This window comes from Haliotis asinina, chromosome 9, assembly GCF_037392515.1.
Source record: "Haliotis asinina isolate JCU_RB_2024 chromosome 9, JCU_Hal_asi_v2, whole genome shotgun sequence".
NCBI lineage: Eukaryota > Metazoa > Mollusca > Gastropoda > Lepetellida > Haliotidae > Haliotis > Haliotis asinina.
The window spans coordinates 29,610,301-29,671,248 of record NC_090288.1 but is presented as its reverse complement, the minus strand read 5'-3'; the positions used below and the strand labels follow the sequence as shown (position 1 = coordinate 29,671,248).

Sequence of the window (60,948 nt, the reverse complement as noted above, 5' to 3'; positions counted from 1 at the left end):
CAGGATGAACATTTTAGATATACCACTGTCAGTATCATAATATAGGTATGGTCATCACAAACGTTGTGCAGAGTACGCTTCCAGTGCCTCGTTGCAATGAGTCCTTGAAGAAGAGATACAGTGTCATAGTAAAACTATAAGTAAGTTGGTTTGTGATACGTCAGTCGCATCAGTGATGTAACTGATGCTGTCGTTGATACCCTCAATAGCATGTATGTTCGACACATCATGATACAAGATGTGTTACCAGTACCGTAATATCTGTTCATGGTCGACACAGATTTGATACAGTTAGGTATCATAATAACCTGCATGGTCAATTAAAAGCGTTGTTACATGGATATATTATCATTACCGTAATACCCAAGATGTTAGACACAACATCAAAATGGGGAGTGTTGCGGTTAAAACATTTTCCGTGACCAAAGGTATAAATAAAAGGTATAAAGAAATTTCCCAGAACCAGCAATATATGACACAGACAAATGTAAAATATTTAATATTTTTTATTGAGCAGAGAGCAAGATACAATGAATTACAATGGAGGTGTGTAATACAATGCAACCGAGTCAAAACTAAAGTAATGGGTTAGAAATATAGTATCAACTCACCAAAGTCTCAAAGTCTTGGTTTGAGAATGAGAAACATATAATCTGGATGTTACACGGCGAGCGGTCAGGCAGCGGTCATGTAGGTCAAGCGTTGACGAAGAGGCAGGCAGACTGATGTAGGCCGAATGATGACACACTCCAGTAAAACTGTGTATAAGTACGTGTGTGTGTCATCAACACAATAACCAGCCTTTATATACAAATCACTGTTTCCTGAACATTCGAGCACTTCGAGCGACCACATCGACATTAAGTTAGAGCTTTCTCGCAGACACTGGAAGGAAACACAACTCGTCAAGGGAGGCACCTCTAGAGCATTACCTTAAAGGTAAAATACTAAAAGCACTTTTATGATACGAAATGTGACCCATAATAACGATCACTGAAAACTCTAAACATTGTGACCCAATAATAATTATCACTTAATCATTAATACAATTTTCAGAAAATATACTCTCGTAACAGGAGGTGTTGACAGAATTGAATTACCGGAAAGTTCGACACAGCATTGACATGGGGAGGTGTTGACAATACTGTAATACTGGTATATCGCCACAACATCGATATTGCATATTGTCAACACCTTCACACACCTTTATTACAGTACTTAGTAAGGACTCAGCCCTAAAGTAAATATACAATATCATCGAGTATAAAGACATAAATTGAATTGTAAGAGCTCACCTAGCTGAAATGCAGACCCTCATTTTGCATTTATGTCAAATCTGTACATGAGAGCATGATAAAAGAACATAGGTAAATTTTGCAGAAATTACATTACAGTAATCGGGTTGCAGGTAAACTGGACATACAAGTAGAAAATTATACTCTAGTAACCCATTTTCTCTTTCCGTTTTTATCTAAAGTAACGTCATATTATATTTTTTTTTTTTTTTTTTTTGGGGGGGGGGGGGGGGTCTGTGTGAGTGAGTGAGTTTAGGTTTACGCCACACTCAGCAATATTCCAGTTAAATGGCGGCGGTTTGTAAATAATCGAGTCTGGACCATACAATCCAGTGATCAACAGCATGACATGCGAGACTGGCCACTCACACTCATTAGTCGCTTCTTACGATTGAAGGTTGCTGAAGGCCTGTTTTTCACGGGTCAGTCTATATTCAGGAGTCTGAACCAATATTAGATGACTCTAATATCTGAGTGATGATAAAGTGGAAACCGACCACAATCACCATGTAAGATCAGGCTGATGTATTTGTTTTTACAGGCATAAAATGATTTGTCCCATCACATGGGAGTATTTTAACATCTAATATTTTGATAAATGATTGGTGTGAAATATTTCCCAGCAAGCTGAAACTTTGAAACAGAAAGCCTGTTTTTTCTAACATTTCTTCAGTGCCCACTACGTGATAACTGCCGTCAATTCTGAATTACAAAAACCTTTGTTTTATTTCAGTTAACTGTTAATGTCCATTCATCACAGTAAGTTTCGAGTACATTGTTTTTCTCCGGGAACCTTTTACTGTGGATAAAAACAGAATAAGATCATCTGCAAACAACAGTCAGAATAACTAGGTTATATGTGGATGAAGCTGGATACCAGGATTGCAGTTCTCGTTAATGTGAATAGCTCATTCATTTATTAAAAAGGTAAATGGAAAGAGACTTAACATGCACCCTTGTCAAACTCCTAACTGGTTTTTGCAATTTCATTTTTGTTACGTACACACACCTTTACATTCTCAGAAATGCTACATACAAGTTGACACTTAGACGGTGAGTTAGGCCATGATACTACAGCAAATGACTCTGTACTGAATCAACAGCCTCGGCAAAGTCAACGAAACGTACGTAAAATTTCACTCCTTTGATACTAAGGTATTTGTTTACTAAAGCTTGGGGGATAGAAACATCATCAATTGTTGAATAACCTTCTCTAAAGCCTACTTCGTCCTGATTAATTTTATTAGTATCTGAGATTATTTGACCACTAAACTAACTTTTTACTGATTATACAGGTAGATATTTGCCAGATATGCTAAGTAGGGTACTGCCTCTATAATAATTATTGTGTATGTTATCCAGGTTTCTCTGTTAATGAATTGGAACAATTATTCCTACTGACCGTGATTTTGGAAATGTTCCATTTTCTAGAATGACATTCAATGTAAGCTCATGATAAGGCACAACAATATCAACTGAGCGTTTAAAACAGTGTTAAATAAACTGGTATAAACTTGGTGATTTGTTATTTTTAAGATGGTGAATCCTCTGTACTAATTAGCGGATCAAGTGCATACTTTACAAACTCAGTATGTGGATGTGGTTGAGTATCATCCCGTGTCACTTGAGTCTGATTATGACAATAAATCTTTGAAATATTGGTACCAGCTGTTAGTGTAGATATTTTTCACCCTCTGATCTGTCATTTGACACTGTTTTGATAGTTGATTTTTCTCTTGAAATTACTTTTGCCTTTGCAAATTCGCCATTGTCATTGCAATATTTGTTTCTAATGCTGTGATAACATCTGAAAAATTCTTTATCTTTTCATCTTCTAAAGTGTTTAAGTGCCCAACTTCCTTTCTTTTTTAAGTAAGCGAGTCAATCCTATGATAGCACAATAGTCTGGTCACTTATAAATGTATAACATTAAATGGGTTTCAGTTATCTCTATCTAAGTTATATATGATGAAGGATCACAGATTCTTTCATTTCCATTTCTATTCAAGTATTTTAATTTAGTTGTGTTTCCTTCGACTGGTGTTCATATTGATGATTTGAGGAACTGGTGTTTTTCGCTTTCCTGCCGGCTGTGTGTAAATTCTGTTCACTTCATGATCCGTTCATGTATATACATAAGTCTGGGTAGATAAATAATTTGAGCATCAGTCTATTTTGAACTTGGAATGGTTAGTCAACGTATCCAAAGTCTTTTCTTGAAATTAACGTCATTAGATCATGTTCACAGACGAGATGAAGAACTTTGCCAGTGAACTCCTGCGGCTCTCACAGCTTGAGCAACCATCACTTCCGGTCAGTTATCCTCGAACCCCGGGATACAGACCCGTGCAAGAGAACAATCCATATAATGCATGGTAATATGTGTATTTATGCTGGATTTGTGTTACCCACCACAAGTGATGTAGATACTAACATTAGGATCTATCCAGACTAGACACTGTGATAACAAAAATTGTGATCTTATGCTTAATTTTCAGGTACTGGCGTTGTGACATCAAAGGCGCCGACATGGGGAAATTAGCAGGTAAAACATTCGCCATCAAGGACAACATTGCCGTGGCCGGGGTTCCAATGATGGACGGAAGTAAAATCCTGGAAGGATACACTCCCGAGTTCGACGCTACTGTTGTCACTAGAATCCTAGATGCAGGTAATTATGAGCTATAAAAACCGGTAACCTCTGAACTACAAGGTATCAAATAAATCTTGGACATAATTTCATACTATAAATGTGTCCACGTGTCACAAACACATGTCACAAACACATGCCACAAACACATGTCACAAACACATGCCACGAACACATGCCACAAACACGTTACAGCTTGGAAGTATTTAGGATATAAGCTGGAACATTTCTTTGTCGAAACCTCTACTGTTTCCACTCAGTAACGTGTGATAGAAGCAATTCAGTCTCGTACATTCTGTCTAAGAGGATCCTATTTCCGCCAGGTGGCAGAATCGTCGGGAAAGCTAACTGTGAACACCTGTGTTTGAGTGGATGGAGTTTCACCTGTGACGCTGGACCTGTGAGGAACCCACTTGACGAGACTAGGACCACAGGGGGGTCCAGCTCTGGCAGCGGGGCTCTGGTACGCGTCAGTACGACAAAGATTTTTTTCCTTTGACACCAAACTATTTCGATTATGTTTCAGAATGTTCGTTGGTTGAAATGAAGCACGATGCAAATACCTGATTTGACTTGCACTGTATGTTACATTGGGTATATTTTGCTCATTTTAACCCGTGAAGATTCGGGTTAGAATTGCTCTTCAACAACCCATCCTGGTCGTAAGAGACAACTGACGGAATCGGGTTGACACATATCATTGTATCCCAATAGCATTGGTTGATGTTCATGCTGTTGATCGCTGGATTGTCTATAGGTGATAATGTACATACAGCGGTCACAAAGCTTGTCATGATAATTGCTGAGTTCGGCGTTTACTAACTGCTTAAGAAAATATTTTCAACTGGTATTTGTGAAAGGAAGGATGCAACAGCTGTGGCAGCGTTCCTTAGCTTCTAGTGAACTCACGGTTGTCACAGTATAATGGCGATTCCCAGATACCAAATCGTTATACACTTCGATTTGATTTACAAACTACTGTGTCAGTGTTAACATCATGGTCGTGGTGTTTCAAGTAATAATAACTGTTCATGATAGCCCTTGCAAGAGACAAGCACACGTTACAGGTTGCATCAGGGGAGGTCGACATGGCGCTTGGCGGAGACCAAGGAGGGTCCATCCGGGTCCCAGCCAGCTGGTGTGGCATTGTGGGATTGAAGCCCACATTTGGTCTGGTCCCCTATACCGGAGCTGTGTCAAATGAGACTACCTTGGATCACCTTGGACCCATGACGAAAACTGTTGCCGACTGCGCTCTGTTGCTAGAGGTACGTCAACCAGGACGGCATTTACAAGCAAGTAGATACAAACAAGACGACCCAGTTTTATTTAGCGCTCAATTATTTGTGAATCACATTGAAGTAGGATGTTATATTTCCTAAAGGAGAATTTGCCGTCCGCTTGTCTAATTAATCCTTACCGTACAGTCGGACCTAATGACGCGAGGTTGACACAAATAGTGTTCCCAGAGAGAGTGAGCATTTGCGTCAAATTGATTTGAGAAAAATTCTGTGGCTCATAGCTGGAGTGACAATGCGTTTAGCTAGATATGTACAGTATAAAGTATCTTTTATGTCGCGGTGAGGTACAGCAATTTCAAGTGTGCATTTTCTTCAAGTGTGTGTGTGAGTGAGGGAGTGAGTTGTGTTTTACGCCGCTGTTAGTAATTTTTAAGCAATATAACGGTGGGGGATAAGAAAATGCCTTCACACATTGTACTCATGTGGGGAATCGAACCTTTGTCTTGGGCGTGATGAGTGAACGTTTTAAACACTGGGCAAGTCATATCCATTCAAAACAGTTACTGTACTTCCCAGGTACTCGCCGGATATGATCAAGGTCGGGATCCCAGACAGTATGCCAGAACTGTGGTACCGGAGTATTCCAAACTGGTGAGTTGACGTGAAGAGTCATCAAGTGACCAAATCTTTCACAGGCCACAATCAAAACTGGAGTCTGCTTCAAAAGAATGTGTCATGGCCTGAAATATGCAGAATTGAAAAAATGTGTCACAAAACCCTTTCCATAATCATATTTATATATATCATGAACTTATTATTGATGACAATCGTATAGTGACGATTCCATTCCGTTCGCGAAAAGATGAGTGTTTTCCTGCGCCATTGGTGGACATGATCCTAGCACATGTAAAATATTCTGAGAAGCATTTCCCTTTTGCAACCTTACAAACCTTTTGTAGTATCCTTCTTATCCATTTGTGTTATTCAGATTGATGCCGGCATCTCGGGTAAGAAGATCGGGGTGTTGAAGGAAGGCTTTGATGTCTGTACGGAGCCAGACGTGGTGGAGATAGTAAGAAGAGAAGTGGATAGACTGAAGGAGGCAGGGGCGGAGGTGGAGGAAGTATCGCTGCCCATACATCTGGATGGTACTAGAACAGTTTCAGTGTCAGGGATTAATTTAAAACATTAACGAGAAACGAGACTGATAGTTTCCGATGACTTTATCTGAAAGTGTTATTTTATATGGTAGATTATCAAATTTAAGTTATTTGATAGCGATAACTTAACAACCTAATTTATGAGCACAGGTAAAATACAGGCCATCAGAAGCAAACTCTATCCTCAGAGCAATGTGTGTATCAGGGTGTCGTATAACTAATCATGCTGACAGGAGTAAGCGAGTGAGCTAAGATTTATAGTCACATCGGCAATATTTCAGCCATATCGTAACTTTAAAAAGGACAGTAAAATACCTTGATTAACACAGATAGAGAATTAAAACCGCCATACATCTGTAAATTTAAACAAACCTATATGGAGAATACAATCTAAGAAACGAGCTGGAGACCACCAGGAACTGAAGGTAGGTCACCTTACTTGGGACCATGCAGACCTGGAACACTTCTTTGGCCTAAAAGCCAGAGTAGGCGATATCGATTCAACGCAAAAGCGCAGTTGGGAGATTCCAAGCCGAGTTAGCTCATTAAGCGTGTCCATATAGATAACCTCTGTGTCACGTGGGCACTGGTCAGTGTGACGGAGCGGTGGGGTAGCCTAGTGATTAAACCGTTGGCACGTCACCTCTACGACACGGGTTCGATGCCCCTCATGGGTACAATGTGTGAAGCTCATTTCCGATGTCCCAATGTCCCAATGTTCCGATTTTCGTCACAAAATCGACTGCGTGTTGTCACCAGAAAGTAATATGGACTCATATGTTCCCAGATAAAACTCGTTTTCTCCTGTCACGTACTGATGCACGCACGTAGACGTGAAAGGGAACGTTATGCTCCAAACTGTGTGCACCAACGTTTAGGTGTTGCCTGTGTGGCACAGAGTGAAGTCATGGGGAGTGAATGAGTGAGTTAAATTCAACGTTGAATTCAGCAATATTCCAGCTATATGGAATATCTGAGTTCGTGAGTTTAGTTTTATGCCACACACAGCAATATTCCAGCTACACGGCGGCGGTATCTGAGTTCGTGAGTTTAGTTTTATGCCACACACAGCAATATTCCAGCTACACGGCGGCGGTATCTGAGTTCGTGAGTTTAGTTTTATGCCACACACAGCAATATTCCAGCTACACGGCGGCGGTATCTGAGTTCGTGAGTTTAGTTTTATGCCCCACACAGCAATATTCCAGCTACATGGCGGCGGTATCTGAGTTCGTGAGTTTAGTTTTATGCCACACACAGCAATATTCCAGCTACACGGCGGCGGTATCTGAGTTCGTGAGTTTAGTTTCACGCCACACACAGCAATATTCCAGCTACACGGCGGCGGTATCTGAGTTCGTGAGTTTAGTTTCACGCCACACACAGCAATATTCCAGCTACACGGCGGCGGTATCTGAGTTCGTGAGTTTAGTTTCACGCCAAACACAGCAATATTCCAGCTACACGGCGGCGGTATCTGAGTTCGTGAGTTTAGTTTCACGCCACACACAGCAATATTCCAGCTACACGGCGGCGGTATCTGAGTTCGTGAGTTTAGTTTCACGCCACACACAGCAATATTCCAGCTACACGGCGGCGGTATCTGAGTTCGTGAGTTTAGTTTCACGCCAAACACAGCAATATTCCAGCTACACGGCGGCGGTATCTGAGTTCGTGAGTTTAGTTTTATGCCACACACAACAATATTCCACAGCACTATCCAGCTATGTGACAACAGTGCGTAAAATATCGAGTCTGAAGCAGACAATCCAGTGATCAACAGCATGAACATCGATCTACGCAAATGGGATACGATTGACATGTCGATCTACCTCGCCGAATTCAAATGAAGCACGTTGCATTGGTATTAGAGATATGCCCATGACGCACCCATGCAATTCTTGTGTCTGATGTGTAGTAGTAGTAGTAGTAGTAGTAGTAGTAGTAGTAGTAGTAGTAGTAGTAGTAGTTTGACGATTTATCTTGGAAAAAGCGACCATAGTTACGTCTAATGAATAATACGAAATATACCACACAAGTCATGTTACACCGCACTGTAGCTACTTTAAACAGCAAACTACCTATTGGATAGAATTATTGATAATAATAACCATAAAAAGCGCAGTTTATACAGAAGGTGAATACTTACAGAGTTGACAATCAAAGACAGCACATGACCATTCCGGATAACACAAATTCCCCGTGAGGCGCTGGAAGGTTAACCGTCACATATTTTCTGCTGGGCGAGACCACATCTATCATATGTGCTTCGCTAGGACTCGGGGTAAGGAGGACTGTTACATCCTTTACATATACTCATGGTATTGGTTCTTCCGACAGGCCCAATAATCTGGACACCGGTGAGAATGCAGGGAGCTTACAAGTGTTTGATCCGAGGGAATGGTAAGACCGTGTGCACGGATCCTCTGATTATAAATGTGTTCATTGTTGAACTTGGGTAAATGTTCATTCCCTGAGAAAAAGATAAAAAGTTCGTAATACAACGATATGAAAACAGAGACCATATAATAGATCTCTGATCAAAACGTCTCCAGTGTAACATACTTCTGATATGTAAACGATAATTGTGTGATATTCGAGAATGGTTTGTACATAATTTCACTCACATAAAAGGTATATTGACATGCACATGTCACTAGTTTCCGGTAACCAAAATAGATGAGCCTGAGTACAGAGCAGTCACAAAGTATTTGAACCCAGAGAAGCACATTGAAGAGACATTGACAGCAGTATGAGTATAGAGTCCCATGGAGTTGCATGTAGGATACCATTAATATGATCATTTTGCCCCAGACCTCTAATAATGACCGTTGGGTAGCCTAGTGGTTAAAGTGTTTACTTGTAAAGCAAACGGCCCGGGTTCGATTCCACTGGGTAATTTGTGTGAAGCCCATTTCTGCAGTCACTGCTATTAGCGACATAAAACTACATTCACTCAAACATTTCAAAGGGTAACATAGGTTTATAGTCACAGCGACAGTGTTGTAGCCATATCGTGACTAAAAGTAGTTAAAAAATCATGATAAAAACACATTTTCAAATCCTGTCAACGAAGGACAATAAAATCAACTAATACATCACGATTTAGTTCTGGGCACCCAAAAGTTCAGCAACCCACTGACCACTTTCTGTCAAGGGAGTTGACAAAATTAAACGTGCAGTTGTCATGAATATATGTTAAAGATGAAAGTTTTTTTCGAAAATTTTAATTTAAACTCGTTCGTCCCTGGGCAATTTTCGCTCAGAATTCGTGTTTTTGAGGTGTTTTTGACACAAAATTCAACCTATCTTGACTTAATTCGACTAATTTACAGCGTTATTAAAAACTCTCGCCCATGGGCGAGAATATGTACTTTGGCTCAAAACACATGGTTTTCAATATTTTGTGCGTCGTAAATAAATGAAAGTGTGATTTGTAAGGGTCATGACAAAAATCATAAATCATTTGGATTTAATTTCACTAATTTACAGTGTTATTAAAAAATCTCACCCATTGGCGAGAATTTGTACTTTTGTTCAAAATAATGTATATGGTTTTCAATGTTTTGTACGTCGTAAATAAATGAAATTGTGATTTGTAAAAATCATGACAAAAATCATAAATCATTAGGATTTAATTTCACTAATTTAGTTAAAAACATCACCCAAAGTGAGAAAAACAACTTGGACTATGAACGAGAATATTTACTTCTGCAACGACTACAAAAGAGGCCTATTTTCATTTCTACCATGACTTCCCCTTTTGTGTTTCGTGTGGGTTTCCTTTGTTGTTTTTTGTGTGAACCGTAAATTATGTTATCGATTTTATCGCTTGATTAGTTTTTAAAGACAGATACCTGTTGTGACGCAGACTTTGATCACGTTTTCGCAAACATCTGTTACCATGGCTATTTCACAGCAGGTCATATGTCAGCTAGAAATTTAATAGTTGCTATTGGGATTGCATATTGTCATTGAAGACCTCGTATTGCACTGCTTAACGCAACATCAATCAAATGTAGTATCATGGATACAACGCAAAAGGCATTACGTGGAATTATATTCTGTCTGTAATCTGTATGAATTCAACACCCATTTTTCTAAGGAGTAACAGACTTATTATTGATTAACAGCACAGCTTTTGGCGGCTGCTGTTTAGCAGAAATAACGGTTTCCAAATTTAACAAGTAAATTGAAGACTGGTACCCCGTTTTCAGTGGATCTCGCTACTGGTGAAATGTCACACACCTAAATCCTACTTACTACATTTCACCGTGGTTAAAATTGTATAATGTTTGCAATTTAAGCCGATTAACAAGTATTTATGATACTTAATACCTGTTGTGATTACACTGAATGTGGAAAGGCTACGATAATGCGTTCCTAGAGCACATGTGTGAGCATACTTGTGTCTTCAATGTACATTGTGTGTACGATGTGATTGTGCAAGCAAGCTTTTATTCGACATTCTTTTTCCCAGTTATCCATGGGGTAATGGAAATAGGGAAAGGAGATGAACTGCATGCACAATGTGTTAGTGCAGAAACTAAACTTGAAAACAAGCATAGCTCAATTCACTTTGAGCTACTTATAAAGAAAATGAATAACCGGAGCCTATTTGTACCTATGAGCAATGTAACTTTAAGCAGGTTTGGAATCAGTAGGATACATAGCTTTAAAAGAGATCAAACATTACTTGTCCGGTTAGACTGAACTAAAACATACTCAGTGAACAAATAAGGGAACACAGGAAAGTACAAGTATTCCTTTATTTATTCCCAGAATTTTACTGTCAGTGCAATAATACCTTGTAAAGGAACCTGGTCTGAGTATACATAAGAAACCATTTGGAGAGGCAATCTAGATACATTAGACTAAAACTGTTCAAGTGCTGTTCACTTATTACTCTATAAATGTGCTATATTACATGCTGTTTTTGTGCAGAATACAAAGTAACATTAGGATGTTACATTAAACAAGGCAATATGAGAAAGCGCTGAGTATTGTCAACAACTGTAGGTATATGTTTTGTCACCATGCTAGGGACCATGGAGACTTACAGTAATGCTGAATCCAGCTACCTAGATTTACACCATTCCTTCCGCAGCTGGCGATCGCACTGATATTTAGCCATTACTAAACTACAAATATTCTACAATTCTAAAGATAATATGGGTTCCAATAAAACATTCTATGCAAACAATTATCACAATTAGCAATTCTGAAGATGTTTTGTTGTGCACTGAGGTATGCTGCAAGCAACTCCACATTTCATTTGAAAATATGACAGCGAAACACCATATTGCATGAATAAGAAATCGGTTTTGATACTATTAACGCGTTTATTATGAATCACTAACAAAATATGGCTCAAAATGTCTGATATGTCCAAACGATTCAAGTGAAAGCTTAAGCGTCTTTATAATCTTCAGGCAATGGGCAGTTCTGGAAGGGGTACTACCCCGTGTCGATGCAAGAAGCCATCAGTCGGGGCCTCTATACCCGGCCACACGACATCGCTCGACATGTGAAGAGGTTCTGTCTCACTGCAGAGTACCTGAATAGACACTACCAGAACAGGTTCTATGCCATAGGACAGAACATGACCATGGCCCTCACCAAGTCATATGACCAGGTTCTGGAGCATTACGACGTCCTTGTCATGCCGACTTTACCCCACAAGGCGCCCAAACTGCCCAAGGCAGATGACGGTAAGATCAAACAAATGCATTTCTCGATGAGTGAGTAAGTATAGCTTCGGGGTGTTACAGCAAAATCACGCATGGGATACCAACATTGGGCTTTACACATTATACCATGTAGGAATTCGAACGCGAATCATCGCCTTGACGGGGACCACTAGGATAAATCACCGCCAATGACATAATACAAGTAAATTCGGCTGGAAGAATTTAATGTATTCAACGTTGACAGATGTATTAAAAACAGTGGTCTGCATCTCATCATTGGTCCAGATTCGTGTCCATTAAATAGTCTTTTCTGAGCATTTTTCCATTTGGACATTATTCATTATGAATGGGGATTCAGCAGTAACGGGGAGGGATATAGATTTTCTCTGTCACGGTTATTGACCGCCACGAGATCATTTCAAACTTTAATTGCACATAAAATCGCAAAAGTGAAATGCAGTGCCTTCACTTTAGTTTTTGTCCACACTAGAGCCGGAAAAGTCGATAGCTGCCAACACAGTGCCCTTCAATAGCACCGGGCATCCAGCTCTCTCCATCAACGCCGGCTTCAGTGAAGGACTTCCGGTCGGCATGCAGATAGTTGGACGCCACTTTGACGAAACGACAGTCCTCCAAGTGGCGAGATCATACGAGAAAATAAGGGATATGACTAAATAAAATTCATCCACGCAGTCCTTGGTAATGGCGACATAAGTGATTTTTTATGAAGATAGTGTTTCATCCAAATATCATTAAGCAAATACCGTCCTTTGTTCAGATTGGCACTTTTTCTCCAACTAAAAAACCTTGAGCAACAATGGGTCAAGAAGTTTTTTACGACAGGCCTTGAAACCTTCAAATGAGAACTGTAAGCATAGATCATTTGTTAACTCTTTTTTCTAATTCATTGCACCAGACACTGTGCAAAAAAACGTTCCTCGTCTGGTGTGATGTAGTTTTTTGTTGGATTTTGTTGTAATATCATTGCACCAATGACTTACAAGAAACGTGCCTCGTCTGGTGTAATACACTTAAATATGCAGTTGATTTTTACTCCTCGAGACCATTTGAAAACAACAGACAATGAAATAAATCATATTTAAGTTTTGTCCATGCTAGAATATTTGCAACGACTATCTCCAAAGCCAATAGTTCATGTAAGAAATTCAGTGGTACCTTTGCTCTCCATTTATTGTCCATGGCACCAAATTTAGGTTAATTAAGAAAAGAGTGCTTTCATTGCTAAGGATTGAAATCCACATCAATATTGTTCTGCTGTAGCCTCATGGAACCGACTGAAGTATACAGGGCCAGATCATGCATGACGGAACATCCATGTGAACAAATGGATGACAAATTCTCAAAGTAAATCCATCACCGTCCTGTGTGTACTGGCATTGTACGTCTTTGTCTGACTGCTCACAAACACAAGTTTAGCAAATGCAACCTTGAGTCTGGGATTCGGGCTGATCATAGGCATGAAGGTGACGTAACTCAACATCGAGAATGACACAATTTAGTGTCTCATTTTGCATTCTACGTGAATTGTTCAAGACATCAAGCATTTGATTCAGCAAAGTCTGAACAAATTGCTTGATAAAGGACACATGAACCTATCCCTTTAAGCGCATCAACGCCTCGACACCTTTGTCAAACAGTCAACTGTTTGGCAGAAACGTCATCGTAGGCGTTAATCCATCAATGAAAGTGAAAAGTGAACAGGGTTTTCCTTCACTCGCGTTTTGAAAATTAATAGCATAGAAAATACACACGGCCCAAAAAAATTCTCATGCTTATGCCTTCACTTTTAATTTCACAGTTTGGTAAGATTTGCGATAGCACCAGGTACTGTGTAGTTAAACAACTGAAAATCTGGATAAAACTTCCACCACACCTGCTCCAGCAGAGAGGGTGGGATGTCTTGGTAATAGTGTCTGAGAAGGCTGTTCGTCCTCTCATTGTGATACGAATCTGATCGCTGTGGAAAGGTGACAAGGGATGGTGCGCCTATGTGATCCAGTATGGCATGGGCAGCTGTCTGCAACTCCTCATATTTACCAATCAAGTCGTATTTAATGCTGCACACCTGGCTAAGTTCTTCTTGCAGTTGCCAGTGTTCATTCAATGTCCGTGTGTTCGTTTTCACGATATATTCTAGAAATTCGAAAAATGACGGATGGGGGTCTCTGTTAAGGGGATTATTCCTGTGCTTTCTTACGATGTTTCTACCTATGGATGCAAACATCCCTTCATTGGTGGCAGCTAGTTTGTCCCGATAAGCCGATAGGAGTCTCTCAAATGGTTCACGTACAAAAACAAACTTGTAATAGGTTTTCAGCACTTCATCTATTTCCTCGTGTTGAAGGGATGATAAAAAGGTGGTATTCTTTTCATACTTATGGTGAATGTCATCACTAGTAATGTTTTGCACGAGGGAAGGGTTCACTTTCCCGGAGAGCATGAGAAATACCCGTTTCCAGTTCGTTGTGGCAACCTTGGGAATTTCACAGTAGAGAACCTTGTACTGATGATCCACAATGATCCTGCGGTACACACGTTTAGCTGTGTCTGATGACAGCTCCATTTCCTTACACTTTTTCTCAATCCAGCTTCTATCCTGTAATAATGAAAACAGCAAGTGTGTACACTAACCATGCATACATGGAACATTTACGCCACCCCCTTTGGTCACCAATGCTAACCCATATTAAATACACCATAGGAATATCTAGGAATTAAAATCATTAATTGCTGTTACATACTTTGATGTAGAATGGGAAAGTGAGTTAAATTCTACGACGATTTTATCCATATCACCACACAAGATACGATGGGGACATCCGGTAGTTTAGCCACATGCATTGATCCTGACTGGATTTACACCACCCATTCAGTCACTGGCGATTGTAGTCAGACTTTGGCATCATTAAATTTCACAACTATACTACGTTTTAAGAGAATGGTAAGCGCTTACTTACTTTACTTCCTATTTACTTTAGCTACTTACGTAAGACCACAGGAGGACAATAATTTTACAATACCTTTTCTGCCTTTCAGGATAGAGCCACAGACTACCCCAGGTGCTAGTTTAACAATCATGTTTGTCAAATAGCTATAATTCTTCCATAATCAATAGTTAAAAGAGTGTCAGTATTACCACAAAGATCCTTAACTGTTTTCACCCTGACTTATTTAACCCTTGTGATGGAAAAATCAACACAGTCAAGCAGGACATGGTTGATCGTGCTTTTTTCATCACTAGGGACGCACAATGGAGGATCTTCATCTATTCAATAGTAATCATGAGCGAATCTTGTATGGTAAATGAGACATCGCCACAGGATGATTTCTTCTAATCTGGAATGGCAACCCAAGTGTAACCCAGGGTGGTTCTATTTGATAAAATTTGTATATATATACTTGGGTCTCCCACTTTTCTTGCATCAGAACACGAACACGAACACTGACTTGGATAGCCAACTGCAAACTTTATGCAGATGAATTGCTCGCGGATCATGCATCAGATTGTTGAAAGGCATCTGCAACTTTCGTGCACGTGAACAGCTGCGTTTCGTTGTAGTATTTCATCAATTTTCACTGAGTTTCATCATTAATTAAACTCGTGACAATATTCTTTTCAACATTACACATTTATGTCACAACACATCAGTCACATTAGTAAACAATTCCTTTGAGAAAAAATGGATATTTTGTACAATCTAATTTCGAACAGTTGACTGAAGTAAGTGGCTACAGTTACGCTAGTGAATCTAATCTTTTGATGGGTGGTATAGTAGAATAGGCCAGTGTTACCGGTAATTCCAACATAAGACGATGTCATATTGGCAAGATTATTTCAAAACTGGATTATTTCAAATAGAAGTGGATGTTTATATGATAAGTATATAATAGCCTCTAAGCACTAAAGATTATAAATTGTGTATGGTTGTTCTATCTATTTAAGAGCGGTCATCTGGTAACCTAGAGAGTTTTGTCGAGGATTCAATGGCAGTGGCACAAGCAAATGCGCAACTGTCCTTGGATCCATCTGTAAATAAAGACTGTATGTATTTCTTAATTGATTAAATTCTTGCCTTTGTTGTAATTTGTTCATGTGTTTAAATGTGACCAATGAAAGGTCGACACGTGGCTGAAGAGCAGAAATATACGGAATACGTACGGAATATATAGAAATGGAATAAGTGAGATTTATCACACAGGTCCACATAGATGGGTTTAAACATTTGGGTGCAGGGTTGGACTCCTTGAAAAATACCTTTTTCAAACATTTCAAAGATAGTTTGTTACGGTGGTAATCAGAAGGTACGTCTGTGGAACCTGCTGAATCACTTAATACTGTTAATTGTAATTTTAAAAATGTTACAGACAATATCCTGATCTTGATTACAATATACTTCTGGAATAAATTATGTCATTTATAATATAAGGCCAAAGGGTAATAACATAATGTGTGGTGTTTCCCTTAATCACAGTTTAACTGTTCACGTGATAATATCGAAATCTGAATAATATGAAACAACGCATCGTGGCACAGCCTTCAAAGAAAATGTCTAAAGTCAGCTCACAAGTTCAGTATCGTGTGTCCTCGGTGATACAGACTGTCAACGACGACGCGTAGACGACACTAAGCGACTGACGTCGTAGACGACACTAAGCGACTGACGTCGTAGACGACACTAAGCGACTGAAGAAAGTTTCGGGAGTGTTGTTCTGAATGAAAACTTTTCCCAATTCAGTTAATATCAATGGCCGATTGCCTACCAAAGAAATCTTTCCCACTATACAGAAAAACGCAGAAGGCCCACATTGTTCATGGAAATAGCAACAATAACAAGATACCTCCCTACCACTTCTGAGGCATATCTCTTGTGTGCTCATTATTATGAAAACGTCTCCATAGAGATGAGATCATGTTTGATGGACATCAAACTGTGTGGCCACTTCGTTGTGGGTCATGCCAGACACCAGTAATTTAATTTTATGAAGTTTCATGTTATGCACAGTTATCTTTTTCGTAAGCATACTCAGACAGCGTTGTTCCCACTCGAATTTGAAATAATCTGTCTGTTACAATATTGGATAGTAAGACAGACAGATAATCTCTCAGGGTGAAATCGTGTAAATATTTAAGAATACTATGCTTCGAAGTGTCACATTAATATTTTAAAATGTATCATCAAACAGTATGCTATTTGGCAGGATAATTTTTCATAAATGAACCCAGTGATGAATTGTATTCAGGTTTTTAAGGAAACCAAAGTCGCGTTCAATTATTGAATTGTTGATTTCTAAAGTCTCAATGAGTTACTTACCGTCCGCTTCGTGGGTTTACAAACGCAGCTAGTCAAGGATATAGGACTATAACTGAATAGATCTCAAAGGGTATAGTTTAAGTAAGTGAGTTGGGTTTCATACGTCTTTTAGCAATATTATAGCAATGCCACACGTGCAATGGGATTTACACATTGTATTCATGAAGGGAAATAGATAATATAGACCAAATAGATTGATGTGACGAGTGAATGCATCAACCACTAACCGACCTTGTTTAGGTGGACATGTAATAGTATGGTGGGCAAAGTATGGGATGACGGCAGATTGGTGTTTTTTTTAACGCGTCCTGCATACTCGAGTTGGGACCTGTCAATCCAGAGATCTATACTGTGAACAAAGCCCCACAAGGTTCGGGTACAATGATACGCTATCATTTACGTCAACAGGTCTGTCAGGTTGCATGAAACAGTCCATGGATGATTGGACCCAATAGATGAAACCCCATCATCCCTTGTCCTGTTGTTTCTGCAGGACAAGGGACGGTGGGGTAGCCTAGTGGTTTAAACGTTCACTCGTCACACCGAAGACCTGGGTCGGATTCCCGACATGGGAACAATGTGTGCAGCTCATTTCTGGTGACCCTCGCCGTGATACAACGGGAATATTGCTAAAAGTGGAGTAAAACCATACTCACTCAATCTAAAGATTAAGACTTGGTTACCGTTAAAGGTGTTCCAGGTGTCTTAATTGTTGTAGACCTCCTGAGAAGAAATAGTCCCACTGAAAACAAAAAGAGTGAAACGTGGACGGTTTTCAGAGAATCCCTCATTTTAAACTGCAGTCCTGTTGTCTCTTGTGTTACACATAGTTTACTACAGTTTTTGATGTTCTTTTCTGTCTTCAGGACACCAAGAATCCATCTGATCAATATTCACCTATCCGTGAAATAATAAACCTATAAATGACCTTGCTACTGACCAGTACTTCAGAATCATTGGGAAAACGATGGATGATACAGCAAGTCTTCTGTAACATCTCTTCTGATCCCATACAGTGATTACAAGGCTGGTGGTGGTTGTAACATAAAATATCAATTGGAAAAATGTGGGACACCCATGTAGGCATAAATAAACTCCATGTCATTAGGCCAACCATTGGTTCCTGCTTGGACTTTCAATTGAGACTTGAAATGATGTCGCATTGGTCATTCCAGATGAACCCATAAGGCGAGGAACCCCTATTTTGCATCCCTTGTGATGAAAGAATCACAGTTGTGCATGTCCTTCTTGACTGTGTTCATTTTTCCATTACATATTTCACAATTTAGTCTTCTTCAAGGATATTTATATTACTGTTCCTCCACATTTACCCCTTGGATTGTTTAAAAAAGTAATGCCATATAACTCGATAAAAGGATGGCTGATGGTCAAACCATGAAAGGAGCGCTGTGTTAGGATAGAGGTTCGTCCCGTCGAAGGTCTGTGTTCGGTAAAATGAATGAAGTCCATTTCTACTAAAGGAGACATTAACCCAAATTCACGCACATAAACCATGGGCCAATAGTGATTCAGATCAACTAAACAGCGACATAACAGCTATCGGAAATATTCCATCTATATAACGGCGGCCTACAAAATAATCGACATTCCAGTGAACAACAGCATGATCTAAAAATATGGAATACGATGACGTGTCAACCTAGTCAGGGATCCAAGCCTGATCACCTCACAAATGAATGTTGCCCTCAGTTCGTTGGACAGGAATCCATTCCATTCCAACCTATATATATATATATATGTGTGTGTGTGTGATATATATATTTAGTCCACCATGATCCTTCCCTAACCATGGAAGATCATATCAGCGTCTTAGAACTTGTTTCTTCCACCTCAGGAATGTCGGCATATTTGTACTAGAAAAGCGACATGTGATTGGTTATTCTTTCCCGCCTGGATTACTGCAACATTCTAAAGATCAGCTCAAAATTGCAAAGACCGTAGATTGCAGCTGTGGTTGTACTTAGCTGAGAGAACACACCCAACCTGGACTCAAATCCAAAGTTCATGAAAGAATACAGTCTTACAGTCTTATACCCTGTCTACCAGTCAGTCCACAGGATTACCTTTCCATATTTTCAGCTGTTCTACATCCGATTGTAAGTCTTCCAGAAACCTTCATTCAGCAGACAGCATTCTGTACAGTCCAATGGCTTGAAGGCATCTGGTGCCAAATCATTCAAACACTCTGCTGCTCCGATACTGAACTCTCTTCCCCGTCACCTCTCACTGGCCCCTTCCTTGACTGTCTATAAATATGGCCTTAAGACCAATCTGTTCCTTAATTACTGACAGTTTACCACCCTCAAAGATCTCAATGGTCACAGAAAATCTGATGGATTGAATATGTTAAACTGCTAGAATGCGCGTGAAGTTTGGCGCCATGTCCGTGACCGTACTGTTATTTTCCTTTAGTTTTTCAGTTAGTGTTCTCTATCTGACGTTATTTAATCGTTGTTTGTTGTTCAAGTCATACGAGCCATTGAAAAAAACTGAAGATAATGGAGAAAAACGAATTTTCCAAGTGTAAGGGTGAGGGAGTATATAGTTATGGTTGATTTTGATTAGCTCCTGAGCATTAGTGGCCGCAACAACAGAACAGTGGACTGACGCTGGCATCGTAAATCAGATGGGGATGTTTTAAAACTATAGCTTAATCGTCATATTTTATATAATTACTCTACATTATACGAATGTGCAGTATGCCATTAGACAATGCCTAAGACAGTTACGTATCACCCACATAAACCAACTTAATGTAAAAGAAATCCTGTTACCATCTTACATTCACAGGCATACAGAAACGTGTACTTAAATATACACACATAGGCATATCACTCACCATTAGCGATATAACCCACGGATAATAGGATTGTTAGAGCCACTAGGAGACGTAACCTGGAACAGAAAACAACACTGCATTTTTTAAAGAAAGAATAGTACAGTTATGTAACATTGAGTTGCCAACTTATTTGAATCAATCAGGCCTAATGAATGTGACCTCCATAAGCATAAACAAGTTATGAACCATCCAGAAGCTCCAAGAACACAGAGTAAATGTAAGAGAATGTCACAATTTGTTGTCAGATAATCAAATCATTTCCTAAAGGATATCAGTGTCTCGAGATAATGACACCACATCAAGCCACTGCTGAACAGTCTTATGGTTCTTATGGCATAATTAACTACAGAGAAGTCCGCTAAACCGGCATCCGATATACCGGTTGATAGGGAGTGCCGTTTAAGAGAGCATTTCCTTCAATTAAAGTCGGGAGATGGGACAAACTTGTCAACATCACTCTGATCTACAACGGCACTTTCCCCTTCCCGGCTGTTTGACGTCACATCGTGTTTAGCAATGTGCAAGCCGACCATCTGATGCCTCAGAATCGTTGGCATTTAATTCTGAAGCAAACTGAATAGTTTTACTCTCGCACAATAGGACCTGAAATGGACATGTTTTACTGCAGATAGTTACAAGCATTCATCAGTGTGTGATAACTTTGTCAAATTCGCTATTTCTGTCTACACGAGAAATATTTTATATTACAAGTGGCATGCGTCCCTCACCCATTTATCTTACCTGATTAGACCTAATCCTTATCCATACTCATTTACATCAGTGAGTTCAATGCCGGTGGTAATCCACTGTGTTGTTAATACACGTTCAGTCAATCAACAAGGTTACTAAGCCGAGATACTGGGTTCCGGTTTAGAGAGCGTTAATTACTATACAAACGGTCATTTAGGCAGTCTTTGTTATGTCGAAAAACGGAATAGACTAGCGCCGGATTAGAAGGCATGTGAATTATCATAAACCAACTATCTTCTGTCGAGACCAAATTCTACTGCCGATACCGAGGGAGTGCCGGATTTTAGATTCTATGAAATGTTTATTAACGACATCATCGCATAATGACCTCCTGAAATTTGGGTTGACAACACAAGTAGGTGTATTAGTGTCCTACTTCTCCTCCATCAGATCACGGATATAACATCTGAATACAGCTTTATAATCAGAGTAAGGAATAAGAAGTGGCGTCACAGATTTAGTAGAGTGCTGTTTGGAGGCAAAATCGGACATTGTCTACCCAGAAATGCCAGCATGCCTGGGTAACCAACCAAAGACGATGTGGCATTGGCCAGTAGCAAGATCGTTATACAACTGAATTACTTCTATTAAAAGTGGATGCCCAGAAGGCAACAAATAAAATCCGTCAAAGCTATGTATTCTTTATATTTTCAGTGTTAATTAATATATTTAAGAGCTGTTGTTATGGCGTTTGTTCTGCTGTAAAATAGAGCTGTTATTTGGTAATCGAGAAGATATTGTTCTGGATCAAGTGACAGTGACACAAACAGCAGGGCCACCATCGTGGACACCTCTGTAAATAATGATTTTTATATATATTATATTTACCTTTTAATTGATCAAATTCGTGTTTGTATTGTAACTCACGGGTTTCTGATTTTTTAAATGGCTCGTAGCCTACCCAATTGCCAAGGGGAAGATGGAAGATATATTTTCCAGCTAGATGTCAGAAGCAGAAATGAATGGATTACTCAATAGCCCAAAACGTGGAACAAGTGAAAATTGTCTACGCAGAGCCTCATAGAGAAGACTAGAAAACAGAACTTTGTGCGTAAGACTGAATTGATTGGAATATAACTTTGCCAAGGTAATTTGAAGGTTTTAAAGGTGGTTCATCAGCCTTGACGGAGAGATTGTCAAAATGAGAGGTTCTAAAAGATCCAAGACAAAGCCTTAGACCTTGGTGGTAAACAGGATCGAATAGTTTGAGGTTGCCTTTACGAACTCCGCCAAATGCCACTGAGTCGTAAGTTTGCATGGGACCAGTGATCTATATAAATGAAGGAAGGTAATTTGATCCCCTCCCTACTTTGAATTGGGAACGAATTTCAACAAGTAGAAGTTCAGCTGCCTTCAGGCATTTGGCTTTTAGGAAGGTTAAATGAAAATCAAAGAGGATCGGTGTGAAGAAAGTAATTATATATCAGTATAAACCAAGTTTCTAACAAGACAGGTAACGCGTGCCGACCTGCCAGTTGCATCTGATTCCACCAGTAAATATGAATTATTAAAAATATATCTAAAAAATATTTCTGTGTGGTTCATAGGTTGGATCAAAACCTCGGAATCGGTTTTGATCCTCACGACAAGCGTAGCCCTAGGCATACGAAATTTCAAGGAAATTGGAACCAGCATTTAACGTGTGCTACACATACTAGAAAACACATAAAAAATGGCCAGATTTACACACCTGTGAAACATACTTGAATACATAGTTGAGTGTTCGTTTATTTCAACACCCCAATCTGACAGGCAAATGGTGCTTAGATTTCAAACGTTGTTCACATAGCCCGTATGAGACGTTCATTTAGTAGAGTCAGTAAAGTTTGGGAATATTGTTTTTTCACGTGGTCGTTTTAAGTTCTTTCAGCCACAATGTGCCTGAAACATTGCCGACGTGACAGCAAATCCTAACTCCCTAACTCTTATTTATGGTCTATTATCAGCTAATGCATGAAGCTACAAGCACTACAAGCAATTAATAAGAGGTAGGAAACATTACATATGAGTACTTACCGTATCATTTTAGCAGTTGTGTTTCCGAGTCTCAGCAGAATCTCCGCAACCCTGGTAAATATAAACAGTTCAGTCTTAATGGTTTAATTTTGAAATCAACTATGCCAAGACAGTTCATTCAAAAAGCAATTCAGGTATTTTATCAGGTGTCCATTCACAAATGAGAGAGCACCCAAAGGCACGTCTGTTTCAGTTACAGCGGGTCGCTGCTGTTTCCTTTATTGATTTTAAACATCCCGATAATATTGATAAAATAGAACTTATCGATATATGTTTGAGGACAAAATCCAGTGCATCTGATTTATGTGACATGTGCAAACCTGAGGACCTTAAGCGGTAGCAGGTGCATGAAGTCAATATATTCGGATCAGCTTTGTATGTATCGGGGGCTGTATGAATAGTGGATTGTGTGAATCGCGAGGTACATGGATCAATGTCTGGATAATGTCATCTCTGAACAGGATTTTATACACGACCAGAGCTTTATGTGTGCGTGTTTAACTTAGATTATAGGCAACCCAGGAAGCAAGTGAAAGGGTTGTTAATTTGAGAAGGCTTTTCATTTGTCCCGTCCATAACTTAAATACATTCGTAATGTTAATTGTAAAAGCTAATCGGGTGTCTGAACAAAATATATGACCACACTGGGGCGATACAAATACGTGCAAACCCTTAGTTGCGGGTACAGCTACATGCAGTAAACTTGGACAAATAACTGTGATTATGTGTCACAGTCCATCAAGTTGTAAATGGGTACCTCGTAAAGATGAGAAAGCCCCAATAACTCGGTGCGCACAGTGACTGCAAAAGTTGTATGGTCCCCGGGGAGTTGAGATTGATGCTACGATGTACCGGTGAGGTTGACATCCAATGATCAAGGGTGAAAATGCCAGGTCCTCGATATGGATATGTGAGTGAGTGAGTTAAAATTTACAATTTTATTTGATTTTTAAGTGATTATGTTCTTTTCTTTTTTATGTTGCAATTCATTGGTTTCTGATTTATAAAATGTAGTTGATGTTAGGTCGACTTGTGGCCCAAAAACTGCCAAGGAGAAGAAAGAAGACGGGGGATATATTAACCACCTAAATGCCGGCAGCAGTAATAAATGATTTAATTCTGAGCCCAAGAGACGGAATAAGAGAAGATTTCTTGTTGTACAGATCCTAATAGCGTGGATATGCAGGGCTTGTCTTATTGGAATATAATTTTGTTCTGTACTATAAAAATAATTTTATACGGCTGTGGTCAAGAGATGGTTCTTCAGCCATCTACGTAGAGGCTGTCACAGGTGAAGGTCTAAAAAAACCTTGGTGGTGGACAGAATCGACACGTTTTAGGTTGCACCAATGATGTATGTAAATGAAGGAGCGTAGTTTGATCTCCTCTCTGCTTTGAAATGGATACAGCCTTTAATAAGTGCATTTGGGCATTTAGCTTTAAGGGATTTAATATGTGGAAGGAAGGCTAAATGGGAATAGAACTTGGTCTGCTTGACGATTTTAATGAGCGTGCCATTTAAAATTAGTTCAGGGTCTTTATGCGGTTTGTATTTAAGGCAGAAATGTATAAAAAAAACTTACTTTTGGATTTACAGAATTTAGAGCCGTTTTCAAGACAGCATTTATTTATTTTGTTTGAACACAATTGCAGTTGTCGTTCATTTTTACCACGACAAGAAATATTAAAATCATCCACAAATAATGATCCATCAATTGAATCATTTAAAACCTTTAATAAACTATTGGTCTTGATGCTATACAGTGTGACAGACAAAATACTACTTTGTGGGACACCCTGATCCGGATTGTCATGATCAGGTAGTGTTGAACCCACTCTGACTTGAAATTCCCTTTCCTTTAGAGACTGTTTTATAAAAAGAGGTAAACGACCCCTTAAACCATAATCATTTAACTCTTTTAAAGCGCCATGCTTCCTGGTGGTATTGTAAGCTTTCTCGAGATCAGTGGATATCGATACCTCATGTTGTTTACTTGCTATTGCATTTTAAACTAAGGATTCTAAACGTACCAAATGATCAATGGTACTGCGAATTTGTCTAAATTGTGGACTGTAGGATGTTGGGACAATAGTTTCCCTCTGTCTTCCTGCACTTCCAGACCTGTTTACATTCTTTATTAAACCATGGCTTACGAACGTGTCGAGTAGCAGAGGATTGTGCAATGGCATTTAAGTTGTCTGAATAGGCCTGTACAAGGTCTTCACTATTCCGAAAAGGTTCAGACTTCAATCGTTCAACACACAGACCAATCAGCCCTGGCGAAGTTTCCTCTTCATACTGGTGGATCATCACCAGTCATAACGGTTTTGAGAATGGTGGGGAAGTGATCACTCCCATATACGCCATCATGGATTATCCATTCACATCTTGGATGTGTGCACTATATAAATATCCTATAATTAACAAAAAGTCATTCCTGGCGAAACATTGTTTCTAAAAAAGATTGAGAAACACCAATGCCTCAAGTTTTTTATATGGTGCAAAGTATAATAAGATTAAGTTCTAAAGCTTGTGTTTGTATACTGTAAAAGACAAGAAAAATAATTTTGATTCTGATAATACTGAGGATCAGTATTTCCGATGTTCTTCTGATGTGCCCTGAGCTACACTGCAAGTATGGGCTCAAGTAAATCATTCCATGCAAACAGTTATCACAATTATCAGCAATACCGAAAATGTTCTGCTGTGCATTGAGGTGCGCTGCAAACAACTCCATATTTCTACATAATATACATATGTTCCTGCACACTATCAATCATTGTAACTCTATATACTCTGTAAATGTATTTCATATTTGAACATATGACAGCTAAACACCATATTGCATAAATAGGAAATCGGTTGTGGTATTATTAGTGTATTAGTTTATTTATGAATCACTATCAAACCATAGCTCAAAATGTCTGATATATCCAACTGAACTAAGTAAATGCTTAAGCGTCTTTATAATCTGGCAGTTCTGGAAGGACCACTGCCCCTTGTCAATGCAAGAAGCCATCAGTCGGGGCCTCTATACCCGGCCACACGACATCGCTCGATATGTGAAGAGGTTCTGTCTCAAAGCCGAGTACCTGAATAGACACTACCAGAACAAGTTCTATACCATAGGACAGAACATCACCATGGTCCTCACCAAGGCATATGACCAGGTTCTGGAGCAGTACGACGTCCTTGTCATGCCGACTTTACCCCACAAGGCGCCCAAACTGCCCAAGGCTGGTGAAGGTAAGATTTCAGCAAATTTGTTTTCACAGCAAACAAATACATTTCTCGATGAGTGAGTGGGTGAATAACTGAGAGAGTGTATTTTTACAATTTTCGCAATATTACAGCAATGTCACCACGGGGATACCAGCAATGTGCGTTTACACATTATACCATATAGGAATTCGAACGAGGATCCTGACGGAAACACTAGGATGCCTCAGTGAGTAATGCAAGTAAATTCGGTTTGAAGAATATATTGTATTCAGGTTTGACAACGTATTAAGACCACTAAGTCCAGATTGATGTCGGTTCTTTTTTTTGTGCACTTTTTCATTTGAACATCATTCATTATAAACGGGGATTCTGCAGAAACGGGGAACAATGTCATATACACTCTCTCTTTCACCGTTATTGGCCGTCATCAGATATTTCAAAATTGATTACACATAAAATGGTCAATTTGTCTTGACTCTAGTTTTTTGTTCACACTGGACCCGGAAAGTCGATTGCTACCAACACAGTTCCCGTCAATAGCACCGGGCATCCAGCTCCCTCTATCAACGCCGGCTTCAGTGAAGGACATCCGGTGGGCATGCAAAAAGTTGGATATCGTTTTGACGATATCGGTCCTCCAAGTGGCGAGATCATACGAGAAAATAAGGGATATGAGTAAATAAAATATTTCATTAAGGTATGTCTAAATCTGGGTAACGGCGACATGAATTATTATCAAAATAATATTTCATACAAATATTATTATGCAAGTGCCGTCCTTTTTCCAGATTGGCATTTGTTCTTCCACTAAATAAACCTCGGTAACAATGGGTATCAGATGTTTTTAAAGCCAGTCTTGAAGCCTTCAAATGAGAAGTGTAGGCATAGATTATTTGTTAACTGTTTTGGTTTTATTTGCTGTTGTTTTGTAGGGTTTTTTGTTGGATTTCTAAGTGTATTACCATTTCACCAATGACTTACAAGAAACGTGCCTCGTCTGGTCTAATACAGTCAAATGTGCAGTTGAGTTTACACACTGAGAGCATTTGTAAATAAGAGACAATGAAATAAATCATATTTAAGTTTTGTAAATGGTAGAATACTTGCAACGACTATCTCCAAAGCCAACATTTCATTTACGAAATTCAGTGGTACCTTTGCACTCCTTTATTGTCCATGGCATTTATTGTTTAGGTGTATTAAAAGAAGAGTGTTTTCATTGCTAAAGATTGAAATCCACATCAATATTATTCTGTTGTAGCCTCATGGAACCGACTGGGCCAGATCATCCATGGCGGAACATCCATGTCAACAAATGGATGACAGATTCTCACAGTAAATCCATTTCCAGAGTCCTGTGTGTACTGGCATTGTACGTCTTTGTCTGACTGCTCACAAACATAAGCTTAGCAAATGCAGCCTTGAGTCTGGGATTCAGGCTGGCGCTGACATAAGTCAATACTGAGAATGATACAATTTAGTGATTCATTTGATTCATCAAAGTCTGAACGAATTGCTTGGCAAAGAACATATGACCCACCACGTTTAGCGAATCAAAACCTCCACACCTGTGTCAAACAGTCACGTGGTCAATAAAGTCGTCGATAGGCGTTAATACATGTCTACGTTACCTGATGCAAACTGAATGAACCGACCCTGTGTACCCCCATTTTCGGAAGCATTGCACTGAGTTCCTACTTCTGTACCTAGAGACAGTAGAAACTGAACAAGAGATTTATCAGCATATCAGGTGGCCTATTCTGACAGTAAACCTTATTCCAAAGGCTCTTCAGTGGGGTGACACAGATACCCTTGGTCTCATAGTCTGCATACTTGATTTAATCGGGAGTATCATGCTTGGTGAGAATGCTGTTAAATGCACACCTTAACAGAAGAGATTCTGAGTAAAGGGAGTGCAATAATTAAGGCGGTTTATAAACAAGCATGCACCACCTACTATTGCAGCATTTGAAATAATATAGCATTTGTCCTTTAGTAGTTTCTGTTTCATAAATACTGATATTATTCATTTTTTTACAGGCAGTAAAAAGAACAATACCGGTTGTACTTCCAAAACCGTTCATGTGTTTTTAAGAAGTAGTCAGGCACCTGTGAAGTAGTTCCGGTTTAAATTTGATCTTCGGTAACCCATGCTTGTCATACGAGCCGACTATGAAGGATCACTTGGTCAGACTTTCTGATTTCTTTGACACATGTTGTCATATCCCAGTTGCGTGGATGAAAGGGTCATGATGTTGATCACTGGTTTGTCTGGTCCAGACTTCATTATTTACATACCACCACCATATTATAGCTGGAGTAATGCTGAGTGCGACATAAAACTAAACTCTCTCACAAGGAGTAGTTATTTTTCCAATCTTAAGAAAAAAGATTAAAAAATATGTGTGATATGTCCAGTTTATGGTTTTTTCATGTAGGTTTCAGTCAATCTATAAAAATGTTGCTGAGACAATAAAAAGTGAACAGGCTTATCCTTCATTCGCGTTTTGAAAATGTTTTAAAACTAATAGCAGAGAACATACACTCAGCCCAAATGAATTCACACGCTTATGCATTCACTTTTAATTCCACAGTTTGGTAAGATTTGCGATAGCACCACGCACTGTGTAGTTAAACAGCTGACAGTCTGGATAAAACTTCAGCCGCACCTGCTCCAGCGGAGAGGGTGGGATGTCTTGATAATAGTGTCTGAGAGAAGGCTGTTCGTCTTGCCAGATGAGCGGTCATCTGGTAACCTAGAGGGTTTTGTCCTGGATTCAGCAAAAGCACAGCTATCCTTGGATCCATCTGTAAATAAGGACTGAATGTACTGTATGTATATCCTAATTATATTCTTCTATGGTGTAATTCGTTCGTATGTTTAAATGAGGTCAATGAAAAGTCGACTCGTGGCTCAACTTTGGCAGCAGAAATATACGGTTTTGTACGCATTCCGATAGATGTAATAAGTGGAAATTTATCATACATATCTTCATAGAAGGTTTAAACAAACATTTGTGAGCTGGGTTGGATTCATTGAAGAATACCTTTGTTAACATATTTCAAAGACAGATTGATACGATGGTTGTCAGAAGGCACATCTGTGGAATCTGTTGAATCAGTTAATACTGTTAATTGTAAAGACAATATCCTGATCCTGATTATAACATACCTCTGGAATAAAGTCACGACGAAGAACCGGGTCGATTCCCCTCATGGGAACAATGTGTGGGGCACGTTTCTGGTGACCCCCTGCTGTAATACATCTGGAATATTGCTAAGAGCGGCGTAAAACCATACACACCCACCCTGAAGAATAAGACCTTGTTACCGTTAAAGGTGTTCCAGATGACTTAATTGTTGTAGACCTCTTGAGAAAAAACTGCCCCACTAAAACACAAAAACGTGAAGCATTCGAGTGAGTTTTCAGTGAATCTTTATTACAATTGCAGTCATGTTGTCACTAGTTTCTGATTTTCTTTCCCCTCCTCAGGTCATAAAGAATCTGATCAATATTCACCTATTCGTGAAATAATAAACCTGTAAATGAACTTGCTACTGGCCAAGACGACATCGTCTTCTGTTACCCACTCATGTCGGAAGCAAAGGGAAGACGATGGTGGACACAGCAAGTCTTCTGTAACATCACCTCTGATTCCATACAGCGACTACAAGACTGCACCATCATATGTCTAGTGCCAAAAATGTGGGGCACCCATGTAGGCGTTAACTTCATGATATTAAACCAACCATCGGTTCCTGCTTGGGTAGTCAGTTCAGACTTGAAACGAACGATGTTGCATTGGTCATTCTAGATGTACTCAAAAATATTTGTTGAACGATGAGGAACCAACATTTTGCATCCCTTGTGATGAAAGAATTACAGTTAAGCATGTCCTTTTTCATTTGATTTTTCCAATCATCTTACACATGTCTACCTGTCAGTCTACAGGACTTCCTTTCAGCTGTTCTACATCCGATTATAAGTCTTCCAGAAACCTTCATTTAGCAGACAGCTTTCTGCACGTCCCAACGGCTTGAAGACATCTGGTCCCAAATCATTCAAACACTCTGCTGCTACGATACTGAACTCTCTTCCCCGTCACCTCAAACTGACCCCTTCCTTGCCTGTCTATAAATATGGTCTAAAGATCAATCTGTTCCTTAATTACTGACAGTCTACCGCCCTCAAAGATCACAATGGTCACAGAAAATCTGACGGTTGAACCTGTTAAACTGCTAGAATGCGCGTAGAGCCGCATGGCGTGAAGTTTGGCGCCATGTTCGTGACCGTACTGTTATTTTCCTTTAGTTTTTCAGTTAGAGCTCTCTATCTGGTGTTATTTAATCGTTGTTTAATCAAGTCATACGAGCCATTGAAAAAAAACTGAAGATAATGGAGAAAAACGAATTTTCCAAGTGTGAGGACGAGGGAGTATATAGTTATGGTTGATTTTGATTAGCTCCTGAGCATTAGTGGCCACGTCAATAGAACAGTGGACTGACGCTGGCATCTTAAATCCGATGGGGATGTTTTAAAACTATAGCTTAATCGTCATATGGTATATAATTACTCTACATTATACGAATGTGCAGTATGACATTAAACAATGCACAGTTACGTATCACCCACATAAACCAACTTAATGTAAAAGAAAACGTGTTAGTATGTTACACTCACAGACATACAGAAACGTGTACTTAAATATGAAGTATACACACATGGTTATATCACTCACCATTTGTGATATAACTCACGGTTAAGAGGATTGTTAGAGCCACTAGGAGGCGTAACCTGGAACAGAACATAACACTAGAATATATAAAAAAGAAGAAAGAATAGTACAGTCATATGACATGGAGTTGCAAAGTCATTTGAATCTGTCAGTCCTAATGAACGTGACCTCCATAAGCATGAAACGATTATGAACCGTCCAGAAGCTTCAAGACAGGGAGTAAATGTAACAGAGTGTCACATAATTTGTTGTCAGACAATCAAATCAATTACTGAAGGACATCAGTATCTCAAGATAATGACATCATATCAAGCCACCGCTGAAAACTCATGGTTTCGTCGTGGTGTAAATGCAAAGCCATACTTGTAGTCACGGCTGATCCATTTCAGAATTTTTTCTACTAACTGACAATGTCCTGATATTATCTTTGTGTTTTGCATGTTTTACACGAAAGGCAACACATTTGGCCCAATTCTGCTGTCCATTCAAGTTCGTTAATTTTACTTCTGTGGGTTTCTGGCGAAAGACAATTGAACATCATTTAGATCTGAGGAAATCAAATGTATCTCTTCTCTTGTTTGTATCTGATTGGAGGCCTCTAGCATTCATTGACAAAATAATAAAGTTATCCATTGTCATACATTGTTTCTTTTATACTACAGGTATGTATGCGGTTATCATGTGTGCAGACTGGATTTACAGACACCGAGTATAAGTGTGAGACAGAAAGAAAAGAAGGAAGCTGGGAGCAAATAGGAATAAAATAAAGCCAGGCAATGGGCAATGGCATAAGGGACCAAGAGGAAGAGTAGAGGCACTGAAGATAAATATTCATATTATAACTCATGATATGGATTACGACTTAGCACTTTTAAGTCAGCATTTTGCTTAACAGAACAGAGAAACATTTCAACATGAATCAGCAGAGAAGTGTTGTGTTGTATTAAACAGTCATTTATGATAAAGGGAACCAATTCGTAAGCACGTGCTTGGGGGATTTTATGGTGCTTCTTCTCACCTGAAAGTTGAATACAGGTGACACTGAGTATTTTCTCGGCAACAGGTCACAATATAATTAAATTTCAAATTACATATATTATTGACACATCGTGTTTATCATTCGGGAAGAAGTGTCCATAGCCTTATTGGTATTCTATATGCGTTTCAGAGTCGCAGTTTGTGAAAGTCCTTTTTACCGCATTGTCTTTTCACGCAAATAACATGGCTTGCGAATCAATGTACTTACTGTGGATTCTGCAGACGGTTTGAAATGCCGGTGATGTTTGCCCCTGTACATTTTTCTGTAGGTAAGCCTGTTGCTATATGGGACAGGGCAAAGGTATTTTCGTCATGAATAAATATATCAAATAATATTCGTGTTGTATTAATGTTGCTCATGATAAAGGGAAATAATTCCTAAGCAAGTACTTGGGGGATTATATGGTGCTTCCTATTACCTTAATCGAGTTGTTCACTTGTAAATTTGCATAGTGACTGTTGTGATTCTGCTTCAGAACTGCCTGTTTTTGAGCGAAAGATGAAGTAAAATTGAGAACTTGAGGAGGTTCTGGTTTAACAAAGTTTTTCGTGCACAAAGTCTAATGTTTGATGACTGATTCCACTGAATCACACTTCACACTTGAACTTCCTTCTGTGGTCAAGCCACACACTTCTGCCGTGAAAGTACCAGGTATTTTCTATTTGGCTATGTTTTTTTCAGACAGTTGAATAACATGACAACGACTCGGGTGACATCGTCTGCCAAGCGGATGGTTATTATCCTTTAGAGATATTCTTGGCCTCCAGTATTTTCAGTTTAACCAAATCTGGCTTGGTGATGGATTTGGTTGTGTGATCAGTTCTGTGAATAGCCTCAATATCACTTCTGTTTACTGTTACGCCACCGTTATCTTTCATAGTTTAGCAGAAGTGCTCCATGAGGTTCTCATCTGTCGATCGGCATATCAAATACAATTGGCCCTCAATGAATTTATAAAGTTCATCATTCTTTAATTAAAGATTTGAGGATTTCGCTCTGCATTTTGTCAACACTGAGCTCAAAGGAGATTTCTGCCTTCAAGCTCATTTTAAGCTCTTTCATAGCTTGAGATATTGAAGCCACAATTAATTGGTTCAGCTCTGTTCTCAAACTGCCCGGTAGTTCGACAAATGGTTGTTGAACTTGAGCAGTATCGTTTGGTAATTCCGTCAAATTATTCCTTTTTGGGCCCACTCGCACAATATAACTTAACACGTTTCTGGAACGTTGCCCTTTGATCTCGAAGTTGATTACAGGTGACACTGCGTTTTCTATGGGCAATAAGTCACAAAATATTCAGACTTTAATACACATTCTTAATACAGCGTATTTATCATTCAATAGTAAGTTCCATACCCGTATCCATATGTGTCTCAGTTTGTGATATTTTTTTCTCGGAGAAAATTTCACACCTGCATATCAGTGTTCACCCATCTCGTGTAAGCTGGTTTTAGAAATGTAAATGTATTTAGGATATGCTACATGTATACACAGCGACAACATTCGTAATCAATTTGTTTGTATTAGTTACTTTATCGTTTCTGTTGTATTCTCCGCCAAAACTTACTAAATTTTAATCTTTGGTGCACCAGTGTCGAAAATGATGTCCGACGCATTACATATTATCACTTGTAGCGAAGGATATCTTTGTTTATTTACAAATGTCCCATAGTTCAAAGAATTATGTTTATGTCATGTGGGATATCTTTGTGCAACATTGGAAAGTCTAATGTGAAATTCTTAAAGTTCACACAAATCATCTGATTTTTTTATATTCCACATGGTATCAATTCCGCGTGTCTCTATACTTTCACTGAATATATAGAACGTCGTTCCAGAATAGTATTAAGGATTATCGTTAGTCTTTGTGACATTTTATGATACACTGACGAGTTCCCTTTTTCTGTGAACCACGTATGTCTTATCGAGTTTTCTCTTCTTCAATAGTTGTTTGAGATATCTGTGGTAGCGTTTTCGCTGTTTCGCAGCTGGACATGCGCCAGCCTCAATCAATATTTGCCAATGACCTCAGTGTAGCTGAGATTACATGTGGTCATTTTATCACACTACTTAACGCAACGCAAATCATGTTGTATCACAGGTACAACACGACATACGTAGAATTAGTCACGACTCACACATCTACCATTGTTGACGTATAGGAAGGAGACAAAGAACCACCGAAACGAGTAGCAACAATGTCGTACAGTTATTTCATTACTTAGTGTTTACTAATTTAAAAAAAACCCAGAATGCCCAATGCTCACCCACTGACCCAATATGCGAATCATTAAATCAGACATCATGCGTGGGTCAAGAAAGGTACCTACGTTAATAGCGCAGCCCTTTGAATTAGTAGGTGCTCAGTCTGGGGTATGACTTCGTCATGTGTTTCTAATGATGAAATTATGAGCCGATGTGACTGATATGCTACCGAACCTATGAATTCGAAATACGCGTTGAAGTGGTGTCAATTATATATTATATGAAATATAGTGCATATGTTTACGTATTATTGGCCTGGTATTCGGTTTTTGTAATTCCGGGAATGGAACTATATATCCGCGGAGAATTGCAGAAAACACCCATTAAACTTTTAATGTTGTTGAACTGTGACTTGTTCTGTGATACACCAAGAAACGTGTTCCACTGTGGAATCTGTCGGCCTGATGACACTTGATATCTCGCTGTTGAGGTCAAAACTTCGGGGCGTGTTGCAGACTTAGCTGAGTTGGGTTTTGGCTCACTGAGCAAACATATATATGACAGAATCATCCCTTCTGAAACACTGTTTCATCACGTCAGCGATACTATCAAACATGCAGGTGATGTCCGGTTTTATAATTGTCAGCTTTGCCATTGTATTGCGAATGTTGACAGTGTCTTTCATGTCAAAGCCTGGTAAAGTGTCAACACTCTCTACTATTTCTTCTAATCTGGGTGTCAAATCGGCTTTGGATGTCTTCCTCATTGTTCCATCTTCACTGAAACGTGATTTAGAAACTGATCCTGTGGAATGTGTAAGGAGTTTGGCCACTGTAACTTCATCATGACTGGCTGATATAATGCTGGTCAAAAGACCAGTTTTGCGCGGAAATGCACAAGTGACCAAGACACATAAGCAGGTCAGCGAGATAGGTCTCGACGATGCCCCTCCCAGGAATCAATGACCTTTGTTTAGAGACAACATCCTGGCAATCATTTTCAGTCAGTTATTTACCTGAACACAGTTTCTTCGATGTGACAACAAGTATTGCTTACTTGACCCAAGTACGTAATGATGGACACAATCTCTTATAGTTTGCTAATATACGACATATTCTAGCAGTGGGGGGCACTGAAAATAATGCAATGCTCGATATGTGCAATGCTTAATAAAACTTGGTACATATATCAAGCATGATCCCTAGATGTGCCTGTTGGGGGTTAGACCCAGATATCAATATATTTTTCCGGTTTCAATGGGAACATGACTGTTCAAACCATGTGTACTCTTGCGTTGTCATCCTGAAACACAAAACGTCTTCCATGCCCGCAGGATGTTGTGGTGGCATGTGGTCTTGTTTTGAGAGGTCACAAATCAGGTGAAGTTCAGCAACATTGGTTGGATGGTTCACCGTGCTTGGCAGCTTGACTACTGACAAATGCCAAGATTTCTCTACTCAGTATCGAAACATGGTCTCACCACAGACAAATGAGTTTGTCCAAAATTGCCTTTTTGGGTACTCGATGGGAAAATCCTTTGACAATTAATGTTCCAGTGCCTCAAAGGCAGTTTAACTTACCCAAGGTGATACTGATCCCACCCAACACAGTAAATGAGCTGGTTGAAGAATTATTGTAAAATTATTGTCCCCCTGAAAGGGTACGTACGCACGTTCCGAAACTTTCAAAGCGTAGATGTTTAATGATTTTAATATGGTTAAATTTGATTACAATCGCCAGCAGCTGAAGGGATGATGTAAATCCATCTAGGGTATGTGTAGGTTGCAAAGGCACTGTAAATCCCCATGGTTCCTAGTATGGTGATCTACCTTCAGTTGTTGGCGATATATAACATGTGTTTTATGTTGCATGGTCCTCTATTAAAATGTTTTAGTTTTATATGCTACTGTTGTTAGCTCAATATTCACATCTGTAATAATCTAGTATTTCTACTGTCCTGCGATGACAGTGTTTTACGTTCTAAACTTACTGATTTTAATATCGATATCAATTAAATTGCTCTCGTCCCGATATGACTGCAATATTACCGATGTGATTAACTGAGTCACTCTCTTTATGAGACCATCCCAAAGCAATTGTTATGTCTAAAGTATAGGGCATAAACATGCTAATTACGTCTAAGCGACACTTTCGACAGGTGCATCAACGTAAACTCTAATTCACCGGAAACGTTTTTCAAAATGTCGACTGGCACAGTTCAACCGCTTGACACCAACGACGTCTTGGGATAAGAAGTAGACGTTGGTCTACGTGTGCAATGTTTTTCACCGCGAGCATGTTCCCATGCTCATCAGCGCTTGCACGAAATTCAGGTATTTAATTTGTACGAAATGCATCACTCTTTGACGCTAAATCTAGAATCCATTACAATCATACTATTTCGCCCCAAATACAAAATCCGTCGTTTCATTTCCTTGTCGAAGACAATTATTGATCGCGGGCCGTGCAGGTTGTGTTGAGACCTCGCACGGGAAACGTTCAGTGAAGATGAATCAGAAGAAACGGAAGGATTCTATTCATGCCAACATCGAAATGCAGATGGGTAATACAAACACAATGATCAGTTCTGTCGGTGTTTGTGTTGCGAATTGTGTTGTACGTTATTATATTCTATTAATTATTTGAAATAAGCTACATTTTGGATATGAAAAGGCATAATTTTGCAACAAGGCAGTGGTTATGAGACTAGTTATTTTCATCTGTCAGAAGTTCTGATGGTGTTTTTGGTTTCTCTTCCTGTATAAAGGATAAAAACATGTCTTACTTTTGCTCCCAGAAAAACGATAAAACAATGCCATATCCCTTTTTTCAAGCAGTAATCATGGTAATACACTGCTTCACCACTGCTTGCTATTGACAGTAAAGCTCAGGGTCTTGGTTAAGAATTTATGTGTTGACAGACCGAATTAGGAATTGACTCTTGCGTTCAATGCATACTCATGAAATACACGCAGTAGCTTTTAATGTAATCAGTAAGTATAGTTTTAGGCCGCTTTCAGAATCATTCTAGCAATATCACGACGAGGGACATAAGAAATAAACTTCGCACATTGTACCCATGTTGGGAATCGAACCCGGGTCTTCGTCGAGACAAACGAACGCTACTATTCTCTATTTTACCCTGACGAAAAAGAAATCAATAATAATACAAGTGGGCGTCCGCAACTGTTTGTTCGATTTCTATGATAAAATAGACATACAAAATTAACAAACTGTATTGTATGTCTTACGCATTGAGACACCCTATGAAAGGCTTCAATGATGTTGCCAAACATGGTTTTGGACTTCGACTGCCTCACTAGATGATGTGGTCGGGATTGTCTCGGGTATGGTCTGATATGGCTGATTTGGGTTCACGTTTTTACGCTCTTTTCTCTTGTATTTGTCTGTGTTTACATGCAAACTTCCAGGGTATCAGCATCTAACAGCAATGGAATGACTACTTCAGTAATTCAGAATGCCATCTAAGTTAATTGTTACCCAGACCGCCAGACATCTTCCTCATGGTGATCAGACAATAAGCCTACTGGGACAAAAAGCCATGGGACAATAAACCTATAGTCCAAATAACAAAAAGCCCTTGCAAAATTCCACCCATAGGATAAAGTGATTTCTGAGCAGTTAATCATCATCTAAGTTATACTCATGATGGCTCTTAGGAACAATGAAACATTATGAGCTTGATTTACGCTTGTAAATTATGTGTTATTACATTGCATCATAATGATTGGAGAGAGTGTCTTTATGTGGACCTATTGTTGTCCTACCGCTGTCCTTAACACACCACGAAGTCCTATGCCCCGTTCCACAAAGTTTAGTGCTCCAACTGCGACAGCTTTGTGAAACGGGACCCTGGTTCCTTGTCCGTTACATACATTTCTGGACTGAATCGAGTGAACCCTTTTGATGTGACAAGCCTCATTTCCTCGTTTTGAAATACGTTTAAAAATTTAGCAGTCTTCAAGATAATGTCTGCATGTTTGGGATGATAACAATGAATTAAATTTTAGTATATGGGGAAAAACATAGATTTTGTATGAACACACATTTACGTCTTAATTCAACATGGGCTGGGCAGATAAGTAACAGGTGGTATTCATTTTCGATTAAGTTCAAGTTAAACGAGTACTTTTAATTAGAAATAAAACTTCTTGCTGTTGGTTTACACCATATCCTTTTTGTTGGTTAACTCCACTACAGGAGCACTCAACAAATCTGGACATCCAGGTAAGTATCAGTGATACAACTAAACACCTAGAATCTATTTAATAATGTCAGTTTTCATTTAATTATTGATTTTTTAAAAACGAAATATGATTTTGATAAATATGTAGATACATAAATAGCACAATCCCCAGCCGCTATTCATATCTGTCGTAAGGTAATAAGTCACCATTAATGAAGGCGTCTTCAGCGTTCATTTCCGTAATAAGAAATACCGTTGCAATACATCGTTTAATCTGTTCATTATCATGGCGCGCCTTGATCTCTTTTCTGTCTTGTCCATCTATCACCATTATATCTCTGTGATATTAATACATACATTGTCCTGAAGGATTGTTGTTTAGCCCCACAAACAGGCCTTGCGTACTTATCATGGAAGGTGATTAGGTGGCTGTCACATTAGAGTTTCAATCACACTCGCACTGCCGAGTCTTCATAACAAGTCAAACATTGTTGTCTACTTTGAATGGCCTGATCATTCGTCTATATATAAATGTTGAATGTACTGGCATCAGTACGTTCTTAAGACTCCACGCCTTACTCTGATTCATTCTAAGAGGGATTTCTTGACCATATGAGATAGTCGAAAACTCAACATTCCTGACGCAAGAAGTGTGAACTCAAGTGAAACCGTTCAATCAGATGATCAATATGGTACTGACATGGATTTATGTTTTGGTGGTTGTGAAAGCGCTATCATCGACGGCACAGGAGTTGGTAGTGACATCCACAGGGACGACTCATGTCACCACCGATGCGTCATCAGTTGCCCCAGGCCCATCGTCAAACGCACCATTCCCAATTGCAACATCAACATCGTCATTGCCCAATGTCATAGATATGACGACTAATGCTACTTTTAACGTGACCAATATGGATCTCCGAGACAGCATCGCCAACAACAACACTGTGAACGAAAACAGCAACAATACAGGCGAAGAAGAAGAAAAGAAATCCAAGTCAGGTTCATCATTTGCTTTGATTCATTCTGGCAGTGTGACGGAGGCTACCTTCAAAACCTTCCTCATCGTAACTGGATACATCCAGCTTCCTCTAACTGTAATTGCTCTCGCCACCAACATCTGCAATGTCGTCGTGTTCTGTCAGAAACGGATGAAAAGCCCCACAAGTACTATCCTACTGGCTCTGTGTATTTCCGAGGTCCTCTTCCTCACTACTGACATCATCGCCAGCATCATGGACTTGATTTATGGCGACAAAGCCTTGACAGAACGCATCTACCTGTTCTACGGCCTTTACGTCTCCAACTACGCATCGGTGACTCTCAGGAGAGTTGGGTTTTGTTACACCTGTCTGGTATCTGCTGAGAGGTTCATTGCCGTAACGTTTCCCCTGCAAGCCAAAAGTATGCGGCTTGTGAAAAACCCGGGTGTCGTGTGCGCACTGATAATGGTAGCTGGCTTCCTTGCACACATTTTCAGCCCCGTTAAATATGTCGTCACATCTTACAAGACGGATGACAACACCACGGCCTATAGGTTCGAGCATACCTCAATGTATGTCAGGGATAAAGTCCATTTTGAAAATGCAAGCATGGCCAGTAAATTCATATTCGTGTATTTCATGCTCTTAGGATGTCTCTTCTTCAATCTTTTGATTGTGATATCACTCCGCCGTCACAGCAAGGGGAGACAAGCGATTAAGACCAGCCAGAACTCGGACCAAGCTCAGAAGAGAGAGATGCAGACGACAATAACCATCATGGCGTCAACCATGGTCTACGTCATCCTCGCCCTGCCTACCAACACAAACTCGATCATCAATAACATCAGTGATGACTACGGCATATTCACCAGGGAGCACTTCCTTTTCTTCCTCGTCGGCAGAGTTGGAAATGTATGCGAGCTGGTCAGTAACTTCACCAACTTCTTCTTCTACATTATGCTCAGTGCGACCTTCCGGGAAACCTTCCGTCAAATGTTCATCCCATGTGCATCTCCCGATAAGTCTGCAAGGATCATTGTGCAAAGAAGTAGCAGCGGAGACACCGGAAACACATTTCAGGTCTCAGTTGATTAATTTGGAATGGAACGGGGACACTTGAGGAACACAACACCAATCATAGATGAACCTCCTCATGTAGTAATATATTCAGTGCGTCGTTGTCAGCAGAATTGTTCTTAATTGACTCCACACTTACTTGGAATGTAACTCCTGTCGGCCTTGAGACTTTTGACCATTAGTGTCAAATGAGATTAATGAATATGACGTATCATCAATATCAGTCTGCAGGTATGTACAATCTCCAAGTCGCTACAATACAGCTAGTTGTCATTTGGCTAGGGGGCGACTCGTAACTGTCCCTGAATCTATGCTGGTCCTTGAAGTCGACTTGATATGGCTCGATCACTTGGTTAGAGTTTGCTTATTACATTGTTTTTGTTTCTTTTTCTTTAACGCCGCATTAGGCAAAATTCAGACTATATGATGGCGGACAGTAAATATTCAAGTCTTCGAACTGATTGTTTCTGTATTATATAACGATCTTACCAATGGTCAACTGGACATCGTATTTTGTTGGTTACCTACCCATCTTGGAATTACCGGTTCTACAAAATCCGACACTGCGTCTAAGGCACCCTTTTTGATACCTAATAGTGACTGACCCGTGAAGGTCCCGGGGTAGAATAGGCCTTCAGCAACCCATGCTTGCCATAAAAGGCGGCTATGCTTCTCGTAAGAGGCGACTAACGGGATCGGGTGGTCAGGCTCGCTGACTTGGTTGACACAATCATGTCATCGGTTCCCAATTGTACAGATCGATGCTCACGTTGTTGATCACTGGATTGTCTGGTCCAGACGCGATTATTCACAGACCGCCGCCATATAGCTGGAATATTGCTGGCTGCGACGTAAAATTATACTCACTCACCATAACAGTGATTATAAACCTGTTTTAGAACGTATTTTCATGAAATGATGCAAATTAATTGTGACACCCAGTTATGTATTAAGGAATTATATCCTAAAAAAAACAAAAACAATCACTATTCCTTACACCGAATTTGGCTGTCAGTCCTGATTTGAAGAGTTCATTATGCGGCGATGTCCTATTTGCCACTTCAGATACACTCATGAACAGTTAAAATGTGAGTAAGCTCGGCTTGCATCCCCTGTGTTGACAATCATGGTTAAGCATGTCCTTCTTGAGTGTGTTAATCTCTTCATCAAAAGGGATGAATATTTCAGTGTGAAAACTGTCAAGGATCTTTCAGCAATGCCACTTTTCTTTTAATCATATTTTTTTTAGAAGAAATGCAAATGTTTGAAGTTTTATTGTAAGATAGTAGATTAAATTAGCCACTCAAGTTGTTAATATCTGTACCTTCAAAGGGGATTAAAGCATGATAAACGTACTGTCCTTGTAGGTGGGTGCTAAAGTCACAAAACATTCAAAGCAAATTATGAATTCTCACTTTGTTTAATCGTAGAATATATGATGTTTTCAGGTCATGCTAGAATTTCCTTCTCAAGGAATGTTGTTAATCCAACCAAAGTCCATGCAGGTAGCAAAAGCATTGTTAGTTCCCATGGCCCCTGGTATCTACCTCCAGATGCTGCCGATGTGTAGCCTGGTTGTATAATGTATTTATATATCACATGTATGCGCTGTTCATCGTCCTCTGCATGTGGTGTCTACATATCGTTATTAGTTTTAACTTAACATACTAGTTTTATATCTAACTGTGATAGTCTAATTGTTTTACTAACTTTTGACGGCAGGTTTTTAATACATACACGTATTTCATTTCAACGTCAAATACGTTCACGTCATGACGTGACAGGAACATTGCTGATGTTATGTTAAAGATCCACTCACTCACTCATCGTCCACTGGACCAGTTATAACTGTTTATTGCATTACCATCTATTGTATTAATGCTTCAACACAACTATCCATTGTGTCAGTACTGTGTCATTACCATGTATTGTATTAATGCCTCAACACACCTATCCATTGTGTCAGTACTCTCATTCCTGATCCTTTCAACAGCGTGTATAAATACATCACAACATATAGTAACCTATGTTTATTTAATGACAATTCCTTTTCAGTCTCCTTCATAAATTATGTACACATAAATCCTAAATAAACCTGCATAATATTTATACAAATCAGGCTCTTAACATATCATAAAATTGAATGATAAAACAGTATAAACAAAATTCGCATCTGAAAGTAACTAATGACACATTTGAGAACCCTCAAAGCAGTTAATACAAAGTGCCGAGTCGCTTTTGATGTGGTAAAAAGATCATTCGTATTCAGAATCGATAGCTTTTTCACTGCGGCCCTGTGTATACTCAAAAATACTATAATGATATGTAAATACCAATTTCAGACTGTAAAGCTGGAAACTCTTTCATCACTGTTGCTTAGTCTAAGATCTTAGTATTCATATTTAACCTGTATCGCCATTGTCAGACTGTAGTATCAAAAACTGTTATTAGATAGTTACAAAACAGTGCAGTAAGGTTCCAACAAAACGCTTCAATCGCAGGCGATAGGTCGTTCCGCAGTTGTTTAAATAAGATATTGTTCAAATAAATGTCAATAATTCCGGTTCACAGTGACATTCTGGTACCATAGAAGTAATTTGGTTTGAAGTAGCACTTACCCTATTGTCTTATCTGTGTACGTCAAGTCATGCGTTCTCTCCAAGTCTCGAGGTATTCATCATTTCAGACGAGATCATACATAAACCGCTCAAAGAGCTTTAAGCATTCTTCATTTCAAGTACGTGCTTACACTAGCTGCTAGGATTTGATGACTTTATGAGATAGTCATAGTGTCATCAGTTGCTGACGCAAGGAGTCTGGACACTCTGAAACTGAAGCAAATCAGTCAAATTCAGATATGGAACTGACATTATTTTATACGTTGGTAGTTGTGTTATCATCGACGGCACAGGAATCGACAGTGACTCTACCATCAACATTTGCTGTGGCCACAGATGTGCCTAGACCCAAGATTACAAACGCAACATCGCCGATTGTGCAGTCAACATCAGTATTGCGTGACGTAACAGATGTGACAACTGAAGGTGCTTACAACGTGACCGACATGGGTCCTAATGATATCATCATCAACAGCAACAACAACACTATCCACGGAAACAGTAACATCACTGTAGAGAACGAAGAGGAAGACAAGTCAGCTTCCCCATTTGCTTTGATTCATTCTGGCAGTGTGACAGAGGCTACCTACAAAACCTTCCTCACCGTAACTGGATACATCCAGCTTCCTCTAACTGTAATTGCTCTCGCCACCAACATCTGCAATGTCGTCGTGTTCTGTCAGAAACGGATGAAAAGCCCCACAAGTACTATCCTACTGGCTCTGTGTATTTCCGAGGTCCTCTTCCTCACTACTGATATCACCGCCAGCATCATGGACTTGATTTATGGCGACAAAGCCTTGACAGAACGCATCTACCTGTTCTACGGCCTTTACGTCTCCAACTACGCATCGGTGACTCTCAGGAGAGTTGGGTTTTGTTACACCTGTCTGGTATCTGCTGAGAGGTTCATTGCCGTAACGTTTCCCCTGCAAGCCAAAAGTATGCGGCTTGTGAAAAACCCGGGTGTCGTGTGCGCACTGATAATGGTAGCTGGCTTCCTTGCACACATTTTCAGCCCCGTTAAATATGTCGTCACATCTTACAAGACGGATGACAACACCACGGCCTATAGGTTCGAGCATACCTCAATGTATGTCAGGGATAAAGTCCATTTTGAAAATGCAAGCATGGCCAGTAAATTCATATTCGTGTATTTAATGCTCTTAGGATGCCTCTTCTTCAATCTCTTGATTGTAATATCACTCCGCCGTCACAGCAAGGGGAGACAAGCGATTAAGACCAGCCAAAACTCGGACCAAGCTCAGAAGAGAGAGATGCAGACGACAATAACCATCATGGCGTCAACCATGGTCTACGTCATCCTCGCCCTGCCTACCAACACAAACTCGATCATCAATAACATCAGTGATGACTACGGCATATTCACCAGGGAGCACTTCCTTTTCTTCCTCGTCGGCAGAGTTGGAAATGTATGCGAGCTGGTCAGTAACTTCACCAACTTCTTCTTCTACATTATGCTCAGTGCGACCTTCCGGGAAACCTTCCGTCAAATGTTCATCCCATGTGCATCTCCCGATAAGTCTGCAAGGATCATTGTGCAAAGAAGTAGCAGCGGAGACACCGGAAACACATTTCAGGTCTCAGTTGATTAATTTGGAATGGAACGGGGACACTTGAGGAACACAACACCAATCATAGATGAACCTCCTCATGTAGTAATATATTCAGTGCGTCGTTGTCAGCAGAATTGTTCTTAATTGACTCCACACTTACTTGGAATGTAACTCCTGTCGGCCTTGAGACTTTTGACCATTAGTGTCAAATGAGATTAATGAATATGACGTATCATCAATATCAGTCTGCAGGTATGTACAATCTCCAAGTCGCTACAATACAGCTAGTTGTCATTTGGCTAGGGGGCGACTCGTAACTGTCCCTGAATCTATGCTGGTCCTTGAAGTCGACTTGATATGGCTCGATCACTTGGTTAGAGTTTGCTTATTACATTGTTTTTGTTTCTTTTTCTTTAACGCCGCATTAGGCAAAATTCAGACTATATGATGGCGGACAGTAAATATTCAAGTCTTCGAACTGATTGTTTCTGTATTATATAACGATCTTACCAATGGTCAACTGGACATCGTATTTTGTTGGTTACCTACCCATCTTGGAATTACCGGTTCTACAAAATCCGACACTGCGTCTAAGGCACCCTTTTTGATACCTAATAGTGACTGACCCGTGAAGGTCCCGGGGTAGAATAGGCCTTCCGCAACCCATGCTTGCCATAAAAGGCGGCTATGCTTCTCGTAAGAGGCGACTAACGGGATCGGGTGGTCAGGCTCGCTGACTTGGTTGACACAATCATGTCATCGGTTCCCAGTTGTACAGATCGATGCTCACGTTGTTGATCACTGGATTGTCTGGTCCAGACGCGATTATTCACAGACCGCCGCCATATAGCTGGAATATTGCTGGCTGCGACGTAAAATTATACTCACTCACCATAATAGTGATTATAAACCTGTTTTAGAACGTATTTTCATGAAATGATGCAAATTAATTGTGACACCCAGTTATGTATTAAGGAATTATATTCTAAGAAAAACAAAAACAATCACTATTCCTTACACCGAATTTGGCTGTCAGTCCTGATTTGAAGAGTTCATTATGCGGCGATGTCCTATTTGCCACTTCAGATACACTCATGAACAGTTAAAATGTGAGTAAGCTCGGCTTGCATCCCCTGTGTTGACAATCATGGTTAAGCATGTCCTTCTTGAATGTGTTAATCTCTTCATCAAAAGGGATGAATATTTCAGTGTGAAAACTGTCAAGGATCTTTCAGCAATGCCACTTTTCTTTTAATCATATTTTTTTTAGAAGAAATGCAAATGTTTGAAGTTTTGTTGTAAGATAGTAGATTAAATTAGCCACTCAAGTTGTTAATATCTGTACCTTCAAAGGGGATTAAAGCATGATAAACGTACTGTCCTTGTAGGTGGGTGCTAAAGTCACAAAACATTCAAAGCAAATTATGAATTCTCACTTTGTTTAATCGTAGAATATATGATGTTTTCAGGTCATGCTAGAATTTCCTTCTCAAGGAATGTTGTTAATCCAACCAAAGTCCATGCAGGTAGCAAAAGCATTGTTAGTTCCCATGGCCTCTGGTATCTACCTCCAGATGCTGCCGATGTGTAGCCTGGTTGTATAATGTATTTATATATCACATGTATGCGCTGTTCATCGTCCTCTGCATGTGGTGTCTACATATCGTTATTAGTTTTAACTTAACATACTAGTTTTATATCTAACTGTGATAGTCTAATTGTTTTACTAACTTTTGACGGCAGGTTTTTAATACATACACGTATTTCATTTCAACGTCAAATACGTTCACGTCATGACGTGACAGGAACATTGCTGATGTTATGTTAAAGATCCACTCACTCACTCATCGTCCACTGGACCAGTTATAACTGTTTATTGCATTACCATCTATTGTATTAATGCTTCAACACAACTATCCATTGTGTCAGTACTGTGTCATTACCATGTATTGTATTAATGCCTCAACACACCTATCCATTGTGTCAGTACTCTCATTCCTGATCCTTTCAACAGCGTGTATAAATACATCACAACATATAGTAACCTATGTTTATTTAATGACAATTCCTTTTCAGTCTCCTTCATAAATTATGTACACATAAATCCTAAATAAACCTGCATAATATTTATACAAATCAGGCTCTTAACATATAAAATTGAATGATAAAACAGTATAAACAAAATTCGCATCTGAAAGTAACTAATGACACATTTGAGAACCCTCAAAGCAGTTAATACAAAGTGCCGAGTCGCTTTTGATGTGGTAAAAAGATCATTCGTATTCAGAATCGATAGCTTTTTCACTGCGGCCCTGTGTATACTCAAAAATACTATAATGATATGTAAATACCAATTTCAGACTGTAAAGCTGGAAACTCTTTCATCACTGTTGCTTAGTCTAAGATCTTAGTATTCATATTTAACCTGTATCGCCATTGTCAGACTGTAGTATCAAAAACTGTTATTAGATAGTTACAAAACAGTGCAGTAAGGTTCCAACAAAATGCTTCAATCACAGGCGATAGGTCGTTCCGCAGTTGTTTAAATAAGATATTGTTCAAATAAATGTCAATAATTCCGGTTCACAGTGACATTCTGGTACCATAGAAGTAATTTGGTTTGAAGTAGCACTTACCCTATTGTCTTATCTGTGTACTTCAAGTCATGCATTCTCTCCCAGTCTCGAGGTATTCATCATTTCAGACGAGATCATACATAAACCGCTCAAAGAGCTTTAAGCATTCTTCATTTCAAGTACGTGCTTACACTAGCTGCTAGGATTTGATGACTTTATGAGATAGTCATACTGTCATCAGTTGCTGACGCAAGGAGTCTGGACACTCTGAAACTGAAGCAAATCAGTCAAATTCAGATATGGAACTGACATTATTTTATACGTTGGTAGTTGTAAGAGTGTTATCATCGACGGCACAGGAATCGACAGTGACTCTACCATCAACATTTGCTGTGGCCACAGATGTGCCTAGATCCAAGATTACAAACGCAACATCGCCGATTGTGCAGTCAACATCAGTATTGCGTGACGTAACAGATATGACAACTGAAGGTGCTTACAACGTGACCGACATGGGTCCTAATGACATCATCATCAACAGCAACAACAACACTATCCACGGAAACAGCAACATCACTGTAGAGAACGAAGAGGAAGACAAGTCAGCTTCCCCATTTGCTTTGATTCATTCTGGCAGTGTGACAGAAGCTACCTACAAAACCTTCCTCACCGTAACTGGATACATCCAGCTTCCTCTAACTGCAATTGCTCTCGCCACCAACATCTGCAATGTCGTCGTGTTCTGTCAGAAACGGATGAAAAGCCCCACAAGTACTATCCTACTGGCTCTGTGTATTTCCGAGGTCCTCTTCCTCACTACTGACATCATCGCCAGCATCATGGACTTGATTTATGGCGACAAAGCCTTGACAGAACGCATCTACCTGTTCTACGGCCTTTACGTCTCCAACTACGCATCGGTGACTCTCAGGAGAGTTGGGTTTTGTTACACCTGTCTGGTATCTGCTGAGAGGTTCATTGCCGTAACGTTTCCCCTGCAAGCCAAAAGTATGCGGCTTGTGAAAAACCCGGGTGTCGTGTGCGCACTGATAATGGTAGCTGGCTTCCTTGCACACATTTTCAGCCCCGTTAAATATGTCGTCACATCTTACAAGACGGATGACAACACCACGGCCTATAGGTTCGAGCATACCTCAATGTATGTCAGGGATAAAGTCCATTTTGAAAATGCAAGCATGGCCAGTAAATTCATATTCGTGTATTTCATGCTCTTAGGATGCCTCTTCTTCAATCTCTTGATTGTAATATCACTCCGCCGTCACAGCAAGGGGAGACAAGCGATTAAGACCAGCCAGAACTCGGACCAAGCTCAGAAGAGAGAGATGCAGACGACAATAACCATCATGGCGTCAACCATTGTCTACGTCATTCTCGCCCTGCCTACCAACACCAACGCAATTGTCAATAACTTCAGCGATGACTACGGCATATTTGGTAGAGAGCATTTCCTTTTCTTCCTCGTCGGCAGAGTTGGAAATGTATGCGAGCTGGTCAGTAACTTCACCAACTTCTTCTTCTACATTATGCTCAGTGCAACCTTCCGGGAAACCTTCCGTCAAATGTTCATCCCATGTGCATCTCCCGATAAGTCTGCAAGGATCATTGTGCAAAGAAGTAGCAGCGGAGACACCGGAAATACATTTCAGGTCTCAGTTGATTAATTTGGAATGGAACGGGGACACTTGAGGAAATCAACACCAATCATAGATGAACCTCCTCATGTAGTAATATATTCAGTGCGTCGTTGTCAGCAGAATTGTTCTTAATTGACTCCACACTTACTTGGAATGTAACTCCTGTCGGCCTTGAGACTTTTGACCATTAGTGTCAAATGAGATTAATGAATATGACGTATCATCAATATCAGTCTGCAGGTATGTACAATCTCCAAGTCGCTACAATACAGCTAGTTGTCATTTGGCTAGGGGGCGACTCGTAACTGTCCCTGAATCTATGCTGGTCCTTGAAGTCGACTTGATATGGCTCGATCACTAGGTTAAAGTGTGCTTATTACATTGTTTTTGTTTCTTTATCTTTAACGCCGCATTAGGCAAAATTCAGACTATTTGATGGCGGACAGTAAATATTCAAGTCTTCGAACTGATTGTTTCTGTATTATATAACGATCTTACCAATGGTCAACTGGACATCGTATTTTGTTGGTTACCTACCCATCTTGGAATTACCGGTTCTACAAAATCCGACACTGCGTCTAAGGCACCCTTTTTGATACCTAATAGTGACTGACCCGTGAAGGTCCCGGGGTAGAATAGGCCTTCAGCAACCCATGCTTGCCATAAAAGGCGGCTATGCTTCTCGTAAGAGGCGACTAACGGGATCGGGTGGTCAGGCTCGCTGACTTGGTTGACACAATCATGTCATCGGTTCCCAATTGTACAGATCGATGCTCACGTTGTTGATCACTGGATTGTCTGGTCCAGACGCGATTATTCACAGACCGCCGCCAAATAGCTGGAATATTGCTGGCTGCGACGTAAAATTATACTCACTCACCATAATAGTGATTATAAACCTGTTTTAGAACGTATTTTCATGAAATGATGCAAATTAATTGTGACACCCAGTTATGTATTAAGGAATTATATCCTAAAAAAACAAAAACAATCACTATTCCTTACACCGAATTTGGCTGTCAGTCCTGATTTGAAGAGTTCATTATGCGGCGATGTCCTATTTGCCACTTCAGATACACTCATGAACAGTTAAAATGTGAGTAAGCTCGGCTTGCATCCCCTGTGTTGACAATCATGGTTAAGCATGTCCTTCTTGAGTGTGTTAATCTCTTCATCAAAAGGGATGAATATTTCAGTGTGAAAACTGTCAAGGATCTTTCAGCAATGCCACTTTTCTTTTAATCATAATTTTTTTAGAAGAAATGCAAATGTTTGAAGTTTTGTTGTAAGATAGTAGACTAAATTAGCCACTCAAGTTGTTAATGTCTGTACCTTCAAAGGGGATTAAAGCATGATAAACGTACTGTCCTTGTAGGTGGGTGCTAAAGTCACAAAACATTCAAAGCAAATTATGAATTCTCACTTTGTTTAATCGTAGAATATATGATGTTTTCAGGTCATGCTAGAATTTCCTTCTCAAGGAATGTTGTTAATCCAACCAAAGTCCATGCAGGTAGCAAAAGCATTGTTAGTTCCCATGGCCCTTGGTATCTACCTCCAGATGCTGCCGATGTGTAGCCTGGTTGTATAATGTATTTATATATCACATGTATGCGCTGTTCATCGTCCTCTGCATGTGGTGTCTACATATCGTTATTAGTTTTAACTTAACATACTAGTTTTATATCTAACTGTGATAGTCTAATTGTTTTACTAACTTTTGACGGCAGGTTTTTAAGACATGCACGTATTTCATTTCAACGTCAAATACGTTCACGTCATGACGTGACAGGAACATTGCTGATGTTATGTTAAAGATCCACTCACTCACTCATCGTCCACTGGACCAGTTATAACTGTTTATTGCATTACCATCTATTGTATTAATGCTTCAACACAACTATCCATTGTGTCAGTACTGTGTCATTACCATGTATTGTATTAATGCCTCAACACACCTATCCATTGTGTCAGTACTCTCATTCCTGATCCTTTCAACAGCTTGTATAAATACATCACAACATATAGTAACCTATGTTTATTTAATGACAATTCCTTTTCAGTCTCCTTCATAAATTATGTACACATAAATCCTAAATAAACCTGCATAATATTTATACAAATCAGGCTCTTAACATATCATAAAATTGAATGATAAAACAGTATAAACAAAATTTGCATCTGAAAGTAACTAATGACACATTTGAGAACCCTCAAAGCAGTTAATACAAAGTGCCGAGTCGCTTTTGATGTGGTAAAAAGATCATTCGTATTCAGAATCGATAGCTTTTTCACTGCGGCCCTGTGTATACTCAAAAATACTATAATGATATGTAAATACCAATTTCAGACTGTAAAGCTGGAAACTCTTTCATCACTGTTGCTTAGTCTAAGATCTTAGTATTCATATTTAACCTGTATCGCCATTGTCAGACTGTAGTATCAAAAACTGTTATTAGATAGTTACAAAACAGTGCAGTAAGGTTCCAACAAAATGCTTCAATCACAGGCGATAGGTCGTTCCGCAGTTGTTTAAATAAGATATTGTTCAAATAAATGTCAATAATTCCGGTTCACAGTGACATTCTGGTACCATAGAAGTAATTTGGTTTGAAGTAGCACTTACCCTATTGTCTTATCTGTGTACTTCAAGTCATGCGTTCTCTCCAAGTCTCGAGGTATTCATCATTTCAGACGAGATCATACATAAACCGCTCAAAGAGCGTTAAGCATTCTTCATTTCAAGTACGTGCTTACACTAGCTGCTAGGATGTGATGACTTTATGAGATAGTCATACTGTCATCAGTTGCTGACGCAAGGAGTCTGGACACTCTGAAACTGAAGCAAATCAGTCAAATTCAGATATGGAACTGACATTATTTTATACGTTGGTAGTTGTAAGAGTGTTATCATCGACGGCACAGGAATCGACAGTGACTCTACCATCAACATTTGCTGTGGCCACAGATGTGCCTAGATCCAAGATTACAAACGCAACATCGCCGATTGTGCAGTCAACATCAGTATTGCGTGACGTAACAGATGTGACAACTGAAGGTGCTTACAACGTGACCGACATGGGTCCTAATGATATCATCATCAACAGCAACAACAACACTATCCACGGAAACAGTAACATCACTGTAGAGAACGAAGAGGAAGACAAGTCAGCTTCCCCATTTGCTTTGATACATTCTGGCAGTGTGACAGAGGCTACCTACAAAACCTTCCTCACCGTAACTGGATACATCCAGCTTCCTCTAACTGTAATTGCTCTCGCCACCAACATCTGCAATGTCGTCGTGTTCTGTCAGAAACGGATGAAAAGCCCCACAAGTACTATCCTACTGGCTCTGTGTATTTCCGAGGTCCTCTTCCTCACTACTGATATCACCGCCAGCATCATGGACTTGATTTATGGCGACAAAGCCTTGACAGAACGCATCTACCTGTTCTACGGCCTTTACGTCTCCAACTACGCATCGGTGACTCTCAGGAGAGTTGGGTTTTGTTACACCTGTCTGGTATCTGCTGAGAGGTTCATTGCCGTAACGTTTCCCCTGCAAGCCAAAAGTATGCGGCTTGTGAAAAACCCGGGTGTCGTGTGCGCACTGATAATGGTAGCTGGCTTCCTTGCACACATTTTCAGCCCAGTTAAATATGTCGTCACATCTTACAAGACGGATGACAACACCACGGCCTATAGGTTCGAGCATACCTCAATGTATGTCAGGGATAAAGTCCATTTTGAAAATGCAAGCATGGCCAGTAAATTCATATTCGTGTATTTCATGCTCTTAGGATGCCTCTTCTTCAATCTCTTGATTGTAATATCACTCCGCCGTCACAGCAAGGGGAGACAAGCGATTAAGACCAGCCAGAACTCGGACCAAGCTCAGAAGAGAGAGATGCAGACGACAATAACCATCATGGCGTCAACCATGGTCTACGTCATTCTCGCCCTGCCTACCAACACCAACGCAATTGTCAATAACTTCAGCGATGACTACGGCATATTTGGTAGAGAGCATTTCCTTTTCTTCCTCGTCGGCAGAGTTGGAAATGTATGCGAGCTGGTCAGTAACTTCACCAACTTCTTCTTCTACATTATGCTCAGTGCGACCTTCCGGGAAACCTTCCGTCAAATGTTCATCCCATGTGCATCTCCCGATAAGTCTGCAAGGATCATTGTGCAAAGAAGTAGCAGCGGAGACACCGGAAACACATTTCAGGTCTCAGTTGATTAATTTGGAATGGAACGGGGACACTTGAGGAAATCAACACCAATCACAGATGAACCTCCTCATGTAATTTTATATTCAGTACGTCGTTGTCAGCAGAAATGTTCTTAGCTGACACCACACTTACTTGTACTATAACTCCTGTCGGCCTTGAGGCTTTTGACCATTAGTGTCAAATGGCATTAATGAATGTGACGTATCATCAATACCACTTTGCACTTATGTACAATCTCCAAGTCACTACGAATACAATCGGTTGTTCTTTGGCTGGAGCCAAGTCGGAATTGCCCAAAAAGATCACTGTGACAAGAAGTGGCAACCCAATCGCCAGAAACACATCTCGTAATACAACTGAATAAGTGACAAAGGACCGGGATGTTTGGTGAACACAATACTACTCATCGATGAACATCCACATGTAAAAGTAGCGGGTACATTCAGAACGCTGTTGTCTGCATAACTGTTCTTCAGTTGGCTCCACACTTACTTGGACTATAATTCCTGTCAGCTTTGAAAGTGTTGTCCAATAGTTTGATCATTAATATGATGTCAATATCAATAATAAACATCAATTGCGCTCTACAGGCATGTAAACAATCTCCAGGTCACTGCTCATACAGTTGACTAGATTAGCTGGAATCATCGCTCTACTAACGTAATAAGTCTTAAGAGGCTACTTGGCTTGGCGACTGGGTTTGTAGAAACTTGCTAAGTGTTGGATATGTACACAGTGATAGAGCCTCTAGTTCGTAACTTTTTTCATACGTGTGCGTTAATATTTATCGTATGATTTTATATTGTATTGTCATCTATAGTTAAACTGTTTCAGACTTAATTACTAGTTTTAAATTCACGTCTGTATCATGTCAATCTCGGTATTTTACTGCCCTTCGTTTACAGGTTTATATAATTATCCATTAATTACTATGTACAACAATTAATTGTTCTCGTCACGATATGCCTGAAATATTGCTGCTGTGACTGAATTTTAACTTTATGTCAGTGATCACCTTACGCCAATTTAATCACAACTATGTACAACTGGTGTCATTTGCACAGCTCGTTGAGTCGATTTGAAATTTAATGTTCATGTCCAGAGCGGCTGTGGAGTAGTCCAGTGGATAAAGCGTTCGCTCGTTACGCCGGGTCGGCTCACAAAGTGTGAGGCCCGTTTCTGGTGTCCTCCCGCGCGATATTGCTGGACTGTTGCTAAAAGTGGCATAAAACCACTTTCACCCATTCATGTCGAGAAGATTGTTAAAAAGCAGCGATCATGCTTATTCGCTGGACTTAGGTTCATATCCCTGTTTCATGTCCTGTGTTTTTAGTTCCTACAAAAACTGTGAAGGTGTCAGGATAAAGTGTATTGTCGTTTTCTGTGTATTTTAAACTAAATGTATTTAGTCGGAATAATAAATGAATGTTTGTGGTGTTTCCTTCAGTATTAACGTGATCTTTGAAATGCAAATTGTTACAAAAGGATGTAGAAAACTCCCTTACGTTGCAACGAAAAGATTGTTAACAAACTCTGAATTACAGGTTTACTAGATTTGGGCACATAGTTTTGTGAAATTATATGTAATTTCCTTTTTCATGCAGGTGATAATAACTTCTCAACATCTGCATTAAGAAGACATGTTTAAACAGTATTATTCAGAAACGCCAAACACTGAAAACAGCATTGTAATATATCATGTACTGTAGTTGTTAATCCATTTTGTATCACTCGTAAAGGTTTGAGAATATTTGTTTCTTCCGGATGAAATGAGATAGCAAACATCTTGAGAATTTCAGAATTTGGGAAATGTTCGTTCTAAGTGAGGGAGTGTAGTTTTACTTCACGCTCAGCAATTTTCCAGCTATATGGTGGCGGTCTGTAAGTGGTCGAGTCTGGACAAGACAATCCAGATGCTCAACATCATGAGCATGATCTGCGAAATTGGGGAACAATTGCATTGTGTCAACCAAGTCATCGAACCTGACCACCCGATTCTGTATGTCGCCTCCTACGACAGCATGGGTTACAAAAGATCAATACTAACCCGGATCTTAATGGACTGTTGATTATGGAATTCAATTTTAGGTTCCACCTGTTTCTTCTCTTTGTATTTCTACTCTAGCAGTTTGACAACGCGGACGTTCTAAGAGCAGCGGTATGCCTCTTTGCGTTGAATAAAATAAACAACCTGAACCAAGCACTAGAACCAAGAAATTGTAAAAGTGAAACGTATGCCACAAGTATGAACTCGAAAGGGCTCACATTGCTTAATATATACTGAACATCATTGAAAACGAAACACTTATATTAGTTTGATTTGGAACGTCAGTAGCGCGTATGACCACCGTTAGCACCAACACAAGCTTTGCAACGTCTCCTCATTGAACTGATAAGTCTCTGAATAATGTTTGAGGCAATGCATTCCACTCTTGTTGCAAAGCATTCCCAAGTTTCCCAAGGTTGTTGATCTTTGGTCGAAGATGTAATCCCAGAAGTGTTCAATTGGAGATAAACCTGTTTACAACACATGCCGTGAAAGTAGATGAATGTTGTTATTTGTCAGAAGCTTTGTTGCAACACGTGCAGTGTTGTCCTGGAATGTGTGACTGTCCTGATGGTAACGTTCTCCCAGTCAACGCTATACCTGACGACGCTCGAGAGCATTTCGCAACTGAAAAAGTGACTCGTCGGATGATCTTCAGCTCATCGTTGGCGTCCACAGCGATGTCTATTAGTCAGGATGGGACCAACATTAGGGCGTCGACTCCGTAATCCTACCGAGACGGCGTCGGACGGTGGCTAAACTGATCAAACCACGTCGGCCATGAGCAGCGTTGACGGTTCTGGTGGCCGGCAATGTGCGATCCCTAATGTCTGAAAAATCTGATGTGGTAGCCTCCCCAGTACTGATTTGGTTTAACACTATTTTATAGTTAGTATGATGTCTTGGGCTCATGAAAAGACCTGTAATACTCTCAGATTGTGGTATCAGTTTTTTTCACAGGCCTTTTTATGCGGTGGGGGTCTGTGAGCATTTTTATGACATTTGATTTGCTGCACGACAGCATCTGAAAGTTAATCATGGATAGTTTTACTACTATTAATCTGATCACTTTCATTTTGACTTTTGTGTGTTGCCTTCTCGGCAGTTTAATTAACATATAAATTAACACCGAATTTTTGTGTCCATTTACATTCAATGTTGATACTTTTGATGTTTTTTTGGCACTTGTCTCTTCTAGAGTGGTGACTTGAGCACAAAACAAGTAATTTTGTATGGTCATGTCGTGGTAATATAATGTTCTACAGCTTATTCTTTGAGACATGGGATTTTAGCGATTCTCTGACTTTTCATGGAAATGTGTGGTGGTGATTTATTTATTGAAAGTTTACATTATTATTGTAACTAGAATCAGTTGTTTTTGTTTCCTGTTTACTTCTAGAGTGACAGCATGCTAAATGGAATTATTTCATATTACCCAGAATTCAAAATGGCTGCCAAGCTCGTGATGTAGCTATTCAAATTGGTCTGTCAGATAACTCTTAATCACATTTGATACATTCAGAAACTTACAATTAACTCTCCTCTTCACTTTCTTTCACATCATATGTTGCATCATGTTAGAATTCGAGTCATCTGCAAGACAAAGCTGTTCCGGAAACAATCACCTGCCATACAAAAAGACATGTCTCTGTGCACAATAAATCAGTCTATCTGCATTACATAGATCTCTCTGCTAGCATACTGACTTAGTTGCATTTCCTCGACGCCAGCTCAACCAATCCACGGGGAGCAGGATTTCTAGACATCAGAAAAATGATAAGCTGACCATCACAAATGCTCCAACCATAGTTAACTGGTGAAGGAATATGACTGGGTGTAGATACAATTTCCAAACATGCACTTGGTAGTTTACTTGCTCAATGTGGTATTCTAGACTGTTGGATGTTGGTAGGAGCTTGTCATTTAATGTCTTGTCTCATCTACAGAGATCACTGGATTGTTTGGTACATACATTGAACTAAAAGTCTGTGCGATCTGATCCGATAATATTGATTGTTTTAATGTTGGACTTGTTTCTTGATGTGTTTGTGTTGGCAGTGTTTAGTAGTGTATGGCAGTGTATTGCAAAAACAAGAACTCCTACACGGTGATAAAGTCGGGCACATCCGATTTCCATGGACAAAACTAGTTGTTCTTCAGTTCACAACTTTCAAAAACAAAACAACAAATCAAACAAGTACAAGTTTTTGAATGTCATCATTCCCAACATGGAACAGTACCAAATCCTCGAACATAAACACTTTGTTGCCGCAGAATGTGTGTCTTAACTGACCTTGTTCAAATTTGAGATTTGAACAAGGTCAAAGGTAACTGAAGCCCGACACGTAAAACCAGAGATAAAAAACGTTTTTGAGAAAAAAAACTCTGGAACCGTGTTCCCTCAACGTATGCAACGCTACCTATTCTACTGGAGGGTTTACAGTAGTAGACACTCATAGTACATTGTCACAAAATGTAACACAGTGACACATCCAAAATCCACATCCTGCTCCAGAAGAATTCATGATCCTCTTCTGTCAATGGAATGTCTTCTTGGCAGAAGGATGATGGTATCCACGTTCCTAATACTAAAGATAACGACAAGGTTAATGTTTCATATCACTGATACTTACTACATAGATAATGAATATCAAACGCATATGCTATTTCGTGAGAAAAACGCTGTAACCTGAAAGACAAGTTGTAACTTGCGCATGACGTCATTGTCATCAAGAATATATTGTATGTTGTCTTCAAAAGATAGTTTGGAGAACTTGCCTTCCCGGTAGTCTGGCGGCTTTGTGGTCGTTGTCCTGCCGCCAGAAGAGACCTTGATCCACTTCTGTCCATGGAATGATGGAATATCTTCTTGGCAGTCGTCCTGCCACTGGGGGACTTCAGGGTCCAATTCTGCCCCCAGGACGATGGCATCCACGCTCTTGATAATAAAGGTCAACATATTTTACATCATTGGTACTATGTGTATTAATGCAAAACATATGCCTCCCCGAGAGCAAAGCTCAAACATGAAACTAAAGTTTGGCAGTAGCCGTCATTGTAAACTTGGAGGCATTTTATATTTTCTTTAAAAGAAAAGTTGCTTCTGTGGGCGACAGTTCCACTAATAATACAGCATTTATACTTCTCACACATACTAAGACTGCATTCCAGCTATATTACGGGGAGAAACAACAAATGTAGTCTTAACACATCATTCCCATATGGGAAATCGAATTAGGGTTGTTTGGAGCGTCATGAGCGAACGCTTTAACCATTCGGTTATTCGACGATCCCCATAGATTTAAATGCAAAACAAATATTTCAAGACGTGGAAAACAAAATTTAATCTAAATATTAAATTGAAATATTGAAATGCTTTACCAGCAGGTGGCTGCGCAGTCGGCCAGTACACTGATTTTCAGAGTGACCATCCGGGACTTACTTTGCCTCGAACTACCTACTGAAGGACGGAATGGTGGGGTAACACTAAGTTAAGCCATCTATAGATAGCATCGTACATGCACGAAAGGGACCCTATCTACACTACCACCTAATCTACCAGCCAAGTGCAGTCAGCATTGGGCCTACTGGGGATGCTGAAAAGACTGGGGCCACAAGTGTGCCAACCCTAAACTAGCTGGGTTGTTGTAGCAACCATCCTGATTGTACAATCAGGCCCTAGCACCGAACCTACTCCATGTACAGTCGGCGGGGCGCTACGCGGAGAGCGGACGTACGATGGAGCCACCATGAGACGAAAGCTCATCCCATCGGTCCCATACGGTCTTTATGGTCATTTATATTCATTAGTATATTCATATTCTTAACTCTAGAAAATCTTGATTAGTGAAACCTCCAACTGCAAACTGACACGCTTGAATCACAAACTAGAAATAGAATATAACTATTAGCTTCAAAATAATTATACTCGTAATTATCACTACTCTTGATACAAGTTTGTCTTCAGATATGGAAACATTTGTTATGCAACTTGTGTTTGATGGAGCTGCACTCAGATCAACATTAAGATGGCGTTGAAGGTGAAAAGTCATATTGACTGAGTTACCTGTGCCAATACTCAGCATGACATTCCCTGCATACAACAGTATTATAGATTAAAGTACACATTCAGGTTTATGATCTCCTTCAAAACCAAAACCTTCTCACACATGCAACATCGACGGATGATCTACAATGTCCAGCTTCGCATAAGCCGTGAGTGAAGCTGTCGCAATTTTGGAGAGAGAGACACATTGATGAAGTGTACGCAATTTGATTGATTACCACAGATAGTTAATCCAATCAAAAGAATGGCAGTATTTGAACGTGTGGGAATGGCCGGTAATGACCGAATATTACCTGACAGCTAGTTTAACGTGAGCTGTTAACTTTTAAAACTAAAGACATACTGTAACATTAGACTGTTTCGACAAAAAAACCAAGCTATCATTTCGTATCAATACTCTAGTCAATGATACAACAGCTGTATCAAACTTAAATGTACCATGATGTGTTGGTGCATCAGTGAATTGTACCAACCCTATCAAATACACACGAAGTCTTAATACGAATATAGTCTTAAGCATGATACAGAGTTGTCTCTGACTCAACTATGTACAATATTTGAGGTATATCATGACACACGATTTCAGTCTCATGCTTTCAACAATATTCCAGCAATATCAGGATGGGGGTCACCAGTACTGGGCTTCACAGTATCACACATTGCACTTATGTGGGGAATTGAACCTGGGTCTTTGGTGTGATGAATGAATACCTTAACTATGATATAGAAACACTGTACACTGCAACATTAGCACTAAAGTGAAGATAACGCTATTCACATATCTTAACATGCACTTACAACAGTTGTAGTGCTAAGTTTGCTTTGTACAATGGCACCTAGGGCCATGAACTATTGGGACACCTTTGGTGTTCGCTCATCATGCTGAAGACCCGGGTTTGATTCTCCACTTGGGTAAATGAGCGAAGCCCATATCTGCTGGTCTCCTAATATAGACAGCATATTGCGGTAAAACTAGAAATAGAATCAATCACTCATTCCCATGGGAGATGGATCACTATCAACAACAGTTTCTAATCATTGGCACTCACCTTTTTCTTTTAAATGGAGACTTTGGCATGTCAGCTGTTGGTACCAGTTGTTCTCCAGGCCGGGCCCATAATATCGGACCATCGTTACTTTCAGTTCGTGAATTCAATTTGATAGCTGCCAGTTTCCCCCAAGGCATCACAACATTAAGGAAAGGATTTTCTTCCAATAAATCTAGGAATTCTGGGAAATAGTCTCCGACTTCTTCATGAACTGTTCCAACAAGACTGATCTGCAAGAGTTGACCTGATCTGTAAGTTCCGTTTTGATACGTTTTTATCACCTGTTCCCTGTACTTAGATATTGTCATTGTTTCAATGTCCGACTTTCCCAAAACGCCTGCTTTTACTGTGAGATTGGTATACAAATCACCAAAATAGTCTATAAAGTCAGGCAAGTTTTCAGCTGACCGATGGACAATACCCATAACGAAATTGGCAGAACCGTTCGTTTCCCCATACACAAGATCAAAATATTCCGACACAAACTCTTCCATTTCTTCTTTGCTGAGGTCTGACAATTCATCTTGGTACGTGTGCACGACATATGCCCCTCCATTGGTATACTTTTCAACATGGATGTACTTGCTATATTTAGACTGGATGAGTCCTGGTACCTGAGCCTGTATTTTGTTCAAATGGACTTTAGTATCAAAGCTTG

At 39.7% G+C, this 60,948-nt stretch overlaps 7 protein-coding genes across 7 annotated transcripts in view; 5 read left to right on the top strand and 2 right to left on the bottom strand.

Annotated features, from left to right (window-relative positions):
• The first annotated feature begins 3,547 nt into the window (after window positions 1-3,547).
• Window positions 3,548-12,714, top strand: LOC137296073 (amidase-like). The gene is made up of 9 exons (XM_067827733.1): window positions 3,548-3,670; window positions 3,794-3,966; window positions 4,269-4,408; window positions 5,013-5,213; window positions 5,763-5,837; window positions 6,175-6,334; window positions 8,687-8,749; window positions 11,779-12,087; window positions 12,527-12,714. The coding sequence occupies exons 1-9, from the start codon at window positions 3,549-3,551 to the stop codon at window positions 12,712-12,714; spliced, it is 1,431 nt and encodes a 476-aa protein (XP_067683834.1). The 5' UTR covers window position 3,548.
• A 1,135-nt stretch (window positions 12,715-13,849) lies between these two features.
• LOC137297197 (carbohydrate sulfotransferase 14-like) lies at window positions 13,850-18,366 on the bottom strand. Its single transcript, XM_067829210.1, has 2 exons — window positions 18,310-18,366; window positions 13,850-14,653 (listed from the first exon to the last, which is right to left on the bottom strand). Exons 1-2 carry the CDS (start codon window positions 18,364-18,366, stop codon window positions 13,850-13,852), a joined length of 861 nt encoding a protein of 286 aa, XP_067685311.1.
• Window positions 18,367-39,316: 20,950 nt separating this feature from the next.
• On the top strand, window positions 39,317-40,483 carry LOC137297196 (sex peptide receptor-related protein 2-like). Its single transcript, XM_067829209.1, has one exon. It carries the CDS (start codon window positions 39,317-39,319, stop codon window positions 40,481-40,483), a length of 1,167 nt encoding a protein of 388 aa, XP_067685310.1.
• A 2,839-nt stretch (window positions 40,484-43,322) lies between these two features.
• LOC137297195 (sex peptide receptor-related protein 2-like) lies at window positions 43,323-44,699 on the top strand. Its single transcript, XM_067829208.1, has one exon. It carries the CDS (start codon window positions 43,323-43,325, stop codon window positions 44,697-44,699), a length of 1,377 nt encoding a protein of 458 aa, XP_067685309.1.
• A 3,016-nt stretch (window positions 44,700-47,715) lies between these two features.
• On the top strand, window positions 47,716-48,918 carry LOC137297194 (sex peptide receptor-related protein 2-like). The gene has a single exon (XM_067829206.1). It carries the CDS (start codon window positions 47,716-47,718, stop codon window positions 48,916-48,918), a length of 1,203 nt encoding a protein of 400 aa, XP_067685307.1.
• Window positions 48,919-51,756: 2,838 nt separating this feature from the next.
• LOC137297193 (sex peptide receptor-related protein 2-like) lies at window positions 51,757-53,139 on the top strand. The gene has a single exon (XM_067829205.1). The coding sequence runs from the start codon at window positions 51,757-51,759 to the stop codon at window positions 53,137-53,139; it is 1,383 nt and encodes a 460-aa protein (XP_067685306.1).
• A 7,147-nt stretch (window positions 53,140-60,286) lies between these two features.
• Window positions 60,287-60,948, bottom strand: part of LOC137297192 (uncharacterized) — a 1,927-nt gene continuing 1,265 nt past the window's right edge. The window contains exon 2 of the mRNA XM_067829204.1: window positions 60,287-60,948. This exon is cut by the window's right edge and continues 642 nt beyond it. Coding sequence (XP_067685305.1) covers window positions 60,287-60,948 — 662 coding nt within the window.

Excerpts from the sequence above, each read along its gene's own strand:
- LOC137296073 (XM_067827733.1), top strand. The coding sequence starts at position 3,549 with ATGAAGAACTTTGCCAGTGAACTCCTGCGGCTCTCACAGCTTGAGCAA. Across the intron at positions 3,671-3,793 it reads AACAATCCATATAATGCATG|GTACTGGCGTTGTGACATCA; the intron begins GTAATATGTGTA and ends CTTAATTTTCAG. Across the intron at positions 12,088-12,526 it reads ACAAATGCATTTCTCGATGA|AGCCGGAAAAGTCGATAGCT; the intron begins GTGAGTAAGTAT and ends TGTCCACACTAG.
- LOC137297197 (XM_067829210.1), bottom strand. The coding sequence starts at position 18,366 with ATGTTACAGAAGACTTGCTGTATCATCCATCGTTTTCCCAATGATTCT. Across the intron at positions 14,654-18,309 it reads CCAATGATTCTGAAGTACTG|GATAGAAGCTGGATTGAGAA; the intron begins GTCAGTAGCAAG and ends TCATTATTACAG.
- LOC137297196 (XM_067829209.1), top strand. The coding sequence starts at position 39,317 with ATGGATCTCCGAGACAGCATCGCCAACAACAACACTGTGAACGAAAAC.
- LOC137297195 (XM_067829208.1), top strand. The coding sequence starts at position 43,323 with ATGGAACTGACATTATTTTATACGTTGGTAGTTGTGTTATCATCGACG.
- LOC137297194 (XM_067829206.1), top strand. The coding sequence starts at position 47,716 with ATGACAACTGAAGGTGCTTACAACGTGACCGACATGGGTCCTAATGAC.
- LOC137297193 (XM_067829205.1), top strand. The coding sequence starts at position 51,757 with ATGGAACTGACATTATTTTATACGTTGGTAGTTGTAAGAGTGTTATCA.